Source organism: Canis lupus, chromosome 23 (genome assembly GCF_011100685.1).
Source record: "Canis lupus familiaris isolate Mischka breed German Shepherd chromosome 23, alternate assembly UU_Cfam_GSD_1.0, whole genome shotgun sequence".
NCBI classification, from domain to species: domain Eukaryota; kingdom Metazoa; phylum Chordata; class Mammalia; order Carnivora; family Canidae; genus Canis; species Canis lupus.
This window is the reverse complement of record NC_049244.1, coordinates 98,660-170,748: the sequence shown is the minus strand read 5'-3', so window position 1 is coordinate 170,748 and position 72,089 is coordinate 98,660. Positions and strand designations below refer to the sequence as shown.

The following is a 72,089-nucleotide window of genomic DNA, read 5'->3' as shown; positions in this document are numbered from 1 at the left end:
CACAACCCCTAATCCTACTCCTAACCCTACCCAAACTGATAGCCCTAATTGGACCCTTAACCCTACACCTTACCTTACCTTTAACCCTACCCCTACCCCTACAACTACCCCTATCCCTACCCTTACCTGTGACTCTACCTTTACACCTACCTTTACTCCTTTGCCTAAATCTCCTAACCCTACCACTATCCCGAATCCTACCATACACTACCCCTACTCACAGGTATAACCCTACTCCTACAACAAGCCCCACACATACCATTAACTGTACTCCTATCCTACACTTTCCCCACCCCTAACACTATAGCTACTCATACCCCTAACCTTACTCCTATTCCTAAATCTACCCTTAACCCTAAACCTACACCTCACCTAAATGTACCCCTAACCTTCCTCCTACCATTACCCTTACCCTAAACCTGCTCTATACCTACCCATAACCCTACCCCTACCCCTACCATTACTCCTACCCCTAAATTTATCTCTACCTCTACCCCAACCCTAACCATACCCCTACCCTAACTCTATCCCTAACCCCACCTATACCTCTAATCCTACACCTAACCCTAACCCTACTTCTAACCCTACCATACCCCTACTCATAAGCTTAACCCTGCCCCTAACCCTACCACTAACCCTAACCTTATCCCTACCCCATCACCTATACCTACCCCTCACCCTATCCTTAACTCTAACTCTACCCCTACCCCTACTCCTAATTCTAATCCAAAATCTATCCCTAAACCTGCCCCTCCTCCTACTCCTAAACTTACCAATAACTTTTCCCCAAACCCTACCTCTACCCCAAACCCTACAGCCTACCCTAACCCTACACATAGCCTTAACTCTATTCCTACCCCTATTCCTAACCCTATCATAACCCCTACCCTTAACCCTATCCCTACCCCTAAAATATGTCAACTCCTAAACCTAGCCATACACCTACCCATACCCCTACCACTAAGTCTAAACCTAATCTTATCCCTACCACTACCCATAAGCATACCCATACCCCTATCCCAACATTTCCCATACACCTACCCTTACCCCAACCCCTAACCATATTCCTACATTACCACACCACACCTCCTGCCCTAACAATAATCTGACACCTATGACTAACTCTACCCTCTCCTTGACCTTACACCTACACTTGCACTACTTATACCCCTACCCCTACCCCTAAACCCACCATTACCTCTTCCCCTAACAATACCCTATCCCTACCTCAAACACTACTCCTACCCCTACCACTACCCCTACCTACCCCAACTCTATCCATACTCAACACCTACACCTACTCCTAACCCTAACTGTTCCCCTATGCCTACACTACTCCTACATCTAACCCTAACTATACCCATACTCCCCACCTGACATTAACCTTACCCCTAATGCTACCCGTGCACTTACCCCAAACTCTACCACTATCCCAACCTCTAACCCTACCCTTACATCACTCATACCCCTAACCCTGCCCCCTCACTAACACTATCCTACCCCTATGACTAACCCTTCCCTACCCCAACAGTTACCCCTACCCTTGCACTACTCTTACGCCACCACCACCTTTAAACATACCCTTAACCCTTCTCCTAATCCTACCCCTAAAACTATCCCTATCCCTAGCTGTAATCCTACCCCTACCCTTAAACATACTTCTACCCCTAATCCTACCTATACCACTATACCTACCCCTGATTCTAAACCTACCCCTAGAGATCCCTGGGTGGCGCAGCGGTTTGGCGCCTGCCTTTGGCCCAGGGCGCGATCCTGGAGACCCGGGATCGAATCCCACATCGGGCTCCCGGTGCATGGAGCCTGCTTCTCCCTCTACCTATGTCTCTGCCTCTCTCTCTCTCTCACTGTGTGCTTATCATAAATAAAATAAAATTAAAAATAAATAAATAAACCTACCCCAACGCCTAAACCTACTCTTACCCTTACCATTACTCCTAACCATACCAGCACCCCATACCTAAACCTAATGCTACTACTATCCTTATACCCACACTAAACCCTACCCTTTGCACAAATCTTACTGCTACACCTAGCTGCATCCCTACTAATAACCCTACCCCTAACCAATCCTCTACACCTACCCATACCCCCACACCTACCCCTATCCCTATCCTCACCATTACATATAATCCTAATCATACCCCTAGCCCTATACCTAACCCTACCCTACACCTAACCCTACCCTAGTCCTACACCTACCCTTAAAATGAATATTAAAACAAATGGTTTTCAAAGTGAAAGGGACATCAAGTAGAAATCAGAAATTTATCTTCTCAAAGGTACAAGAATCTGGGAAATCGGGATCCCTGGGTGGCACAGCGGTTTAGCGCCTGCCTTTGGCCCAGGGCGCGATCCTGGAGACCCGGGATCGGATCCCACGTTGGGCTCCCGGTGCATGGAGCCTGCTTCTCTCTCTGCCTGTGTCTCTGCCTCTCTCAGTCTCTCTCTATCTCTCTGTGTGACTATCATAAATAAATAAAAATTAAAAAAAAAGAATCTGGGAAATCTTTCTACTTCTAAAGTTCATTCCCAGAAGTTTGTTGTGAACATGATAGAGCCCATGGATATGGAATCCTTCTATGTGCTACCCCTCCTTGGGAATATTAAGAGGGGCATCATCTTGAAAGCAAGATAGATCTACAAAGACACTCACATCACTCTGGTTTTTGGCTGTCTTCAAAGAATGAAGCATCTTGGGAACATCATTAATGCTCAGGGCTCCAATCATCTTCCCTTTGATTTTCTCATAGTCTTTCTTGTACATCACCTGTGAAAAATCACACATGCCAGATCCCACCCATCAGGCAGTGTCACTGGGGGCCCCTGCCTGGGTGCCCAGGCCATATTCACATTGCTGGCAATCCTGCTGTTGGCTTTGGCTGCCAGCAAGGGGATGGCGTCCACTTTAATGTCAAACTTCTTTGCTCTTCTCCCAGTCATGCTTATAGATATTCTGAACAGGAGATTTCAGCAGAAAAATTGTTACAACAACATCTAACACAGAATCATTCACTAACAATAAGAAACAGACTGAAAATTTCTGTATGTAGACTTTTTTCACCTCCAAACACTATACTTACCAAATGATAGTATAATTATTCATTAACCTGTCATCCAGCTTCTTCACTCCTGCCTCATAAGGATAATACACTTTCTTAATATCCTATGAACTCTCTAAAGTTTCTGCTATGTTGATGTATAATGGACAATATAAAAAGACAACCACTTAGAGAAGATGAAATGTTACATTCATAGGAGAGAGCTTGCCAAACACTACAGAGATTAGCTGAGGGTAATTAAGAAGATGTTTCTGACCGTTATTTTTTTTAAGTTTTATTTAAATTCCTCTTTGTTAACACAGTATAATATTAGTTTCAGTTGTACAACATAGTGATTCAACACTTGTATACAATGCCTGGTACTCCTCACAGGTGCCCTCCTTCATCCCCATCTCCTGTTTTCCCCATCCTCCCTTACCTCCCTCAGGTTTTTATTAGTTTATTCTCTATAGCTAAGAGTGTGTTTCTTAGTTTGCCTCTCTCATTGCCCCTACCCTTTGCCAGTTTGTTTGGTTTCTTAAAATCTACATATGAATACAATTGTATGGTATTTGTCTTTTGCTGACTCACTTCAGTTAACATAATTCCTTTTAGATTGTAAATGGCATCGTTTCATCCTTTCTGATAATTGAGTGATATTCCAGTGCGTATATCTACCACATCTCCTTTATCCATTCATCTGTTGATGGATATCTTGGCTGTTTCCATAGTTTGGCTATTGTTGATAATGCTGCTATAAACATTGGGGTATATGTACCCCTTCAAATCTGTACTTTTGTATTCCCTGGGTAAATACCAATTGTACATTTATGAATCATAGGGTAGTTCTATCATTAACTTCTTGAGGAACCTCCATACTGTTTTCCACAGTGGCTGCACCTGTTTGCATTCCCAGCAGCAGTGCAAGAGGGTTCCCCTCTCTCCCTGTCCTCACCAATACCTGTTGTTTCTTGTGTTGTTAATTTTAGCCATTATGCAGGTGTCAGGTGATATCTTATTATGGTTTTGATTTGCATTTCCCTGATAATGGGTGATATTGAGTGTCTTTCCATGTGTCTGGTGGCCATCTGGATGTCTTGTTAGAGACAATGTCCATTCATGTCTTCTGCACATTTTCAATTGGATAATTCGTGTTTTGGATGTTTAGATTCATATTTTGGATACTAACTCCTTATTGGATTTGTCATTTACAAATATCTTCTCTCATTTCATTTTTTTTCTCAGTTTCCCCAAATAATTTTATTGACTATGTCCATATGAGATTCCTTCTGCTGATGCAAAATATCCCCACATTAGTTGCTTAAAACAAATATGTAAGTGCTCTTATGGTTCTGAAGTCAGAAACTTGAAAGGAGCTTCATACTGCTAACAGCAACATGTCTGCAGTGTTGAACATCTAGAAGCTCAAAGAAGAATCAGTTTCCTTCCAATTCCAGTCTCTCTTGCTGTCTCCTGCATTCCTGGGTTCGTGGCTCTGCCTCCACCTTCAGAGCCAGCAGGGTAGGATTTTCGAAATCTCTCTGACACCAACTCTTTTGTTTCTGATGGTAACAGAAAATGTGGGAAATGAATTAGGAGAGCAAAGTAAGAGCCTTCTGAGCAGTTCAGCCTTAAAAGCTCCACTTATACTCTGGAAACAATTGCCACCATTGTTTTTATTGCATAACTCCTAATCTGGTCTTTTTAAACACCCATAACATTTCCCCTTCACATGGGCACATAATGGTAGATTTCTGAAGCTTTGATACTTAAATCACTTAAGTTACAGGCATTGACTTTGTGCTGGAGAAACTGTGGAGCCTTTGCTGGTACGTTGTACTTGAACTTCTCACTTTCATGTTTTGCTTTGTAATTCAGCTGGAAAACAGAAGCTATCCAAACAGTTGAGGATCCAGATTTCCTTGAGGGCATGTGGGAGAGTGTATATAAATGGCTGAATTACTTCTACCCTTTTTTGAAACATGCCTCAAAGTGATGGTCTATCCAGTCAAAGTCCATTACAAGGCCTAGACTCTGCTTCCTCTTTCAGGATTATGGTGTAATCCAGTTTGGGTTGTCATTTTTATAAACATCATCACAATGTATGTGTGGGAAACTCATTGTTGGATCTAAACTTTTAGGCTATGACTTCAGGACACGAACATTCAAAGTCTATTAAATTCTATGATCAGATAAATAACAAAAAAAGAGATAATTCTAAATAATTAAAATGCAGTACAATCAAAAAGATACATACATTCTGATTATTAAAAATTTAAAGTACAGCACTGTATTTAAAAAAATTTAAAGGTGACATAGGTGGAAGAGGATATATAGAGAGCATGAGGCTGCTGAATTCTGGAGCATAAGGCAAATGCACGATTAAATGTTGGTAATAACCACCTCGGGAACAGTGCCCATGGCCGGTCCAGGCCAATGAGAAGAGCATGTGGTGACAAGACATTGCCTATGACACCCTGTTCCTCGTCAGCTTACCAAGTTCAGCTGGGCCAGTGATGTTAGCGTCTAACTGTTCCTTCTTGTGGCATAAAATATTAATATGCTAGAAAAGCTGCATGATGAACTGATAAGACTCCTGGGGTACAGTGATGTCATTCACTTCTTTACCGATTGCAAATGAGCTGTGATACTAAAACACGTTTTATCCTAGGATAGGATGTATTTTCCTTCCTGAGAAGGCTGTGGGGCTCTTAGCTGCTGGCACCATGCAGCCCAAAGTGTGGTCTAGAAGCAGCAGCATCGACATCGCTGAGGAGCTTGAGAGAGAGTCAGCATCTCTCTCCAGACCAACTGAATCAGAATCTGTATTCTAAAGTGGTCACTGGGTGACCCACATGAGTGTGACTGAGACGCACTGCTCCTCTTCCCCGATCTTCGCCCGGTTGGACCGTTCTGCTTTACAGCATCCTTGACCACCCTCTCTCTCTCACCATTATGTTTGAATTCTGTATCGGCATCCTGTATTCATTTTCTTTCTTTTTTCTTAAGATTTTTTACTTATTTATTTATGAGAGACACAGAGAGAGAGAGAGATGCATAGACACAGGCAGAGGGACAAGCAGGCTCCATGCAGGGAGCCCGACACAGGACTCGATGCCCGGTCTCCAGGATCACACTCCAGGCTGCAGGCGGCACTAAACCGCTGTGCCACCGGGGCTGCCCCGTATTCATTTTCCTGTTACTGCCTGATGTCTTTCTTGTTTCTGTGCTCTTTACCTTTTGGAAAGCCTTTGTTAGCAAACTCAAGAATGGGAAATGCTTGCCTTGTTCCCTACACAAATACGTGCTTTTGGGGAGGCGGGGCAAGATGGCGGAAGAGTAGGGTCCCCAAGTCACCTGTCCCCACCAAATTACCTAGATAACCTTCAAATCATCTTGAAAACCTACGAACTCGGCTTGAGATTTAAAGAGAGACCAGCTGGAATGCTACAGTGAGAAGCGTTAACACTTCTATCAAGGTAGGAAGAGGCAGGAAAAAAGAAATAAAGAAAAAAAAGGCACCAAGGGGGAGAGACCCCGCGAGGAGCCGGGCTGAGGCCGGGGCGAGTGTCCCCAGGACAGGAGAGCCCCAGAAAAGACCCGTCCCGGAGACGCAGGGGCTTTACCAATCTTCCCGAACGGAAAGGCGCTCCCTGGGAGTTGGAGCAGGACTCCAGGAGGGGCGGGGATGGCCTCGGGCTCCCTGGGACACTAACAGAGGACATGGGCCCCGGGGGACGGCGTGCCACATCCCGCGGCCGAGCTCCCTAAAGGTCTGCAGCGCGCCCACGGCTGGACCTGGGAGCAGCTTGGGGGTGGCCCAGGCGGCAGCTCCGCGTGGAGGGAGATGCGTGGCCCCAGGAGTAGCTGCGCAGCCCCAGGAGTAGCTCCGGGGTGGCTCCAGCAGAGGGTCAGCGCAGAGGGAGCAGTGCAGACTGGAGGACGATTCCAACAGGGCAGGCCTGGGAGCACAGAGCGCAGGGGACACAGCCCAAGATCCGGCGCTCCCCCAGGGACAGGCAGAAGCCAGGAAGGCACAGGACAGCAAGGATGCTCCTGCCTCCGGCGGCCCCAAGCTGAGCAGATCAGAGGCCCCCGCCCCCACAGCATCCAGGCCTCTGCAGACTGAGAGCTCCGTAGTTACTGCAGGAGCTGAATCCAGGGCTGGACAGCTGGCCTCCACCACTGTTGTTGTTCCTCCTGGGGCCTCACAGGATAAACAACCCCCACTGAGCTTCACTGTGGTCTCACGGGATAAACAGGTTAAACAACTTTCACTGAGCCCTGCACCAGGCAGGGAGCTGAGCAGCTCCCCCAAGTGCTAATAACACCTGAGAATCAGCACAGCAGGCCCCTCCCCCCAAAGACCAGCTAAACTGATAGGGGAAAAACAAATCGACCAAGCAGCACTAGAAAGTTCCAGGGGAAGTCAAGGGATTTACAGTATACAGAATCAGAGGATACTCCCCCTTGTTTTTTCTTTTTAGTTTTCTGTTTGCTTCCCCTGCCCCCGCCCTTCTTTTTTCTTCTCTTCTCTTCTCCTCTCTTCTCTCTATTCTTTCCTTTTTTTTCTCCTTTTTTTTTTTTCTTTTTCTTTTCTTCTTTCTCTTCTCTCTTTTTCTCCTTTTCCCAATACAACTTGTTTTTGGCCACTCTGCACTGACCAAAATGACTAGAAGGAAAACCTCATCTCAAAAGAAAGGATCAGAAACAGTCCTCTCTCCCACAGAGTTTCAAAATTTGGATTACAATTCAATGTCAGAAAGCCAATTCAGAAGCATTATTATAAAGCTACTGGTGGCTCTAGAAAAAAGCATAAAGGACGCAAGAGACTTCATGACTGCAGAATTCAGATCTAATCAGGCAAAAATTAAAAATCAATTAAATGAGATGCAATCAAAACTAGAGGTCCTAACGACAAGGCTTAACGAGGTAGAAGAACCAGTGAGTGACAAAAAAAACAAGTTGATGGCAAAGAGGGAAACTGAGGAAAAAAGAGACAAACAATTAAAAGATCATGAGGATAGATTAAGGGAAATAAATGACAGCCCGAGGAAGAAAAATCTACGTTTAATTGGGGTTCCCGAGGGCGCCGAAAGGGACAGAGGGCCAGAATATGTATTTGAACAAATCATAGCTGAAAACTTCCCTAATCTGGGAAGGGAAACAGGCATTCAGATCCAGAAAATAAAGAGATCCCCCCTAAAATCAATAAAAACCGATCAACACCTTGACATTTATTAGTGAAACTTGCAAATTCCAATGATAAAGAGAAGATCCTTAAAGCAGCAAAAGACAAGAAATCTCTAACTTTTATGGGGAGAAATATTAGATTAACAGCAGACCTCTCCACAGAGACTTGCCAGGCCAGAAAGGGCTGGCAGGATATATTCAGGGTCCTAAATGAGAAGAACATGCAACCAGGAATACTTTATGCAGCAAGGCTCTCACTCAGAATAGAAGGAGAGATAAAGAGCTTCCAAGATAGGCAGGAACAGAAAGAATAGGTGACCACCAAACCAGCTCTGCAAAAAATTTTAAGAGGGACTCGGTAAAAGAAAGAAGAAGTCCAATGGAACAATCCACAAAAGCAGGGACTGAATAGGTATCATGATGATACTAAACTCATATCTTTCAATACTAACTCTGAATGTGAAAGGGCTTAATGACCTCATCAAAAGGCACAGGGTTTCAGACTGGATTAAAAAACAGGACCCATCTATTTGCTGTCTACAAGAGACTCATTTTAGACAGAAGGACACCTACAGCCTGAAAATAAACGTTGGAGAACCATGTGCCATTCAAATGGTCCTCAAAAGAAAGCAGGGGTAGCCATCCTTATATCAGATAAACTAAAGTTTATCTGGAAGACTGTAGTGAGAGATGAAGAGGGACACTATATCATACTTAAAGGATCTATCCAAAGAAGAGGACTTAAAAATCATCAATATATATGCCCCGAATGTGGGAGCTGCCAAGTATATCAATCAATTAATAACCAAAGTTAAGACATACTTAGATAATATTACACTTATACTTGGTGACTTCAATCTAGCACTTTCTATACTCGATAGGTCTTCTAAGCACAACATCTCCAAAGAAACAAGAGCTTTAAATGATACACTGGACCAGCTGGATTTCAGAGTTATTTACAGAAATTTACATCCAAATGCAACTGCATGCACATTCTTGTCAAGTGCACATGGAACTTTCTCCAGAATAGACCACATACTGGGTCACAAATCAGGTCTGAACCGATACCAACAGATTGGGATCGTCCCCTGCTTATTCTCAGATCATAATGCTTTGAAATTAGAAATAAATCACAGGAAGAAGTTTGGAAGGATTTCAAACATGTGGAGGTTAAGGACCATCCTGCTAAAAGATGAAAGGGTCAACCAGGAAATTAAGGAAGAATTAAAAAGATTCATGGAAACTAATGAGAATGAAGATACAACCATTCAAAATCTTTGGGATGCAGCAAAAGCAGTCCTGAGGGGGAAATACATCGCAATACAAGCATCCATCTGGAAAGAACTCAAACACAAAAGCTAACCTTACACCTAAAGGCACTAGAAAAAAAAAAAAAAACAGCAAATAGATCCTACACCCAACAGAAGAAGAGAGTTAATAAAGATTCTAGCAGAACTCAATGAAACAGAGACCAGAAGAACTGTGGAACAGATTTACAAAACCAGGAGTTTGTTCTTTGAAAGAATTAATAAGATAGATAAACCATTAGCCAGCCTTATTAAAAAGAAGGGAGAGAAGACTCAAATTAATAAAATCATGAATGAGAAAGGACAGATCACTACCAACACCAAGGAAATACAAACGATTTTAAAGACATATTATGAGCAGCAAATAAATTAGGCAATCTAGAAGAAATGGACGCATTTCTGGAAAACCACAAACTACCAAAACTGGAACTGCAAGAAATAGAAAACCTGAACTGGCCAATAACCAGGGAGGAAATTGAAGCAGTCATCAAAAACCTCCCAAGACACAAGAGTCCAGGGCCAGATGGCTTCCCAGGGGAATTCTATCAAACGTTTAAAGAAGAAACCATACCTATTCTACTAAAGCTGTTTGGAAAGATAGAAAGAGATGGAGTACTTCCAAATTCGTTCCATGAGGCCAGCATCACCTTAATTCCAAAATCAAAGACCCAACCAAAAAGAATTGTATACCAATATCCCTGATGAACATGGATGCAAAAATTCTCAACAGGATACTAGCCAATAGGATCCAACAGCATATTAAGAAGATTATTCACCATGACCAATTGGAATTTATCCCCGGGATGCAAGGTTGGTTCAACACTCGTAAAACAATCAATGTGATTCATCATATCAGCAAGAGAAAAAACAAGAAGTATGTGATCCTCTCAATAGATGCAGAAAAAAACATTTGACAAAATACAGCATCCATTCCTGATCAAAACTCTTCAGAGTGTAGGGATAGAGGGAACATTCCTCAACATCTTAAAAGCCATCTAGGAAAAGCCCACAGAAAATATCATTCTCAATGGGGAACCACTGGGAAATCAGGATCAGGACAGGGATGTCCACTCTCACCACTGCTATTCAACATAGTACTAGAAGTCCTATCCTCAGCAATCAGGCAACAAAAAGAAATAAAAGGCATTCAAATTGACAAAGAAGAAGTCAAACTCTCCCTCTTCACAGATGACACGATACTCCACATAGAAAACCCAAATGACTCCACCCCAAGATTGCTAGAACTCATACAACAATTTGGCAGTGTGGCAGGATACAAAATCAATGCCCAGAAGTCAGTGGCATTTCTATACACTGACAATGAGACTGAAGAAAGGGAAATTAAGGAGTCAATCCCATTTACAATTGCACCCAAAAGCATGAGATACCTAGGAATAAGCCTAACCAAAGATGTAAAGGATCTATACCTTAAAAACTACAGAACACTTCTGAAAAAATTGAGGAAGACACAAAGAGATGGAAAAATATTCCATGCTCATGGATTGGAAGAATTAATTTGTGAAAATGTCAATGTTACCCAGGGCAATTTACACGTTTAATGCAATCCCTATCAAAATACCATGGCCTTTCTTCAGAGAGTTCGAACAAATTATTTTAAGATTTGTGTGAAATCATAAAAGACCCCGAATAGCCAGGGGAATTTAAAAAAAAGAAAACCATACTTGGGGGCATCACAATGCCAGATTTCAGGTTGTACTACAAAGCTGTGGTCATCAAGACAGTGTGGTACCGGCACAAAAACAGACACATAGGTCAATGGAACAGAATAGAGAATCCAGAAGTGGACCCTCAACTCTATGGTCAACTAATACTCGACAAAGGAAGAAAGACTATCCACTGGAAGAAAGACAGATTCTTCAATAAATGGTGCTGGGAAAATTGGACATCCACATGCAGAAGAATGAAACTGGACCACTCTCTTTCACCATACACAAAGATAAACTCAGAATGGATGAAAGATCTAAATGAGAGACAAGATTCCATCAAAATCCTAGAGGAGAACACAGGCAACACCCTTTTTGAACTCAGCCACAGTAACTTCTTGCAAGATACATCCACGAAGGCAAAAGAAACAAAAGCAAAAATGAACTATTGGGACTTCATCAAGATAAGAAGCTTCTGCACAGCAAAGGATACAGTCAACAAAACTTCAAGACAACCTGCAGAATGGGAGAAGATATTTGCAAATTACGTATCAGATAAAGGGCTAGTATCCAAGATCTATAAAGAACTTATTAAACTCAACAGCAAAGAAACAATCCAATCATGAAATGGGCAAAAGACATGAACAGAAATCTCACAGAGGAAGACCATGGCCAACATGCACATGAGAAAATGCTCTGCATCACTTGCCATCAGGGAAATACAAATCCAAACCACAATGAGATACCACCTCACACCAGTGAGAATGGGGAAAATTAACAAGGCAGGAAACCACAAATGTTGGAGAGGATGTGGAGAAAGGGGGATCCTCTTACACCGTTGGTGGGAATGTGAACTGGTGCAGCCACTTTGGAAAACCTTTTGTGGAGGTTCCTCAAAAAGTTAAAAATAGATCTGCCCTATGAGTCAGCAATTGTACTGCAAGGGATTTACTCCAAAGATATAGATGCAGTGAAACGCCGGGACACCTGCACCCCGATGTTTATAGCAGCAATGGCCACAATAGCCAAACTGTGGAAGGAGCCTCGGTGTCCATCGAAAGATGAATGGATAAAGAAGCTGTGGTCTATGTATACAATGGAATATTCCTCAGCCATTAGAAACGACAAATACCCACCATTTGCTTCGACGTGGATGGAACTGGAGGGTATTATGCTGAGTGAAGTAAGTCAATCGGAGAAGGTCAAACATTATATGGTCTCATTGTTTTGGGGAATATAAAAAATAGGGAAAGGGAATATAGGGGAAAGGAGAAAAAATGAGTGGGAAATACCAGAAAGAGAGACAGAACATGAGAGACTCCTAACTCTGGGAAATGGTGGTGGAAGGAGAGGTGGGTAGAGGGTGGGTATGATTCAGTGACGGGCACTTAGGGGGGCACTTTATGGGATGAGCACTGTGTGTTATTCTATATATTGGCAAATTGAATAGCAATAAAAAATAAATTTATTTTAAAAATTAAAAATTAAAAAAATACGTGTTTTTTCCAAAAAAATAAAAAATAGAAATAAAATAACAACTGTTAGTATTGATGACAAAGGTGCACACATACAGATAAAAACAAAGTAAATTGAATATCCATATAAAGAGTACTTAGAGCTACAAATCCCCTCCTTAGCTCAGGAGATGCCTGTCATGTCTATTATCACCCCAGCAGAGGCCTGGAGTGGGCTTATCTCGAGTGGCCTCTGAATTGATGGAGCCAGGCCATCCTCAAAACAACAACCAGAATATAGTGCTTAAAACTAAGTCATCAAAGATATTGGGAGTCCCAGATACCAGATACAAACTCACACTCTACACAAATAATAACCCTAACTCTAAACTTAATCCTAACCTTAACCTAACCATAATATTAGATGTATCAGTAACAGAAAACCAAACACAAACCACAAGCTCCTAAGACATACAACTGACCCAAATGCCAACCCTAACCCTAACTAACCCTTTACCCTAACCCCAACCCTGACCGTAAACCAAACCCTAATCCTGACCCTGACACTAACCCTGACCCTGATGCTAAGCTTGACCCTGACCTTTATCCTAACCCTAACTGTGATCCTGACCCTGACCCTAACCAAAGATCACTAGTGTCTAAGAGTTAACAATATCAGTTTGTCACTGCATCTCCACATGAAAATTTTAGAAAGTTTCTAAATCATTCTGGTGATAGACTAGTTGCAAGCTGCAGGCCAAGAAAGATTCTTTCAGTGTTAAACACCTGGCCTTTCCACTGAGCCAACACACCAAAATGGGGGGCTAGCTTCTAACGTCCCTCAGGTGTGAGTGCTTATTGAAGGGTACGTCTGAGAAAGCTGGTTTCAAAGTGAAGCAGACCACCTTTCCACTGCCAGTAAGCAACCCTTGAAGAGAAGTCTACCTTCTTTTTGAAAAGGCTAGTGGAAACCTACATTCAATTATCTGTGGCTTCCCAGAGGCCCTCCAGCCCATATTTATCAGGCCTCCAAAACTGCTGTAGATATAGGTTTAAACTTCCTTGATTGAGAAGCTAGCCAGCTAGGAATTCCTGAGTCACAGAATTAATGTCAGGTCATTTCCAGTGCACCTTCACAGCTGCTGGGAAGTAAGGTCTCAGTTGCCTATAAGAGAGGCCTAGTGCAGAGCTTCCCTCAGAGAAAGCTTTGTCCTTGGATATAGGTAAACTGCTGTCCCTTTGCACTTCCAACACAGCTGAGGACACTAGGTTTCAACTCCCTGATGTGAAAAGCTAGTTGGAAGGTGCATTCTAGAAAGGCTTGTCTCCAAGTGTTTTTCAGTGCATTTTAGCTCCTCTCCAAACACATTTTGTAGTTGCTAACCCCTTGAGTAGCGAGTGGAAAGCTGCCTTCAAAGGACACTCATACAGCAGGTTCCATTGGGCCTCCAGTCCATTGTTGAGCCAAGGCCTACCTCCCTAAAGACAAAGGCTAGATGAAATTTCATTTGTAGAATGCTGTGTCACAGAGTTCCTATTTCTCCTTGTACCTGCACCTCCTTATCAACATTTGAGAGAGGTCCTGACTCCGGAGTTAGACTAGTTGCAAGCTGTAGGCCAAGAAAGGTCTTCCTAAGTGTTAAGTACCTGGCTTTTCCACTGTGCCAACACACCAACATGTGGGGTTAGCTGTTAAACTCCCTCAGGGTAAGTGCTCATTGAAGGGCACTCTGGGAAGGCTTGGCTTTCTTTTTTTTTTTTTTTTTTCTTTCTTTTTTTTTTCTTAAGGGCTTTGCCCTCAAAGTGAAGCAGACAACCTTCTGCCCATATGCAACTCTGTGGAGAGGCCTCTACCTTCTTTTTAAAGATGCTAGTAAAAACCTGCATTCAAGAAACTGTGGTGTCTCAGAAGCACCCCAGTGCATATGTACCACGCTTCCAAATTTGCTGTTGAGATAGCTTTGAACTGCCTTGATGTAGAGGTTAGCCAGCTAGGAAGGTCTAAGTTCCTAATTATGGTCAGTTCATTGCCACTGATCCTTCACAGCTGCTGTGGGGGTAGTCTATCTCACCTATGTGAGAGGCTTAGTACAGAGCTTCCCTCAGAGAAAGATTTGTCCTCAGAGATAAGTAGACTGCTTTGCCTTTGCGCCAGCACCACTGCTAAGACATGTAATTTAAACTCCCTGATGTGAAAAGCTTGTCAGAGGGGCATTCCAGGAAGGCCTACATCCCCTAGAGGTGGACAGCACTTTACATGGCCCCTCCAAACTTACCAAGGAGCTAGGTTCAAAAACCATTCATTGAGAGGCCAGTGGATAGCTGACATTAAGGTAAGCTTCTGTTTAGGGTCCAAGACAGCCAGTTCCATTGTGTCTCAAGGCTAATGTGGGAGGGGCTAACTGAAAGTTTCACTCAAGGAATGCTAGTTCCTCAGTGTTCAAGAGGTTGCAAGGAATATGCACCTACACAACCACTGAGGAGAGGTTGTGCTAAGTCACCCTGGTGACAGATTCCCGGTCAGCTATAGGCCAGGAAAGCTGCTTTCTCATTGAAAAGTACCTGGCCTCTGCCCTTGTCCCTCCTCCACTGAGGTTGGCCCTAGCTGCTAACCTCCCTCAGCTGTGAGGGCTGGCATTTTGAAAGGTTCCCTCCAGAAGGGTCTGGTTCTCACACTGAAGCCCACAGCCTTGCCACTGCCTAGGCTCCTCTGTCTGCTGGGCTGAGAGGTTTGACTTTCCTCACAGAAGGGGCCAGTGGAGAGCTGTAACTCTTTATCATGTTAGCATCACCAATTGGCCATGGGCTTTTAAGGGTTTCATTTCTGAGCCTCTCTCTCAGCCTTCTTCTCAGCTGTATGAATCCCTGATCCCACTTCACAGCATCCACCCACCCTGGGATGAAAACTGTTCCCTGTAAATCCTACATCCTGAGCAGTTTGAAAGCTCCTGATGAGAGGCCCACAAGAGAGAAATCAAGCAAGTCATGTGACTCAGAAGGCTGGACATCTAGCGGGTTGAAAGCATTGACTGAACATCAGAAACTTGAAGGGTTTTCTTTCAAGAGAATCCTTCCTCAGTTGGCTAACTATGTGCATACCTAGTATTTCTTCCACCTAAAGGGCAACTGAGCAGAAGGCTGCTCAGCAGGAGAAAGGTCACAGGTGAAGACTTCACATTTGTTTTTCAAAGACAGGTATTTCAGGGCACCTGGCTGTGCCTCTGTAAGTCGGTGGAGCATGTGCCTCCACACATGATTGGCGTGCCTCCCAAGTGCCAGCACCGCGTCAGATGGGTATAGAGCTGACCTCGACAAGCTAGATGGGCAGAGGATTAGGGATATTATGGCCCTCTGCTTTTGCCTCCTCTGGATCACCCGGGACTGATCCCAGGGATTGGGATGGCTGGGTCCTCCAGTAAGAGCATGTGAAGCTTGCAAAGGCATCACCCCTATCCAGGGTGTCTCTTGAGATGGCGGCTGAGAGTGGGGCAGCACCCTGAAGGGAGCAAGGAAGGGCCACGAAGGAGGTCAAATCCAAAGATGCTGGAAAGGACGGCGTCCCAGAGGCACCACCTTGACCTCCACCCTCTCAGCGTCTGGGACCCCGACCTTGAGGATGACCTTGAAGTCAGTTCTATGAAGGGGGGGGGACAGACAAGTTTGTCCCCAACAAGCTTCACGTGGCAGAGCCCTCCTGAGTAAACAAAGACTCCGAGGAGTGGCAAACCCTAAATGCTTGTCTATTAGTTTGAACAATGATAAGAGATTGTGGAAGAGTAACTCAATTATGTGGAGAGGCTACAAGAACATAAGGATTTTTTTCCTTTTTTTTTAAGATTTATTTATTTATGATAGACACACAGAGACAGAGAGAGAGAGAGAGAGAGAGAGAGAAAGGGGCAGAGACACAGGCAGAGGGAGAAGCAGGCTCCATGCCGGGAGCCCGATGTGGGACTTGATCCCGGGACTCCAGGATCGCGCCCTGGGCCAAAGGCAGGCGCCAAACCGCTGAGCCACCCAGGGATCCCCGGATTTTTTTTTTTTTAATAGCAAGATCTGTTTGTCCAGCATTCTCATTCTCATGCTCAACTTCCTGTCCTTCAACATAAGAAGATAAGAAGGATGCTCCATTCACTCCTCTCCTGGCATTCTCCTCCAAGTCACCTTCCAGGGGCATGGGAGGGAGTGAGCTTCTCTGGAGGAAAGGGAGGGGAGTCGGCACACCCTCCTTCCACCTGCTTTGGGGGTGTGTTTTGTATGTGTTTCTGTGCTGCTGCAACTACTTTTTTAAAGTGTCTATAGTTAAAAAAAGTGTTCTGGTTTCCTTTATATCCAAGTCTTACATTAGACTTTTGATAGGAGGAGGGAGGGTGGCCACATTTCTTCTGCCATGGTGGAGAAGGATAAGATGGGTGCAGAGCTGTGCATATTCTTTTCTGTCGTGGGGGTGAGCAGAAGATTTGGATTCAGCTGCTGTGGGATGGGATCTAATTTCTCCGTGAACAATCAGGCAAAATATCAGGCAAACAGAGAGCGAATAAAGGTTAGAAGAACATGGACAAGATTGGCTGTAGATGCTGGAGTTTCCAGAGCAATGATTGCATCAGAGGCATGTGAATGTCAAAGATTTCCAGGGGACCATGTTTATGGATTGTGGAGGCCGAGAAAATTAAGGCCATTCCACCTCAAGTTTAGCATTAGCACAAGTACAGCCATCTTAGGCCCCTGGGAATAAGAGCTGAATTTTACAGGAAAAACTGCAGAATGTCCTTGACAGGGAATCCCATATCAGAAAGACAGCAGAGCTCAGAATGCCCTAGGCAGAGAATCCCATATCAGATCTTAAGAAACTCCCCTACCCTTTCCCCCATATTGGAATGAGAAAAAAAATTTCTCCACCCCTTCTGAAAATCCCCTAGACCAGCCCATAGAAAACCCAACTGTAACCCACTTCAGGGTCCAAGCCCCTGCACTGCTGTGTCAGGTATACTTGGACCCAAGTTCGAGCTTGCTAATAAACCCTTGTGTGCTTGCATTGGTGTCGGCTCCTTGGTGGTTTCTCAGATTCGCAATCTTGGGCACAACATTTGGGGGCTCGTCCGGGATCTGAGAAACCCCCAGGACCCTATCCGGAGGGTCCCACATGTGGTGATTGCACTCAACTTTTTCAACCTTTTGCATGCATATTTTCTGATAGCTCTAAACTGTACTTTTACCTGTAGGAATTCCAATCTGTATTGGGTCGACATTGGCTTAGGCGGACACACTGGCAGGCTATCGACCAGGGGTCTTGAGGAGATGTCCCTTGCCCCTGCTGTGAGGACAGGGTCCTCATCTGTAAGGAGGACAGGGTCCTCATCTGGAGGGTCTTGGGAGATGTCCTTTGCACCCGCCTGGAGGACAGAGTCCTCATCTGTAAGGAGAGCCAACTGCCAGTCCTTCGGTTTAGTTTTTGTTTTGTCTCCACGGCCGCACTGGAATGTTTGTGTTACTGTGTCCTTGTTAACTGTTCGCACGCTGGTCTGCGTTACTGTATCCTTGTTAACTGTGCTTTTGTCTGCATTATTTGTTAACTGTCATAACTGTGCCTTTGTGTGGATGGGAGACATAATGGGGCAGACACAAACCACACCCCAGTCCCTTATGCTCTCCCACTTCTCAGACATTAAGAAAAGGGCTCATAATCTGAGCACAGACATATGGAAAGGGAAATTCCAAATGTACTGCATGTCAGAATGGCCAAGCTTTGATGTGGGATGGCCCTGAGATGGAACTTTCCACCTACCTATTATCTTACAGGTAAAGGCCGTGATCTTCAGAGACAAACTGGATGGCAACCCTGACCAGGTGCCTTACATCCTGGCCTGGCAGGACATGATCGAGAATCCCCCTCCTTGGCTAAAACTATTTTTACCCCCCAAAGCAAGACCTCCCAAGATTCTAGCCCTGTGGAAAGCGGAGAAGGAGACTGACTCTAAGACCAAAGAGGCCCTTTATCTGGTCTTGCAGGATTCCTCCCCAGAAGACCTGATTCTCCCACCGCCCTACCTGATGCCCCCTCACCCTTCTGCCCCCCCCCCCCATCATAGGTACGGGGGCTGCAGAAGGGGCGCCACCCCTCCCAGATGAGGGAATTTCTGTGTGCGGGCCAGCAGCGGGGACACGGAGAGGGACCCACCGAGGGGCCTCACCCCCTAACGCAGGGCTGGCTGACTCCACCACCCTTCCCTCTGCACCATGGGACTCCCCTGACGAGACTGGTGGACAGCTAATGTTATATTGGCTGTTCTCCACCAGTGATTTATATAATTAGAAAACCCAAAATGCAAAGTTCTCTGATAGTCCAAAAGATCTAATAGGGCTTTTAGATACTGTTCTTTTTACCCACCAGCCTACTTGGGATGACTGCCAACAGTTCTTGGAGGTTCTCTTCACCACCGAAGAGAGGAAACGAATTCAGGTGGCAGCCCAGAAGTCTGTCCTGGGAGAGGACAGACAGCTGACTCAAAACCCAGACCTCATAAACGCTGCCTTCCCCTTATCTTGCCATACCTGGGACCACAACTCAGCTGAAGGTAAGGAGAGACTCTGGGTCTACCGCCAGACTCCAACGGCAGGTCTCAAGGCTGTTGCATGCAAGCCTACCAATCTGGCCAAGGTATGGTGTAAGGCAGGGTAAGGATGAGCGTCTAGCAGCCTTCTTAGAGAGAATCATAGAAGCTTTTAGGCAGTGCACCCCAATGAAGCCAGAAGCCCCAGAAACAAAGGCTGCAATTATCATGGCTTTTGTTAACCAGGCCGCTCCAGACATTAAAAAGAAATTCCAAAGAGTAGAGAGACTGGGGGAGAAGAGCTTGCAGGACTTAGTAATAGTAGCAGAAAGAGTCTAAAATAATAGAGAAAGTCTGGAAGAGCAGCAAACCAAACTAAGTGACTGGCAGACCCAAAACCTGGCCAAGATCCTGCTGGCCACAACCATGGATGACCTACAGGAAAAATGGAGGCACCTCAAGAAGCTGGCTTAAGGGACAGGTAAGGAGGATGGCCCTGGTCCCCATCAGAAGCACCCTAAACTGAACGAAAACCAATGTGCCCATTGCAAGGAAGAGGGCCACTGGGTGAAAGACTGCCCTAACAAAAGACCTAAGGCCCCTGCCAAGATCTTGGAGATGGATGACCTAGACGACTAGGGGAGTCGGGGTTTGGCACCCCTCCCCCGGCCCAGGGTAACACTCAGAGTGGAGGGGCAAACCACTGAATTCCTAGTGGACACTGGGGCAAAACACTCAGCTTTATTACAACCCTGAGGGAAATTGGCAAGCAAGACTTCATGGGTGCAAGGGGCCATGGGCACCAAACTGTACTCATGGACTACCCGAAGAACTGTAGATTTCGGCATGGGCCGGGTATCCCACTCCTTCATGGTCACCCCTGAGTGTCCCTACCCATTGTCGGGTTGGGACTTGCTCACCAAGATGGGGGCACAAATTTGCTTCCACCCTGAAGGAACAAAAATCCTAAACAAGGAGGATCACCCAATGCAGGTGCTTGTCCTGAGTTTAGAAGATGAATAGCAAGAAGACCACCAATTACTTACACTGCCCCCTCCAGATTCCTCCACCAGTGTCTCAAAAATTGACAATGGGGAGCAAATTGATTGACTTTAAATGGATCCAAGTGGGACCTAGTAAATAGGTCTTGAAAATTATCACTACTAACCCTGAAACTTTTATTCTATTGAGGTTTACTGAAGGTCACATAAGCTCTGTTATCTTTTTGCAATTTGTTAGTAAGAAATGGCTAAAATGATGGTTAATTGTCTTGTTTCCAAGTTTTCATAGGTAATTATTAAGATACCTTTCAAAGTCTTTGGTAACCTGAAACCTTAGTTACACTTTGATGATAAAAGGGATTAAATTCATTGGACATCTAGGTCTTTTCCAAACAGGAAAAAGTGCTGAAATGTTGATTTGAATCTGTCGGTGAACAATGCTTTGTACTTAACTGTTTCATAAATTTGCTGTCTAAAGAGTTCTGGTGTGACAGTTCAAAATCGGTTACTCCTTAATTTTCACTGGAGACTAAGGTTACAAAGAATGAAAAAATCTGCTAAAATAAGACTGATGACTGATAAAGAAAGCAACTCTGTATGTAGAAAAGGAGATATGTAAGAAAAATATAAGGAATGGGAATATATTTTTGTTCAAGGTAAAAGAAAGCAATTTTGTCCTAAATGAGACTGACTGGAAAAAATGGCTTGGGACAAATTCTGAATGCAAAGGAAGGTGTAAAAGGGTTGTGAAGGGAAATCCTTGGAAAGGAATTTTAGATGTGGTCAGGACAGACTAAGGTCAAAGTAAATGGATTTTAAAGTAGAAGAGTATAAGATTAAAAGTCTACTTTCTGTTCAAAAGTTTCCTTGATTTGTTGGTCTGCTCTTGATAAAAGCAGCAGTTTTGTCTGAGGAGTCAGATATGTGGGGGCAGCCATAACCACGGAGACGGACCATCTGGGCAGAGCCATTGGCCTCCCGAATATTGACTCAATGGGCAGAACTGATCACACTGGCCAAGGCGCTGACCATGGGAGAAGGTAAATGAATAAACATCTACACCGACAGCAGGTACGCCTTCCCACCGCTCACATCCACGGAGCCCTTTACAAAGAAAGAGGGCTTCTGACAGCAGGGGAAAAACTATTAAAAACAACAGATTCTTGGACTCTTAAGGGCCCTCTGGCTGCCCAAGGCACTAGCTATCATCCATTGTCCGGGACACCAAAAAGCAGACACACCAATAGCCAGGGGAAACCGGCTAGCCCACTCAAAGGCTAAGAAGGTGGCCCTTAGGGTGACCCAGGTTTTAAAACCACACTACCTGCCCGACACCCCCAACTATACTGACACTGACTTACAATGCATAAAAGGCTTGCCTATGACCCAATGCTTGCATGGCTGGTGGAGGGCTGCAGAATCCAGCATCATCCTGTCAGAGGAACTAGGACGACGAGTCCTATCCAAAATGCATCGGAGTCCTCATATGGGAACAAGAAAGATGGAGACCTCATACAACATGCAAAGATACTATTAAAGACTCTCGAGCAAAGATCGAGCAGATTGTGGCAAGCTGCCATGCATGCCAGTTAACAATGCCACCGCCCATGTATCTAACCTAGGCACCCACCTCCTAGGGGACCGCCCAGGAGCCTACTGGGAAGTGGACTTCACTGAGGTAAAACCTGGAAAATACGGGTACAAGTATTTACTGGTGTTTGTAAATACTTTTTCAGGATGGACAGAGGCATTTCCCACCAAACATGAAACAGCACAGACCGTGACCAAGAAACTGCTGGAAGACATTGCACCGAGGTATGGTTTTCCTGTTAAGATTGGATCAGACAATGGACCAGGATTCATCTCTAAAGTAACACAGGGAGTGGCACTAGTACTTGGGCAGATTGGAAATTAGATTGTGCATATAGGCCCAAGACCTCAGGACAGGTAGAGAAGATGAACAGAACATTAAAGAAGACATTAACTAAATTAGCCCTGGAGACTGGCGGGGACTGGGTGACTCTCCTCCCCTTTGCCCTATATAGGATGAGGAACTCCCCGTATGAGATAGAACTGACTCCCTACCAGATCGTGTTCGGTATTCCTCCACCTATTATCCCCAATTTAAAACCTGAGGTGCTTGCTGAATTTGATGATCACCAACTCCTTTTCTCCTTCCAAATGTTACAATGAATCCATGAGCAGGTGTGGCCTAAGCTGAGGCCCTCTATGAGACTGGGCCATCCCCGGGGCCCCATCGATATCAACCGGATGACTGGGTATATGTGCGGAGATACCAACACCAAACACTTCAACCTCGCTGGAAGGGACCCTACATTGTAATCCCGACCACTTCCACTCTCTTAAGGTCGATGGGATTATTCCCTGGGTCCACTACACCCATGTCCGGCCAGCTGACCCACACGCCGTTCTCAAGGACTTTGTTCCAGCAAACTAGGGGTGGTGGAAGGGGAGGTGCGTGGGGGGCGGGGGTGACTGGGTGGCAGGCACTGAGGTGGGCACTTGACGGGATGAGCACTGGGTGTTATTCTGTATGGAGGCTCTGCGGAGAGGGGGCTACGCGGCCCCGGGAGCACCTCAGAGGGGCACAGCAGCTCCGGGAGCACGAATCCAACAGTGCAGGCCCCGGAGCACTGGGCGCCGGGACACAGCCCAGGATCCGGCCTCCCCAGGGACAGGCAGAGGCCGGGAGGGCCCAGGACAGCAAGGACGCTCCTGCCCCGAGCTGAGCAGATCAGCGGCCCCGCCCCGGAGCCTCCAAGCCCTGCAGATGGAGAGCTCTGTAGTTACTGCGGGGGCTGACTCCAGGGCTCCAGAGCTGCCCGCCACTGCGGTTGTTCCTCCTGGGGCCTCACGGGGTAAAAAACCCCCACTGAGCCCTGCACCAGGCAGGGGGCAGAGCAGCTCCTCCAAGTGCTAACACCTGAAAATCAGCACAACAGGCCCCACCCCAGAAGACCAGCTAGACGGACAAGTTCCAGGGGAAGTCAAGGGACTTAAAGTACACAGAATCAGAAGATACTCCCCCGCGGTTTTTGTTTGTTTGTTTGTTTGTTTTGTTTTGTTGTTGTTGTTGTTGTTTTTTGCTTTTTGATTTCTGTTTGCTTCCCCCACCCTTTTTTTCTTTCTCTTTCTTCTCTTTTTTTCTTTTTTTCTTCCTTTTTTCTTTTTCTCTTTTCTTTCCTTCATTCTCTCCTCTCTTTTTCTCCTTTCCCCAATACAGCTTGTTTTTGGCCACTCTGCACTGAGCAAAATGACTAGAAGGAAAACCTCACCTCAAAAGAAAGAATCAGAAACAGTCCTCTCTCCCACAGAGTTACAAAATCTGGATTACAATTCAATGTCAGAAAGTCAATTCAGAAGCACTATTATACAGCTACTGGTGGCTCTAGAAAAAAAGCATAAAGGACTCAAGAGACTTCATGACTGCAGAATTTAGATCCAATCAGGCAGAAATTAAAAGTCAACTGAATGAGACTCAATCCAAACTAGAAGTCCTAACGACGAGGGTTAACGAGGTGGAAGAACGAGTGAGTGACATAGAAGACAAGTTGATGGCAAAGAGGGAAACTGAAGAAAAAAGAGACAAACAATTAAAAGACCATGAAGATAGATTAAGGGAAATAAACGACAGCCTGAGGAAGAAAAACCTACGTTTAATTGGGGTTCCCGAGGGCGCCGAAAGAGACAGAGGGCCAGAATATGTATTTGAACAAATCCTAGCTGAAAACTTTCCTAATCTGAGAAGGGAAACAGGCATTCAGATCCAGGAAATAGAGAGATCCCCCCACCACCAAAATCAATAAAAACCGTTCAACACCTCGACATTTAATAGTGAAACTTGCAAATTCCAAAGATAAAGAGAAGATCCTTAAAGCAGCAAGAGACAAGAAATCCCTGACTTTTATTGGGAGGAGTAGTAGGGTAACAGCAGACCTCTCCACAGAGACCTGACAGGCCAGAAAGGGCTGGCAGGATATATTCAGGGTCCTAAATGAGAAGAACATGCAACCAAGAATACTTTATCCAGCAAGGCTCTCACTCAAAATGGAAGGAGAGATAAAGAGCTTCCAAGACAGGCAGGAACTGAAAGAATATGTGACCTCCAAACCAGCTCTGCAAGAAATTTTAAGGGGGACTCTCAAAATTCCCCTTTAAGAAGAAGTCCAGTGGAACAATCCACAAAAACAAGGACTGAATAGATATCATGATGACACTAAACTCATCTTTCAATAGTAACTCAATGTGAACGGGCTTAATGAGCCCATCAAAAGGCGCAGGGTTTCAGACTGGATAAAAAAGCAGGACCCATCTATTTGCTGTCTACAAGAGACTCATTTTAGACAGAAGGACACCTACAGCCTGAAAATAAACGTTGGAGAACCATTTACCATTCGAATGGTCCTCAAAAGAAAGCAGGGGTAGCCATCCTTATATCAGATAAACTAAAATTTACCCCGAAGACTGTAGTGAGAGATGAAGAGGGACACTATATCATACTTAAAGGATCTATCCAACAAGAGGACTTAAAAATCCTCAATATATATGCCCCGAGTGTGGGAGCTGTCAAATATATCAATCAATTAATAACCAAAGTTAAGACATACTTAGATAATATTACACTTACACTTGGTGACTTCAATCTAGCACTTTCTATTCTCGATAGGTCTTCTAAACACAACATCTCCAAAGAAACGAGAGCTTTAAATGATACACTGGACCAGATGGATTTCACAGATATCTACAGAACTTTACATCCAAACTCAAGGGAATACACATTCTTGTCAAGTGCACATGGAACTTTCTCCAGAATAGACCACATACTGGGTCACAAATCGGGTCTGAACCGATACCAACAGATTGGGATCGTCCCCTGCATATTCTCAGACCATAATGCCTTGAAATTAGAACTAAATGATAACAAGAAGTTTGGAAGGACTTCAAACACGTGGAGGTTAAGGACCATCCTGCTAAAAGATGAAAGGGTCAACCAGGAAATTAAGGAAGAATTAAAAAGATTCATGGAGGGATCCCTGGGTGGCGCAGTGGTTTAGCGCCTGCCTTTGGCCCAGGGCGCGATCCTGGAGACCCGGGATCGAATCCCACATCAGGCTCCCGGTGCGTGGAGCCTGCTTCTCCCTCTGCCTGTGTCTCTGCCTCTCTCTCTGTGTGTGTGTGTGACTATCATAAATAAATAGAAATTAAAAAAATGTTTAAAACATGCTTTTAAAAATAAATAAATAAATAAATAAATAAATAAATAAAAAGATTCATGGAAACTAATGAGAATGAAGATACAACCGTTCAAAATCTTTGGGATGCAGCAAAAGCAGTCCTGAGGGAGAAATACATCGCAATACAAGCATCCATTCAAAAACTGGAAAGAACTCAAATACAAAAGCTAACCTTACACCTAAAGGAACTAGAGAAAAAACAGCAAATAGATCCTACACCCAGCAGAAGAAGAGAGTTAATAAAGATTCAAGCAGAACTCAACGAAATCAAGACCAGAAGAACTGTGGAACAGATCAACAAAACCAGGAGTTGGTTCTTTGAAAGAATTAATAAGATAGATAAACCATTAGCCAGCCTTATTCAAAAGAAGAAAGAGAAGACTCGAATTAATAAAATCATGAATGAGAAAGGAGAGATCATTACCAACACCAAGGAACCTCAAATGATTTTAAAAACATATTATGAACAGCTATATGCCAATAAATTAGGCAATCTAGAAGAAATGGATGCATTTCTGGAAAGCCATAAACTACCAAAACTGGAACAGGAAGAAATAGAAAACTGGAACAGGCCAATAACCAGGGAGGAAATTGAAACAGTCATCCAAAACCTCCCAAGACACAAAAGTCCAGGGCCAGATGGCTTCCCAGGGGAATTCTATCAAACGTTTAAAGAAGAAACCATACCTATCCTACTAAAGCTGTTTGGAAAGATAGAAAGAGATGGAGTACTTCCAAATTCGTTCTATGAGGCCAGCATCACCTTAATTCCAAAACCAAAGACCCCACCAAAATGGAGAATTATAGACCAATATCCCTGATGAACATGGATGCAAAAATTCTCAACAGGATACTAGCCAATAGGATCCAACAGTACATTAAGAAAATTATTCACCATGAACAAGTAGGATTTATTCCCGGGACACAAGGCTGGTTCAACACTCATAAAAACAATCAATGTGATTCATCATATCAGCAAGAGAAAAACCAAGAACCATGTGATCCTCTCATTAGATGCAGAGAAAGCATTTGACAAAATACAGCATCCATTCCTGATCAAAACTCTTCAGAGTGTAGGGATAGAGGGAACATTCCTCGACATCTTAAAGGCCATCTATGAAAAGCCCACAGCAAATATCATTCTCAATGGGGAAGCACTGGGAGCCTTTCCCCTAAGATCAGAAACAAGACAGGGATATCCACTCTCACCACTGCTGTTCAACATAGTACTGGAAGTCCTAGCCTCAGCAATCAGGAAACAAAAAGACATTAAAGGCATTCAAATTGGCAAAGAAGAAGTCAAACTCTCCCTCTTCACAGATGACATGATACTCCACATAGAAAACCCAAAAGCCTCCACCCCAAGATTGCTAGAACTCATACAGCAATTTGGCAGTGTGGCAGGATACAAATCAATGCCCAGAAGTCAGTGGCATTTTTATACACTAACAATGAGACTGAAGAAAGAGAAATTAAAGAGTCAATCCCATTTACAATGCACCCAAAAGCATAAGATACCTAGGAATAAACCTAACCAAAGAGGTAAAGGATCTATACCCTAAAAACTACAGAACACTTCTGAAAGAAATTGGGGAAGACACAAAGAGATGGGAAAACATTCCATGCTCATGGATTGGAAGAATTAATATTGTGAAAATATCAATGCTACCTAGGGCAATTTACACGTTTAATGCAATCCCTATCAAAATACCATGGCCTTTCTTCAGAGAGTTGGAACAAATCATCTTAAGATTTGTGTGGAATCAGAAAAGACCCTGAATAGCCAGGGGAATTTTAAAAAAGAAAACCATAGCTGGGGGCCTCATAATGCCAGATTTCAGGTTGTACTACAAAGCTGTGGTCATCAAGACAGTGTGGTACCGGCACAAAAACAGACACAGAGATCAATGGAACAGAATAGAGAACCCAGAAGTGGACCCTGAACTTTATGGTCAACTAATATTCGATAAAGGAGGAAAGACTATCCACTGGACAAAGGACAGTCTCTTCAATAAATGGTGCTGGGAAAATTGGACATCCACATGCAGAAGAATGAAACTAGACCACTCTCTTGCACCATACAGAAAGATAAACTCAAAATGGATGAAAGATCTAAATGAGAGACAAGATTCCATCAAAATCCTAGAGGAGAACACAGGCAACACCCTTTTTGAACTCAGCCACAGTAACTTCTTGCAAGATACATCCACGAAGGCAAAAGAAACAAAAGCAAAAATGAACTATTGGGACTTCATCAAGATAAGAAGCTTCTGCACAGCAAAAGAAACAGCCAACAAAACTACAAGACAACCTACAGAATGGGGGAAGATATTTGCAAAAGATGTATCAGATAAAGGGCTAGTTTCCAAGATCTATAAAGAACTTATTCAACTCAACAGCAAAGAAACAAACAATCCAATCATGAAATGGGCAAAAGACATGAACAGAAATCTCACAGAGGAAGACATAGACATGGCCAACATGCACATGAGAAAATGCTCTGCATCACTTGCCACCAGGGAAATACAAATCCAAACCACAATGAGATCCCACCTCACACCAGTGAGAATGGGGAAAATTAACAAGGCAGGAAACCACAAATGTTGGAGAGGATGCTGAGAAAGGGGAACCCTCTTGCACTGTTGGTGGGAATGTGAACTGATGCAGTCACTCTGGGAAACTGTGTGGAGGTTCCTCAAAGAGTTAAAAATAGATCTGCCCTACAACCCAGCAATTGCACTGCTGGGGATTTACCCCAAAGATACAGATGCAGTGAAATGCTGGGACACCTGCACCCCAATGTTCACAGCAGCAATGTCCACAACAGCCACACTGTGAGAGGATCCTCGGTGTCCATCGAAAGATGATGGATAGAGAAGCTGTGGTCTATGTATACAATGGGACATTCCTCAGCCATTAGAAACGCCAAATACCCACCATTTGCTTCGACGTGGATGGAACTGGAGGGTATTATGCTGAGTGAAGTAAGTCAATCGGAGAAGGACAAACATTATATGTTCTCATTCATTTGGGGAATATAAAAAATAGTGAAAGGGAATAAAGGGGAAAGGAGAAAAAATGAGTGGGAAATATCAGAAAGGGAGACAGAACATGAGAGACTCCTAACTCTGGGAAACGAACTAGGGGAAGTCGAAGGGGAGGTGGGCAGGGGGCGGGGGTGACTGGGTGAAGGGCACTGATGGGGGCACTTGATGGGATGAGCACTGGGTGTTATGCTCTATGTTGGGAAATTGAACTCCAATAAAAAATAAATAAAAATTAAAATTAAAAAAAAGAAAAGGCTACATACTAATCAAACCAATGAGTGAAATAAAAGGCCAACACTTATAGTTTGGACACAGTAATGGGAAGAACACATTTAACGTATGTGACCAAGTGTAACACAGCGTCACACCAGGTACCCCCAAACAGATAAATGCAAGCTGAAGCCATCCCCAGCCCCCAGGGCCAAAAATAATTTAAATAATGCAGGTAAGTGCCCCTTGCCCTCCAGCCCGGATGCCAGGGCTAAGGTCCCTGCTCGGCGGCGGCCCCTCCCGGCGCCCTGGCCGCTTGCACACACACACACACACACCTGTACACACCTGCAAGCGGAGACACGGGCGCCGCTTGCACACACACGCACACGCGCCCGGAGTGGACGGCTTGGCTCCAACAGCCCATTCAGGTGGTCAGGACAAGGCTTCCTTTGTCGGTTTTCAGAGAAGACAACCCGGCCACCTGAGATTAGAAATGAGGCATGTAACTTATGGTCTTCCTCTCTCCTATTATTTTGCTAGAATTTCAAACTTTGACTTTTTTTTCTCATTATTTTCATACACCACTTCTTTGGCAGTTTGCAAGTTTTTCCCAGGGCTCCCACTGGTACCTTTTCAGCAACTAGCTGTCAGTGTTTTTTGAGAAGGTAGCTGGTGTTGTGGACAAAGTTTCTGATGTGGGCGTGAACAGAGCCGGGTACCAGGCCTGTCTTAGCTACTCAATTGCTGATTCTAAGTCTCAGTTTCCCCAGATGCACTTTCTATCAACAAGGAATTGTTTTCACTGACCTCTAAGATTCCATCCCATCTTGAAATTCAGTAATTCTATATTCTGACCTCAGCCACTAAGAACAAATTTTTTTAAGAATAAATATTGTATTTTAAATATCCGTAAAACACATCCACATATATAATTTCAAGAATAATGCAAATAATTTCAGCTGGTTAAATTTAGAACGCTTATATTAAAACCAATTCAACAATACACTCTGGCACTATTCCCAGAACATTTTCATTTGATTGGGTATTATTTAAATTTTAATCCATTTTAAACCCTTCTCCCTCCCAATTGTGCTCCTCTTAGAAAGTCACATTTGAGATATTGACTGCAATTACACTGAGTGTCTTATTAAATCACATATCTCAGCAGTGTTACTGCTATTCATGTGGATATTCCCAGGCCCCATGTAGAACGTGTGGTGGGGTGGTAAGGACGCATCTATGCAATTATGAGTGTGCTTCTGTGGATGCTCTTCTCCTTCCAAGAGCACCTGCCAGCAGCCCACTTCTCTCCCACATCCGTAACAATACTATCTACTACTATACTCTTATTTCTCTTATCTTTCCCCTTTTCAAACATTTAATAGCAAAACTGTCCTCTTAAGCACCTCTGCCAGCATAAACTCCAGAAAAACAGACCAAAAAATCAAATTGTGCAGTCCCTAGTCAAACAAGTTCATCTTTTATAAATTCATAATTGCACTGATTGTCCTCACTAGTGCTCGCTGTTATCCCCAAATTTTATTCAGGCTGGATCCCAATCTCCATTGGCCTTGGACAGAGCAAGTGGAAATGTGGCAGTAGAGGGCCAGAGAAGGGCTGCAGGCAGGATCTGCAGTGGAGGACCATGCCGCATCCTGCACACATGACCCTCCTGGGTCTTTACATCAGGCTTTACACTCTACAACTCTCTCTCCAGCCACTGACCCAGCCGCTACTGGAGACTGAGCCCCACCCTTTCATTAGAAGAGCTATGGTGCTTTAAGCAACAACTAGGTATCAGGTACTGAGTTACCCATTTCACATAAATTGTATCTCTTAATCCTTAAATAATCTTACAAATCAGGAATTAGCCTGTTTGTTTTAAAACTAGGGAACCTGAGGCTCAGAGAGGTTAAATGATTTACACTGTATCCACAGACAATAAGGAGGTGAGCCTAGATGCCCACCCAGGTCTGTCTCACTGTTTAAAATATATATTTATTTTAAAGTAATCATAACCATAAGGTAGTGTTGGATGAGCAGGAAAGTGGTAAAGCTCATACAGGTATCCCTTTGATGTGGTAAACAAAAGCAAAAGAAAAATTATTAAATTTCCCTACTACTTACAGACCTATGACAAGTCCTTGAAACACCTCGAGGTCCTGGAAACCTCACTTCCAAAATTCCTTAGAGGCTTACGCTCTGCCTAAGCCCCTCCCAACTTGAAAGTATATAATGGGCCCTTCTTCATGCCCCCAGAGCAGCTCATTTTGTCCACGGGTCCTGTCCTTGTGCTTTAATAAAACCACCTGTTGGCACCAAAGATGTCTCAAGAATTCTTTCTTGGCCCTCAGCTTTGAATTCTAAAGTCTTTCCCACATCACTTTGCTTTTCTAAAGTTGCAATTAGACCGATTTGCTTAATGAAAGACCTACATCAGTATCTGTTTTCACTAACCTAGAGAAATCTAAAGGGGATTTTCACTTTTGTGAAAAAAGGTGAAAGCGAAAATAGCATTCAGTGTTCATTTTGCAGCGAGCAGTGAAAGTGGCCTCGCCAGGCTCCTTCCCTGGGAACTACCACAGCATCTCAGCATCAGGCTGCCATAACCTTGAAGTGTGTCCCTGAGCATCTGTGCTTTAAACCAATTTATTCTGTGTACCCATTAGCAAGATGGGTCCTAAGGTATTTATTTTGAGGGTCTGGGAATGCTAAAAAATGTTATATAAATATAAATTAATGGTAATTGATTCCCTGCTTCATGCCATTTTGGCTTACAGAAGGTTTTATAAGTTTCACTCTACTTTCAGATACTAGAGGAAACCTGTACTGTAACATTTATAAATGTGTAGGAAAGAATCAACCAGTGACTTCCATGATCCCCTTATTCAGTGATTGGAAATGGCATTTGGTAGCGACAAGGAAAGCTTTCAGCCGTAATCAACAGACAGCCCAACTTTTACTGGCCTAAACATTACTTTCCCACACGCAAAAGAGTCTAGAGTAGTCCTGTCCAATAGAAATATAATGTAAGAAACAAAATCAGGTCACACATGTAATAGTGTAAGTTCTAGTAGCCACACTAAAAATATAAAAGGAAACAAGTAGATTTTAATACTATATTTTATTTAACCCAATATATCCAACATATTCCTTTATGCAATCAATATTAAAAATATTGACTTAATTTTCTGGAGCACCTGGCTGCCTCAGTTGATGGAGAATGCAACTCTTGATCTCCAGGCTGTAAGTTCTAGCCCTATGATGGGTGTACAGATTACTTAAAAATAAAATATTTAAAATAAAATCTTAAAAATAAAATCTTTAAAATCTATACACATATATATATATTTTTTAAGATTTATTTACTTATTCATTCAGAGAGAGCGAGAGAGAGGCAGAGACACAGGCAGAGAGAGAAGCAGGCTCCATGCAGGAAGCCCGATGTGGGACTCGATCCCGGGTCTCCAGGATCACACCCCGGGCTGCACGCGGCGCTAAACCGCTGCGCCACCAGGGCTACCCCCATATATATGTTTTCGAAATCCAGTGTGCATTTTACAGTAACAGTGTGTCTCAATTTAGACAAGCCACGTTTCAAGTGCTCATTACTCAGACATGGCTAGTGCCTACCATGCTAAACCATATGGGTGAGAAAAGTGGTTCCTGGGGTTAGATTCCTACTTAACAGGGCTTTTCTCTCATATTTAATGCCTCAGGTTCACATAATGGTTACCAAATACCAGACATTCTACCAGTATGGAAAGCAACAACAGAGATAAAGCACCACCAGTAAAATCTTTCTCTGAATACCTCCGGTTACATCTATGAACTGTACCCCAAAGTCTGGGATACAGGGACTGGTAATTAAAGAAAAAATCTTTAAAAAACAGGAAAGAATGTATTATAAACCAATTAAAATTCTAGGAATCACAGAACATGCCCTTACTTCATTCATATTTATATAATCTAAAGCAAATAATAAATAGGTTTTTCTTTCGGAATATTATTTTTCTATTTCACTTATTCCATTTGTCAGTTAACATATTTGAAAGGAGAGAGAATAAAGGAATTTCAGGAATGAAGATTCTGAGGATAAATGTGGTCCAAAGACAAGAATCTCAACCTCATTTTCTCCACAGATCTTTCCATGGTGAGCCCTCTATGAATATATAAGTAAATGTACCAAAAACAAAATATGATACTATTTGCTCAAATTCCTACTAAGCTAATGTCAATGTTCATTTTAATACATCACAAGTTCAATATATGCTTCACTTTAACAGTTTATAATTCTTCCTGGCTGTTTCTTTCCAAAATCAAGTCAACAATAAATAGATCTAAAATGATGCAATCTTATCAACAAAATTATGTAGTTATCTTAATGAAAAGGGAAAAGATCTTTAGCTTCAGAAAAATGAGTAATACATAGGTTTGATGTAATAAACATTGGGAATTGATTAGCAAAATGGAAATAGATTCTCTAATAATTTACACTGTCGCTAATTTGAATCCCTCTGTACAATTATACAGATACTAAATGTTATGGTAAACTTAAGTGTTATATTCTAAAGTATTTTTTAATGTTCTCCTTTTTCTCACAAAAATCCTAAACATATTTTTAGCTATCTTGAACCATGATATGGCACGGCATACTTTATTTTATAGTAGAAAACTAACATATAATGAAGTCATTCCATATTTTATTAGCCCAGTTTTAAATAGGTGTACATATATGTATATGCAGGCATTCGTATAACTAATGCTCTAATTATTCAAACTGCCCAATAGGTCATTTAATGGGATTGTGTGAAGCAAAGTTGCCATGAACTAGAATGTAGGGCACATTGCATGAGCTTATAATTACAAGCATAAAATTCCTCAGATGAAAACATGAATGAATTTAAACCATCAGAGAAATTAGGTCAATAACATAGTCTTTAGCTGTAATCTCCTGAGATTCACATTTTGAAAAGGAGTGAAAATCCTTGGATCCTGCCTGAGAAAAAGTATTCCCATTATAACTTCACTATACTGTAGCAGTTGAGACGAACTTTGTACCACAGTATATGAAGGATACACGTTGACCTCACTACAACTAAGCCCCATTTTCAAGAGATTCTGTGATTGTTGCTTAACACATTAAAAACCAAATAAAAGAACAGTTTGTGTGACCTAATATTACCACTAATACCATTAATACCACTTGAATTCCTCTTTTCTTTGTAAATGCTTGAAGGCGTGTCAAATGGTTATACGCCCCTATACGAATATGGATGCCTGACTTCTATATTCTATGACACAGGATAGTAATAGTGCACACTGTAAATAAGTTGATGACTCATTAGTGACATCAACTCAGTGTATGAATTGCCAATGGATCATAATTTCCTGTCAGTATAGCACAGAGTAAATAGGCACTCAGGCTGTTAACACTGCTAGGGCTTTGACACACATACCACCATGCAAGGTGCTAATGAACAGCTACAGGAACACTATGTATAGCTCTACAATATTGCCATTGCCATGCATTCCATAAAGACCATAAAATGATGCTTGTGTCATTGGAAAATGACATAAGATCACAGTGTTCTATTTGGGAATACTGTCAAATTGATGATTATTTTAAAATTTAAGAGATTAAAAAATGAGAACAGTTTAATTCTAAAATTTAAGAGATTAAAAAACATTAGAATACTTTAATTCTTTAAAAAGAATAAAGGAACTAATTTAAATTCAAACAATAACTATGACTTCATCTCCAGCACGTCTTGATGTATACCCCCAAGCAAAAAGACCATTGGTGCTACAGACTTTGATGAAAGCATGGAGGAGAGAAGGAGTTATACTTTGAAACGAAAATTTTAAATTTAATGTTAGATCCTTACTCCTAAGTGCCCTTCATACCCCCCATTATGTGACCCAACCATCCTCTTGGCCGTCTGTATGCTCCTCCCCTTACACTTTCTGCTCCTCCCTTTGCCCATTCTTTCAGAGGAAAAAAAAATTCCATCTTCTTACAGCATAATTCAGCCATTACAAACCCAAACTGAGCAAAGCAATACCTTTCGCATTTCCAAAGTTATATAAATGAGCTATGCTCACTTTCCCTTTCTATGAATATTTGCTGAAATAAAAGTATAATGATTTTATATCCTCACATGACTTATAACATCATCCCTTGGAAAGTAGAGGCTGATGGGGTTTTTTTTGTTTCAATATATTTTTCTATCATAAATGGATCAAATGTTTAAACAATAAAAATATAATTTTTTATAAGTTAGAGTTGTAGTCATGTAAAACATATACTGGTCTAAAATGTAAGTCAACAACTGTGTGATTTAAAAACAAACCTAGGGCAGCCCCGGGTGGCTCAGCGATTTAGCGCTGTCTTCGGCCCAGGGTGTGATCCTGGAGACCTGGAATCGGGTCCCATGTCGGGTTCCCTGCAAGGAGCCTGCTCCTCCCTCTGCCTGTGTCTCTGTCTCTCTGTCTCTCCCTCTCTGTGTGTGTCTCTCATGAGAAAATAAAATCTTTAAAAATAAAATAATAAAAATAATAAAAAATAAAAACAAACCTAAACAAGTATGAAACATAAATATGTCTATAATCTGAGATATTTTTGAAAGTCAAAATTAGAATAAAGCAACTGATTTTTATACATCAATCTTCAGAAAACAATTTACTGAGTCCTTCTCCTATAATTGAGATGTCAAATTGAAATAATACTCAAGAACATATGAAGATGGAGATCTATGAAACTTCAAATCCTAAACTATGTATGACATTTTCATAGTCTACATTGAGTTTATTATACAGAGGTAGATAATTTCATAACTAGCTCTATAGTCTACAGACTACAAGAGAATTTAAAAATTATTAGCCAAATGAATGTTTCAACAAATATTTATCTCTATCGATTTCTAGATTCTATCTGTAAGTGCCTTCTACTTTTTTTTTTTTTTGTATCTTTTTTTATTGGAGTTCCATTTGCCAACATACAGCATAACCCAGTGCTCATTCCGTCAAGTGCCCCCCTCAGTGCCCATCACCCAGTCACCCCATCCCTCCATCCATTTCCCTTTCCCTTCCCCTTGTTCGTTTCCCAGAGATAGGAGTCTCTCATGGTCTGTCTCCCTCACTGATATTTTCACTCATTTTCTCTCCTTTCCCCTTTATTCCCTTTCACTATTTTTTATATTTCCCAAATGAATGAGACCATATAATCTTTGTCTTTCTCCGATTAACTTACTTCACTCAGCATCATACCCTCCAGTTCCATCCACGTCGAAGCAAATGGTGGGTATTTGTCGTTTCTGATGGCTGAGGAATATTCCATTGTATAGGGATCCCTGGGTGGTGCAGCGGTTTGGCGCCTGCCTTTGGCCCAGGGCGCAATCCTGGAGACCTGGGATCGAGTCCCACATCAGGTTCCCGGTGCATGGAGACTGTTTCTCCCTCTGCCTGTGTCTCTGCCTCTCTCTCTCTGTGACTATCATAAATAAATAAATTTTAAAAAAAATTTTTTTTAATATTCCATTGTATACATAGACCACAGTTTCTCTATCCATCATCTTTCAATGGACACCGAGGCTCCTTCCAGAGTCTGGCTACTGTGGACATCGCTGCGAGAAACATCGGGGTGCAGGTGTCCCGGCGTTTCACTGCATCTGTACCTTTGGGGTAAGTCCCCAGCAGGGCAATTGCTGGGTCGTACGGCAGGTCTATTCTTAACTCTTTGAGGAACTTCCACACAGTTTTCCAGAGTGGCTGCACCAGTTCACATTCCCAACAGTGCAAGAGGGTCCTGAGAACTAAACTAACACATAGGAAATAAGTCATTTTGGGGTTGAAAGGTCTTTATGGCAACCAATCATGAATTGGTTAGTTGTTGGGGCCAGGCGGGAAGGGAAACTCCTCAAGATGGCGGATACCCCAAAATGGCCGAGGTTCCTGTCACCACCTCCACTTGGGACGACAGCTTGAGCAGACCCTTACACCTCTCCTTTGGACTTCCCCAACCGAACCCAATGCCCTTCAAACCCCAGAGGAGGAAGTCACCTTTGGTCGAATTGCAATCCTTCCTTTGCATAGTGAGGGTCACTCTGACCGGTTGGATTGCAATCCTTCCTTCGCATATGAGCCAACCAATAGGAAACCGTTCTGCCTTACAACGTTATGTAAACCCCGACCACCTTGTCTTGGCGCCACTTCCTCGACTCACTCTCTTTCCCCCGTGAGTCGTGGAACCTCGCCCGAGGGTGCCTGCAATAAAATCTGTTCTTGGACCCTCGCTTGCCTTGGCGGTCTCATTTCCATTTAGTTACTAAAAAACCTAACATTAGTCACTTTATATATAAAGACCTATAAGTATAAATATTATTATTTCACTTAAAATATACATGTATGTGGAAGAAAATGCTGAAATCAAAAGAAGATGCAAATGTGCACAAGTTTGATAATCTGCAACAGATAAAATCCATTCACAGACAAAAATTTCTATTTATAAAAGTAGCTAAATCTTACTGTTAAAAATTATGAATAAGCATTATATGCATCAGGAGAGAATAAGCTATCTTGGGATTTAGAAATTATACCGTCATTATCAACTAATACTTCAAGAGTTTACTGAGCCACCTAAAATGGAAACTATTCTGGTGGTCTAATAACAATATTAATCTTTTCAAAGAGTTTTAGAAATGCTAAATCACTTGATTACATTAAACTCGAATGTGTCCTACATATTGTTAAAGAGCTAACCAGCAATCCATAAAAACAATTATGCATATGTTACAAGTAATTGAAGAAACGCATGAATTGAATCTTTCATAGTTTCTTACACTGGAAACACTTTGAAAGTTGAAAGAATTTTATATTTAATTCTGCAACTTGAAAGGAGGTAAGCTAAAATGCATCTACAAGCTAATGTCTGTTCTTCCCCCTTGAAATTGAAACAACAATTGAAACTGAAACAACTCAAGCATTAAGAGAGCCATCAGGGATAAATTCATAAATAATGAAGTTAAAGTGTGTTTTTTATTTGTCACTAAATTTTAGGTAAAAAAATTTAGTAATTATTCTGTTATAGGCAACTACATATAGTTTTATTTAATTATTAAAATAGTCCCATATGTTAAGTGACCTTATCTCCATGAGGTTACTGAAAAAAAGAAAGTTTAGGCAACTTTCCCACATTCGTGTAGCAAGCCACAGTGGGAAGTCCGGAGATTGATTACAATACTGATGTTCTTAGTCACTCTTCTAGAATCCTTCCCATAAGATTCTGAAAAACAGAAGCTTAAAATAGCTGCTCTAAAGGTAACAGTTTCTGATATATATAGATAGATATAGATGATATATAGATATAGATATAGATATAGATATAGATATAGATATAGATATAGATAGATAGATGGATATCACATAGCAGTCCAAGTTCCCAGTAACTTCCTATCACCAAAAGAAATGCATAGAGTTAATTTATAAATTGATAAACTAGATCGATCAGATAACTTTGATTCTACAGTGCTTTTAAGTTCCAGCATTTTCTGAATTCTGTCTTGTGATCAAAGTCAAAGAAAACTTCCCATTTCCTGGCAGAGTATTTCAAGAGCTTTTGAGAACTTATTCAGTATAGAAGAGGCATTTATTCATCTAATTATTGTCTTGATAGCACAACTTGTGGTTCCATTTTAACTAAAATTTTCATTACTAGTTATGAGATCAAATATCCCAGGAATATTTTATTTCTCATTAAAATGTAGCTTTGAAATAAAACTCATCTGTTTCCTCACCTATGAAAAGGTTACAGGGCAGTTTTCATCGGATTGCTGTAAAGATTAAGTGTGAAGTCTTAGATTAGTGCTGGGGATGTAACAGGTACTCAATCAATGTTTGCCATCAAAAATGCTAATTATGAAGAAGAGGAGGATGCAGAAAAGCATGAAAAACAACTGCCGGATGTAAACTTATGAAAGAGAAGAAAGTATATTTCAACAGAGGAATAACCTGTTTAATTTCTTGCATGGTTAATAACCAAGAGCTTTACAGGACCTAGAAACGGGTGATATTTCCAAGGAAATAAAGTTGTTTCATATTGTCACTGAAACATATCCATAAACATCACTTCAAACACATGTAGCCTGAAATGCAACTCACATTTCTCCCCACAAAGATCTCCCACTTCTTCCCTTTTACTCAAAGAGCACTGTACCTACACGTTCCTGTGCTGTTACCACTTACAGTATTATCCACTTGAGTCTGTGACCTAATTGGAAAGGATCTTTGCAGATGTAATCGGCTAAGATGAGGCAATACTGGATTTATAGGGGCCCTCAATCCAGTGACTGGTGTCTTTACAAGAGGAGAGGACACACACCCGGCACAGGAAAGAAGCTCATGTGAAGCAGACAGAGATTTAAGAGATGCACCTACAAGCCAAGGAACACCAAGAAATGCCAGGAGCCACCAGAAGCTAGGAAAGTGCAAGGAAGGATTCTTCCCTAGAGCCTTTGCAGGGAACATGACCCTGGCCACAACCTGATTTCAGCCGTTTAGCCTCTACTGTGAAAGAGTCAGTTTCTGCTATTTTAAGCCACCAAGTTTGTGGCATTTTGTTATAGCATCCTTAGAAAACTAGTATACCACCTCTCCCTACCCACTCTCATTGGTAAGCTGCCTCAATCTCTCTCTTTGGTCCCAGGGGATCTATCCAACTCTTCTTGGAATCTCAATGCAGATTTAATTGATTTCTCCTCATCTCATCAGTCATCTCTCTTCTCAGAGTTCAAAATCTATGAATCCACTCCTCATAACTTAGCAACAAGTTGTCAGATCTTTAAAAGTAGATCCATGGCTTACATTGGTTTATCCCCAGTCTGTCCAGCACTTAATAAGATGCTCAAGCAAAGTGACTGAGTAACTAGATCCAGGGCACAAGTTCCCAATAAAATTAAGAGCACAGTCTCTGGAGCCAATGAGAGTTCAGACCTCAGCTCTGCTGATTACAAGGCTGTCATGTTGGACCACATTAAGAAGCCACTTTTAGGCAAACAGGCTTGAGCAATGGAATGAAGAAAGGGTCCACAGTGACCACCCGGCTGAATACATGCAGGCCCATCAGGAGCCCACCTCCAAATACCCATAGACCCCAACTGACCAATGGGCTACTTACAAGGAGGCACAGCTACCAAAAAAGGGAAACTTCCATATAGCACCATACCTCCTCACCATCCCCCTTTAAAAATAGCCCTGGGGCACCTGGGTGCTCTGTTCCCTAAGCATCTAATTTTTGATTGGTTAAGCATCCAAGTCTTGATTTCAACTCAGGTCATGATCTGAAGGTTTTAAGATTGAGCCCCTGTGTTGGGGTCCCACTGGGTAGGGAATCTCTTAAGATTCTTTCTCTCTCCCTCTGCTCCTTCCCCTTCTCTTTCCCTCTCTAGAAATAAACAAACAAATACAAATACAAATATAAATACAAATACAAATATAAATATAAATATAAATATAAATATAAATATAAATAAAAACAGCCCCTAACCACTGCCTCATTGGAGAAAGCCTTTCCTCTTCTGTCCTGCCTACTGCTCCCTTGCAACGTATTCAATAAATTTCTATCTCCTTTGTTCTGCCTCAGGTGAATCCTTTCACTGCCTGTGCCATTGGCTTCCACCGGATGATCGTCCTACATTTTGGGGCCCACAACCGACACCACAAGCATCTCCAGTATCTCTGTGCCTCACTTGCCTTATATATAAAATGGAGATAATGGTAGCACTTATGTTGTAAAGTTCTTCTAAGAGAGTTAACAGTTATAAAGCATTTAGAACAGCTCCTAGCACCTAGTGAGTACTTGAAGCTGTTGTCACTTTTATTTTAATTATTTCTATATCCAGAGAAAATACATATTAAAATACATCTGCTTAAGACTGAGTATGGACAGATGGCTAGAAAGGAGCCAAAAATGAACAAAGAATTAGTCAAGTGTTTTGCTCTCCAAAACTCCCAATTATTTCCTGTATAATAATCAAAAAAGGCATTGCTTTGGGGACATCAACTAAATATTTCTTTTCCTAGGAGTGTGACGGTTAATTGCAGGAGTCAACTTGACAAAGTTAAAAGGTGCCTGCATATCTGGTAAAACATTATTTCTGGGTGTGTCTGTACAGAGTGTTTCTGGAAAAGATTAACATTTGAACTGATAGACTGAGTAGTAAACTACTAACTGATAGACTGAGGGTAAACTTCATCCAATTGAAAAGGTAGAGGAAGGCCAAATTTGCTCTCTGTGCTTGAGCTGGGATATCTTTATCTTCTGCCCCCATTAGCTCTCCTGGTTTTTGGACCTTCAGATTGGGACCAGCATTTATATTATTGACACCCTGGTTCCTAGGCCTTTCAATTCAAACTGAATTATGACCCCAGTTGTTCTAGTTCTCCAACTTGCATACAGCAGATAGTGGCACTTCTCAGCCTCCATAATCACATGAAACAACTCCTATAATAAATGTCCAGGTAGATAGATGGATATGTAGATAGATGATTGAAAGATATATATATATATATATATATATATATATAGAGAGAGAGAGAGAGAGAGAGAGAGATGCTATTGAGTCAGTTTTTCTGGAGAAATTCTGGAATTTCCAGAATTCCTTTTCTGGAAAGGCAAGGAATAAACTTGCCTTTCTCAGAAGATATCAGCCAAAATTCCAATTATCCTCATATGGCTTTTTAATCCCAAGGCCCCTCATCTCCACCCAGAAATTTATCTTTTCTACAGTATCTTCTCTCTTTTCCCCAGACAAATCCTCCTCATTCTTTTAAGCCCAAACTCCCACCTGGGGCATGATTGCCTTCTCGGTTATTGAAGTCTATCCTAACCCTTCCTCCCTGTGAAAATCTTTAATACACCACAACACATAATTCAGCACACAAAGACTGATAATCTATCATTTTTCATACACATAATATTATCTTACTAGACTGTAAGTTTAAGAGGAGAATCAGAAATTTAGCAACAGATTGACTCCAAAGTCCATTCTCTTGATTGTACTTATTAATGGGTTTAAATCTGTATTCCTTACATAATTATAAACCATTTAAAGTCAAAACATCTTAGACATTATAATACCCCTGCTAGGCCATTTAAGTAACATAACATAACATAACATAACATAACATAACATAACATAACAACAGTGGAAGTATAGTTTATCTGCTGTATTTGGCGGAAATTAAATGTGTTTTATAATATATACAGGCTGATATTTTCCTATTAGATAGTTATGTTTATAGAAAAGTAATGAAAAAGAGAAAATTGAGGGGAAAAGCCCAAAAGGAAAGTTTCAGAGAAATAAAATTATTTAGACTAAAGAAAGGAAGTCAGGTGGATGAAATAAATGTTATAGTTGATGAAAACCTGAGCTTAAATTTCTGAGAAAAGAGCCAGATGATATATAAGAAAAAATTCTATCAGAGTGTAAATTTGTAGAACATAAAAACCAACAGCCAAACAAAGATTCCCCTCTTTGAAAACTACTGAAGAGAATAACTGTCTATCTGAACAAGATTATTTCCTGTTCTGCCTAAAAGCCTGGGGATGGGTAAGAAAGTCTATTTCATAAATTGTGAAATCTGCTTAAAAAAATATATATTAAACATGTTCGGTTTAAAAAAGAAAAACTATGATCTGTAATTTTATTCCTGCTGCTTTTCCTCAGAGAGTGATGATTACAAACAATTCTTTAACCTTTTAAATTATCAGAAAATGGGCAGCTTAATTACACATCATGAGGTAGAGTACAGTGGGAAAGCGGCTACAGTGGTTGGAATTCAGGTACAAGGGCAACAGAGACATTGTAAAGAAAAAAAATACTCCTCAAACTAAGTAAATAAACCAAAGAAAAGACAATCAGACAACTGGAAAAAGATAATATCCATCTATATTTGCCTAATTTGATATTTCAATTAATAAACTTAGAAAAAGACTCAAAATATCTCAAAATCTGTCAACTAAAGGAGTTTTTTTTTGGTTTGGGGTTTGTTTTTTGTTTTTTGTTTTTTATTTTTGTCAACTAAATTTTGAATAGATTAAATCATGCTTCATTCCACTAGAATGCAAATGCTTTGAACAGAGACATTGTCATGTTAAATGTTTTATCTTTATCCCCCAGCACAGCCCTTGGAACCTTTGTCAAAACTAAAGTGAATTCATATGTATGGCAGCCACATCCAACCTGCACCCAGAGAAGACTGGTGGAAGCCTCAGTGCAGTGTTACAGAGGCCACCAAAACCACAATCTAAAATTCAGCCTTTTACTCATTGGACGGCCCTTGAATCTGTATCAACCACGGCAAGAGGGGCGTTCACTTATATTATGGCAAGTCCATTATGCACGAAGCACCGCCCTAGGTACTAGGGGTACAGGGTGCACACGTGGCCGGGCTGGCAGCTCTCTCCTTAACCTGCTTCTATTTTCTCAGTGAAATAGAAAGCAGACTCATCAGCTAAGGGAACAAAGGAGAGAAAGTATTGAAGGTTTGAGGAGAGAGGAGAAAGCATGAAACAGGCATTTGGGGGAGTGGGGGAGTCAGTGCGAGGAAGTGAAGCCCAGCCCCACGCGGTGCCCAGGGCCCCCAGAGTCGTGAGCTAAGGAGAAATTACTGAGGCCCCTGGGTGCTTGCCTCCAACCACATGCAGCTGTTCAGGGCAGCACAGAGACCAGCCGGATTGAACCAGAAGTTTGGCTTCACCAGACAAGCACTGCAGTTGGAGAGGAGAAGTCCATGAAAAACAAAGTGCCTCTTGAATAGGAACAGATCACTCTAAATTGTGTAAATCCCCTCAACAATAAAAATGTATTGAAATCAACTTATTTCTATCTTTATTTATGTTTATTTTTTGGCTTATTGTTAATTTAACATTCACTTGACACCTTCTGGTGTACAAGGGAACAGTGTCTATAAAAAAACCAATTAATAATTAATAAGCCAATTGAGGAGGAAAGCAAGTGCAGGGGAAATAAAGTGCTCAGCCTGAAAATCAAATAGGAATTTGGAAACAAGGGAAAGAACAGGGCTGAACCAAATGGCAGGAGGTTAAAGAAATTACTATTTGGGGGTGAAATTAAGAAAACTTTAAAGTCCTGTGTGATTCGAGGGCACACGTGGGGGAGGGCAAGGCGACCTCTCATCGACGTTAGTATGGGCAGGAAGCCGGGGCCAGAGCGAATCGGACAATTTACCAAAACTTTGGGCACAGCGACGTCTTCCTACAGAAAGTGAAATGGCAGTTTACGTCTATCTTGTATACATCCTAACACCTAGGATGACGTTATTTTCCCTGGAGTTACATGTTTACCATTTATAAAACTGACTTTTTACCCACACGGTGAAGGTTACAAAGAGCCGCGTCAAGGTCCACTTCCAGCTCCAACAGGCTGCGAAACTAAGGGGAGCCGGGGAGAGGCACCTAAGTTCATCCTTGTCCCCTTGCCGCCAACATGAAAGCAATAAACTGAAGATAACCCAGCCAGAGTGACTGCGCCCCCCCAGCGCCCCGTGTTCCCGCCGGCATATGGGGCCTCCCGGGGAGGGGAAGCCCGCGTGTCCTCCGGGGGTCACCGAGGCCAGGGGCGAGGCCCGGTCGCGGGGGGCGGGGGGGGCTCTCCAGGCTCCGAATGGTCCCCTGGCAGCCTGAACAGTACTCCCCGCCGGCCCTAACCAGTTATTTCTGCCTGGGAAGTATGATTTTCAGGACTTGGGTAATTAAATGAATATGAACACTTCTTTCTAAAAGGTTAATTGTATGGCACAGGAGTAAACATTATATCCCTGGCTTTTTGTTTATCTTGGAATTTTAACACTATTTCTTAAAAATGTAATGCTGCATATTTTCCACTACTAATTAACAAAGAAGTTGATTAAAAGTTATGCATTTCATCTACTAGATGCAGCATCTGGGTGAAGGATTTAAGAATTAAAATAGTTTCCAGGTGAAATAAAACAGATTCTTTAAGGGAAGGAATCTTATACAGCCACAGTATTTACAACAACACTTTTATCAAGACATTAAAACAGAAGCAGATGCTTCTCTATGATTCTAAAATATTAGTTACACATGGTATAATGCATCACAGAAAACATAATAATAATGGATGATAGTAGAAGGACAGAGCAGTTTTCTTTTGGAGTTGGATACAGAACAGATCCCAAATATTTTTGAAGTTAAACTTAATACAGATGGGACAGTCCTAAATGTATTGCAAAGTGAATATCATACAAGAGAGATAAAATATCAGTTCTTTTACAAATATCAATGTTGAGGGGGATGGTATAACTAACACATATACTCATTCTTAATAAATATGAATTATTTAAAGCATCAATCATGTAACTATACTTAAAACATTCTTGGTGAGGCACCTGGGTGGCTCAGTGGTTGAGCGTCTGCCTTCAGCTCAGGGCATGACCCAGGGGTCCTGGGATCAAGTCCCACAGGGAGCCTACTTTTCCCTCTGCCTGTGTCTCTGCCTCTCTCTGTGTGTCTCTCGTGAATAAATAAATAAAATCTTTAAATATATACATATTCTTGGTGAGGGGCGCCTGCGTGGCTCAGGGGGTTAATCATCTGACTCGATTTTGGCTCAAGTCATGATCTCAGTGTCATGAGATCAAGCCTCACCTAAGGCTAGGTGCTGGGTTCTGTGCTGGGCATGGAGCCCACTTAAGATTCTTTCTCTCCCTCTGTCCTATCTCCCCTCTCCCCATCTCGAAAATATATACTCATTCTATTACTTATACTTTAGTCTATCCTAAATCTGTTTTGTGGGTTCATGTAATAGAATAGCCTTAGGGCTAGGACTGGATTGAGTAAGTTGGGTGCCATACTCTAAGCGCTTGCCCTCAGTGCATGCAACTCAAACTGAAAACCTGTTCCGTGCCAGGCCCTGTGCTAAGTAGGAGGAATACAAACAAACAATAAAGTTTCAATGACAAATACCCACCATTTGCTTCAACGTGGATGGCACTGGAGGGTGTTATGCTGAGTGAAATAAGTCAGTCGGAGAAGGACAAACATTATATGTTCTCATTCATTTGGGGAATATAAATAGTGAAAGGGAATGGAAGGGAAGGGAGAAGAAATGGGTAGGAAATATCAGAAAGGGAGACAGAACATAAAGACTCCTAACTCTGGGAAACGAACTAGGGGTGGTGGAAGGGGAGGAGGGCGGGGAGGTGGGGGTGAATGGGTGATGGGCCCTGAGGGGGGCACTTGACAGGATGAGCACTGGGTGTTATTCTGTATGTTGGCAAATTGAACATCAATAAAAAATAAATTTATTATTAAAAAAAAAAACAATAAAGTTTTGTCCTGTGCCCTGTGTAATTCGGGAGAGAACACAGGAGAGGTCAAGGTGATCTGTCATCAAACTCAGTATGGCAAGAAATTGGGGCCAGAAGTAAACTTGAAAATTTAGAGATATCTTGGCCACATCAACAGTCCTTCCACAAAGAATGAAATGGCAATTTTTGATATTAATTGTCTAATGGAGAAAATAGCTGTAGATAAGAATAAGTACACGGTAATGTGGTAAGGTCCTTGTTTTTAGGTATATATGAGGTATCTTGGGGGCAGAGACAAAGCAATTAAGTACTACTGGTGCTGGATACAGCTTTACCAAGAAGGGAGTGACTTTCAAAGTGTATTTAGAAGGATGAGGAAGAAGACATCTGGAAAAGGGGACAGCACCATAAGAAAAAGCACAGATTGAAAGAGCAAGATACCATCCACCTCATAAACCCTTCCAAAGCTGTAATTTACCTGTCTAAAGCAAAGGAACAAGAGAAATAGAAAAAAAAAGAAAAAGCCCTGCCATGCACATAGCATTTCTAATACATATCAAATATCATGCAGAATTTACAAAGAATACATAAGATGGCATCATGATATTGCTCTATTCTTGAAAAGATCTGCAAAGCTCAGCTTCTGCATGATTAAATTTTGTTCTAGAAAATATAAGTATCTTTGTTTCCTGACTCCAAAAACAAGAAACATTTATTGTAAAAAAATATTAATGAGACACAAGAAAATATAAAGAAGAAAATTAAATCCAACATCCCAGAAGCAAACTTTACTTACATATTGGCATATAATGCTTTAATATTTTTGATTGTAAGTGTGAATGTATATGCACGCTTGAGTGTAGCCTCAAGCTTGTACAAACAAGCACTAGTTAAAGTAACCCATATTTGGGAAAAGCCAGTCTCATGAGTATAGTCTTTGACCCACTGGGTCTCTAAGAATGGACACTGGGCCTGGAACGCTTCCTGGCCAAGGGATATAGGGCCCTCCCGGCCCAGGCTGGTCACCTTGTACAGACATAGCTTTCCCCTTCAGTTCAATATATGCCCCTTTGTTCTGCCTAAGTGTTGCGTCCTACTGCGCTTAGCCAACCCCCTTGCTACTACTGTCCTCCACAGGGAGGGCACAGGCCAGGAAGAGTGCATTTAGGTACACTGCCTGCATCAGCTGCCTAGAGAGACCCACTGGCCTTGGGGGACGAATGTCCAACCACTGTAGCTGATCTTGCTCTGTCTCTTCTGAGTAAAGCGTTGCTCCACTGCATCGTGTTTTCCCGAGCAACTCCAACACCAACACCAAGGTGTAACAGGCACAAGTGTCTGCGCTTCTGTTCCTGGTGGCTGGCATATCTTTGCTATCTTCCATGCAGTTGGAGTCTTCCCCTGGCGATGGTAACTGATGCATGTGGTGTTGTCTGGTCAATGCTATGTATCACAGGGAGTGGCAGCTAATGCTTCCTTGCCCCATAAGATCTAAATACCATTGCCTTAACCCTCAAATCCAATGAACCTTGTACAGACGCCTTCTTGGAATTCCCAGTTGTTCTCCTAAGGACCTTTGCCTCCAGCCTCCCTCCAGTCTTTATATACTCTCTTCCACGTCTCATGTCAAACTCAGACTATTCTTTCGTTTCCACAAAATCAAAAGCCTACTTTACACAAGCATCTGGGACTAAAGTTGACTTTACTGAAGATTTAGCAGAAAAGTCTATAATAAAAAGAATAATACCAACATTGAAATCACTCATCAGACATCCAAGTTCCCAAACGGACTTTCAGTAAACCCACTGCTGAAAAATTTGCACTGGCCCTGGATTGCAAGCAATCCCTGCCCCACAACTCACTGAACCTTGTGTCTTCTCACTCCCTTCATTTTCTCTACTCCCATGGCATCATGCAGGGCAGATGAAACAACTCTTGATTCTTCAGTTCTCTCCATTCATCTCACCAGTTCTTACTTTCTGACCTAAATGTTCTCACAAAGATACTTTCCAACAGCACAACTGATGCAAATTATTAGTACATGTTAATTTCATATATAGGTTTGATCAGTATCACATCATGTCATAATTAGAGATCAACAGGGGCACTGGTGGCTCAGTCAGTTAAGCATCTGCCTTTGGCTCAGGTCATGATCCCAGGGTCCTGGGATGGAGCCCCACATCAGGCTCCCTGCTCAGTGGTGAGCCTGCCTCTCCCTCTCCCCCCTGCTGGTGTTATCTTGATTGCTATCTCTTGTCTTTCTCTCTCAAACACATAAATAAAATCTTCAAAAAAATAAAGATCAACACATCATTTTCAATGACTGTGTAGTATTCCACAATTATTTATTTAACCAATCACTTTTAATAGCTATGTAGTTTGTTTTCAATCTGACCCTACTTAATCAATACCTCTGCGTAAATATTGGAAGTATTTTCTTAGTTATTTGGAAAATATATGAAAATTCTTACTTGATAAATCCTTGTCCTCAAATAGAGTAAGCAGAAGTTTATTCCTCCAAATGAAATTATCCAGTCACTTCTGCACACTGATTTTAAAATAGACCCCTTCTTTCTCCTTTTCCCAATTTAAGTCTATTTATTGACTCCCAAGGGCAGACCAACCACCTGTGAAGTCATGACATCAGGTTTTTAACTGATGTAGCAATACTACCAAATACTACCAATACTTCCACTGAAACTTGTGACACACACACACACACAAAAGAAGCTTGTGACACATATTTCTACAATTCTTCAATTTATTTTTTCTTTGAAAATATGAAATTCTAATAACACAAACATTAAATTTGTTTAAATGAAATGGAACCACTTCTATTCAGAATGGTAATGGATCTTCTTTAAATTTCAACTATTGTCAATCACTGTTGAGTCTAGGCTTGGATCTTCCAAGGTCTAAGTTGTAAACTTGTCTTCACCTTTTTTCAAAAACACAGAACTTTCAGTGCCACCTTAGCATTTTTATTAAATAATTTGAATTAGGTTCTCCAGAAAAACAGAACCAAGATGAGATAGGTAGATAGATAGAAGGATTATATCTAGGACCCTATGTATATAGAACCCCGTATATATACACATGATCCTAACTTCTTCAGAAGTTATAGATCTCATCCCCACTTCTCCATCCTGTTTCTGTTATTTAAGAGTGTTCACTTTCACATTCCTCTTTAAATACAGAGTACAAATTTAAAATAGTCAACACTCATCCAATTAATAAATACTGATTACATATACTGATTGTATATGTTTCTTTAATTCCAACATAAAAACTTTAAGAGAAAACTAAGATTTGACAGATTTAATAAGTTTGTTCCTTTCTTCTAGGTAACAGTAGAGTCTGACATTAATATTATCCCAGCCAGCTTCTCAATTCTTTCTGAGGTTGAAACATGCCAATTTCATAAAGATGCTTTACAGGAAAACACTGAATCTGTTTTAAATTTTTGCAACTTTTATGAATCAAATGTCTCAAAGAAGTTTGCTAAAAACTGTTTATGTAAATATGATTTTCCAAGTTACCACACCCTAAAAGTCAAAAGAAGCATCCCTTTGCCAATTACTCATAATTAGTTCCAGGATCCATAATAATCTCAAATCTAACATGTCTGAAATTAAATCAATCTCTCCCCCTTCTCATCCCATGTTTCCTCGTCTATGAAATGTACCACCACTTTTGTTTGATCACCATACTCACTCACCAATAAATACCGATCACAAAAACTAGGGTCTGCATGACCTTTCATCTGTTTTTTCACACCAGCCTCCATGCCTCTGATCTGAAGCACTTTCCCCATCGCGGCCCGTCCCTTAACCATTCTGCACCCAATAGCCAGGGCTATTTTTCAACAAAATCAGAAACAAAAGAACAAACAATGGAGTCAGGTCTTGCAAATTTATTTAAAATTTTTGAATTGTTCTCTTTTCCACAGGATCAAGTCCGTGTTCCTCTGCATAAAAACTCCCTTATAGGGACGCCTGGGTGGCTCAGTCCAAGAAGCATCTGACTCTTGGTTTCAGCTCAGGTCACGTTCATGGGTTGTGAAATCAAGGCCCCTGTGGAGCAGGGTGTCCAGCCCCGTGATGGGCCCCGTCAGGGACCCTGCTCAGCAAGGGGTTTGCTGGAAGATTCCCTCTGTTAGCCCCTCCCTTGATTTGTGCCTGTGTAGCACATGCAGGTGCTCTCCCTCTCTCTAAAATAAATAAATATTAAGGGGAAAAAACCTCCTGGGGCAACTAGGTAATGCAGTTAAATACCAGACTTCTGGTTTCAGCTCAGGTGTGATCACATGCTTGTGAGATCTAAACCCCACAACCGCTCAGTGTTCAACAGAGTCTGTTTGAGATGCTCTCTCCCTCTCCCTCCACCATTCGTTCTCTCTCTCCCTCAAAATAAATCTCTTTTAAAAACAAAACAAAAACCTTCCCTTATAGCCACTATGACATCTTTAGTCTCAACATTATTATTCCTTCCCATTCTTTACCCACTATTATATGGAAACCTGTGCCAAAGCTCCGGAATGACTCCTTCATCCTCTCAGAGTCTAAAATAATCAACTGATCCCACTTATTTTTTTTTAAGGTTTTATTTATTTATTTGACACAGAAAGAGTGAGGCAGCACAAGCAGGGGGAGCAGCAGAGGGAGAGAGAGAAGCATGGTCCCTGCTGAGCAGGGACTCGATCCCAGGACCCTGGGAAAACCGCCCGAGGTGAAGGCAGACGCTTAGCTGACTCAGACACCCAGGCACCCCTGATCCCACTTATTTGCAAAAAAATTTTAATGTGTGCATCAGTAAAAGAAATTTGCCAACCAACTGCCTTTCATTTTATATGCAAGATAGCCTTAAGTAATAGGTTTCACATTATGGCTTCCTCAGCCTATCCATTCAGTAATTTCTCCTTCCTTAAAGTAGTTCAAACACCAAAAGTGAAATTCTCATCCCCTCTTGCATCGTCCTAAAGGAAATGCACTAAGAGCGCTGGCTCACAGCTGTTGAGTGTCCCAGGTGGAATCCCAAACCGGTCGCCGCGCGGACTGAGGCAAGAGGCTACCCCGGCGGCTGGCGGCTGGCGGCAGTTCACACAAGCAGGGGCACTTGCTTTGCAGGCTTCCCCCCAGCAGCCGCAGGACAGCGCCCCGCACGCTGCCGGCCCGCCGGAGTCTTACAGGGGTCCCGGGAGGGCTCCTCCGCGCGCAGCGGGGGCTCAGGCGGGAAAGGGTGGGCGGGGCTTAGAGCGGGGGGCGGGGCCTAGGCTGCTGGGGGCGGGGCGGGACCGAGAGTCTGGGTGAGGCGGGGCCTAGAGCCTGGGCGGGCGGGGCCAAGGGCCCGGGGTGGGCGGGGCCTAGAGTGCAGAGTGAGGCGGGGCCTAGAGCCCGGGGCGGGGCCTAGAGTGCTGGAGGGCGGGGCCTATAGTCCAGGGTGGGGCAGGGCCTAGAGCCCCGGGTAGGGCGCAGAGCGTAGGGCGGGGTGGGGCGGGGTGGGGCGGGGTGGGGCGGGGCCTAGAGTCCAGGGCGGGGCAGGGCCCGGAGGGCGGGGCGGGGCCGGGGGCGGGGCCTCTGGCTGCCCGGATGCCGCTCTCTGCCCGCCGCGCTGAGCCCTCCAGGACCTCCTCCAACCAGGATGTGACGAACCCGCTTGAAAGCATAACGTTGAGCCAAAACGGCTGCACTAATGCTTCAGCAAAGCTGTTTCAAGCCACATGGCTCTGTCCTCTCTTCTCCAACCTGCCGTCCTCCCTTCTTAGCCTCCCGTTTCAGGAACGCGATGCCACCCTGTGCAGCCTGGAGGCGTTCGCCGGGAGCAGCCTTTGCGCAGCAAAGCCACGAAGCTACTGCTCCTCTTTACCCCAAACCGTCTCTGTTGTATTTGGCTCTGAAGCCTGGTGGTCGGGGTCCAACAATTCTTCATCTGGGTATTGCCCCCCAAGGCGTCCCGATGGTTTTGCCCCTGCCATATCGCGACTGTGCCGAGCAGGCACCTCCGGCGTGAGAGCTGCAGCCTCGTGCGAGCGCAGGCCTGGTCCGTGGGCGCCCCGAGGGCGCGGGGTCCGGGCGCCGGGCGCTGGGCAGGGCTGCCAGGGGGCCGCTCGCCTGCCTCCCCCTGCTCACTTCAACAGTAGAGCCCAGGCTCCAGCTCTTCCCTGGGAGGAGACAGATAGAACTGACCTTTATAAATGAAAAGAATCATCACAAAATACGTAATGCCCGTGCATCTTCACTCTATAGTACAACAGAATCAGGGATCCGTGGGTGGCGCAGCGGTTTGGCGCCTGCCTTTGGCCCAGGGCGCGATCCTGGAGACCCGGGATCGAATCCCACGTCGGGCTCCCGGTGCATGGAGCCTGCTTCTCCCTCTGCCTGTGTCTCTGCCTCTCTCTCTCTCTGTGTGTGACTATAATAAATAATAAAAAAAAAAATTAAAAAAAAAAGAATCAATGTAGTTGGGCGAAACCCATATTGCTTCTGACTAAAAAATAAGATAGTCTTTTTAAGTGAATACCATCAACATCTTGAAGAAGTTCTATAGTGATCTGTTGCATGCCTTAGTTTTAATTAAAAAAATGAATAGCATAATCAAAGCAAAGTATCAACATTAATCTTTAAATCTAAAGGATTTACAATGAGATTATAATTAATTACATGCCAAAAAATATCTTATTGAATAGGGTGGTGACCTCAGTTACTTTGTTTAATCACTAAAACAATTCAATGTCCAAATAAGAATTTGGATTGATTCCAAATATATCCAATTAAGATTATCAGTTCACTAAGAACAGTGACAATAAACCTCAAAAATAAACTCTTTAAAAACTTTTCTTTTTGATTAATGTATGTGCACCAATTTTTATTAGTACTTAGGTCCCTGAGGAAAACAATCTTGGCAAGAGGACCCTGCTGTCCTCAGGATGCCTGGGGGGCAAACATTTACATAAATAATAGTGTTGATTTTCTGTTCTATTACTGAACGCATCAGTTGTCACCCACTAGACTCATCTGCTACGGACCAAAGCCAAAAAATGGTATTCTTGTTATCTCGAATACATTCTGGAAAGCAACAGATTAACAAATTTCTCTCCTATGGATTCCAAAAAAGCCTTTAGAATATTTGTATTTACTTACACATGTGATTAAATGTTTCTAACTCAGATGATGTTTATCTCTCTGGTTACACAACAAAACCGAGGGTATTCTAGACAATACTTGTACTGCCAAAAGATTATAATTCCTTTCTCTGTATACCTACAGGACAGTTACATAGAGATGACTCAGAAATTGAAAACAAAAATGAACCATTTCTGGCATCTTATAAACGAAAATGTGTTTTTATTTACCACATTTCGCGACTTTCCCCTAACATTTTAATGACCGTGAAACTATGAGAACATTTATTTTTTTCAAATGTCATCCTTTTTTTTTTTTTGCATGAAATGACAAGTGCTTCTTTAATATTCTAATTGCTACAAAATAGTGAATTGACTATGAAAGTTTCCAAAGGGCCCTTTTCAATGAACTTCAGAGGAAAACTAAAACAAGCTTTCTCTAAACAAGATTGGGGTTAAGAAATCCAATCCATTTTCCTTAACTTTTGTACTTGCTGATACATGTTATATATCTTTGAGTCTGTACCTGTTTTTTTTGTAAATCGTAGTATCAAACTAGTCAGAAAGTGAATATTTCTTGAGATTCCTCCCCCCAGTGCCCAGCACTCTCAAGATGCACTGACATTCAGCTTCTCCCCAGAATTCTGCCAAAAATCTTCTCTTCGACTTTAGCTTCAGCCTTGGCATTTGGACCATCATAGAACTAACAAACTGTTGGCCTTCCTGAAGTTGTCCATAATCAATGACAGGTGTTTGATGAGTTACCAACACATCTAATCAGTATAACTATGTCAGTAATATAAATAAGACATGTCATTCAGATTTATTGTCATGCTCTGAAAATTTACATTCAAATATATATAAAAGCATTCTAGATATAGCCTAAACAACAACAACAAAAAAGTTATACACCTTATGTGTGGAGCTGAAGTACAATCACCTTATGTGTGACTCAGCTGAAGTACAATCCACTATTATCATCAAAATTAATTGCAAAATTAATAATCAGTGTGACAGATGATACATTTGTTTTAAAAAGATTACGAAATTTCCAATGGTTGTATAAAAAATAGACTGACAAAAAAAATAAAAAAAAATAAAAAAAATAAAAAAAATAGACTGACAAGTATATCACTATTAGGAGAGAGTACATGAATGAAATAAATCCAGGAAAAACACATCGTTATGGAGACAAGATTTGCTTATAAAAATACAAATAATAACACAAAGATTATTAATAAAGACTAAACACCACATCAGTCTGAGTTTGATCATAAAAAGAGAGTCACTGTAAGAATGATAAAAGTAATGCATGTGATACAGGAGTTAGGGCTTATATGATGGAAGTAGGAGCTGGGAAGTAAAGGTCTACAAACAAGAAGCCAAGAGAGGAGGAGCAGCTACTAAGGATGTCAGCCTGGAGCACTGGCTTACGGAGAAGCTGCTGCCTACAGGGAAGTTTGAGAAACCGTGACCACTGGGGTCATAAGCGAGAATTCCTAAAGCAGTCTGTGAAGTCACCATGCCCTGACCCCATGATTTCTCAAGAACTGGGCTCCCCTCACCTTCATCTTCCACATCCCACTCAAATTACTCTCAATTGGAAACTCTCACCAGAACCTTACAGCAAAGAGGATTCTGGATAATTTGGTTCTCAGACTTAGGTGGGAGAGTCTTGGTGCCCGGTTAAGAACGGACAACCCACCAGTCATACTCCAATCATAGTGGAATTGCTTACTGTGTGAGCAGTTAACACACAAAAGAAAATAATCTACAAGAATTATATTTAGTTATCAGTTACCTAATCCCATAGAAGTTTTAAAAGTTTTGGGGATCCCTGGGTGGCACAGAGGTTTAGCGCCTGCCTTCAGCTCAGGGTGTGATCCTGGAGTCCCGAGATTGAATCTCACATCAGGCTCCCTGCATGGAGCCTGCTTCTCCCTCTGCCCGTGTCTCTGCCCCTCTCTCTCTCTCTCTCTCTCTCTCTCTCTGTGTGTGTGTGTGTGTGTGTCTCATGAATAAATAAATAGAATTTTTTTAAAAAAATAAGTTTTAAAACTTTTAAGAAAAAGATCTGTTAAGGAATTTCCACAGTTTGTAATATAAACTCCTTGCAGGGAGCCCAATGTGGGACTCAATCCCAGGACCCCAGGATCACGACCTGAGCTGAAGGCAGATGCTCGACCATTGAGCCACCCAAGCATCCCCAAGATTTTATTTTTCAGGTAATCTTTACACCTAACATAAGGCTTGAACTTATGAACCTGAGATCAAAACGCACATGCTCTACCAACTGAGCCAGCCAGGGGCCACAATGACAAACTTTTAATATTTGACTCCCCAGAATCCTAATAATCATGATATTAAATAATTTTTAAATAAAATTTGAGATCCATTCTTAATATTTCACCCGTTCATTCTGTTTGGTGATATTCATATTTGGCCTTGGCATTGGGAAATCATTGATCTAATCACTCCATCATTGGGCATTTGGCAAAAAAAAAACATAAAACATGTTTTGGATATATCTCTAAAATCATATTAATATAGTTCAATTAGATTGTTTTGGTGCTTTATTTAGATATAAATGCCCTACTGTCTTTTTAAAGCAGAATTATTTTTTCAAGGCCACTACCTTCATGACCCATTCCCCTTGATCATACAGCCAGCAGAATTCTCTTTTGTTGTAATTATTCATGCCTATCTTCTCATCTCTCCTAATCTGACAGTGATGTAATGACAAGAACATCTGTTTCTGTCTTTTTTTTCATCCCCAACAGGAGTCATGAATCAGCAACCTGCATGGCAAATTCAGTCTGCAAATGTATTTGGTTTGGTTGGCATCATGTGTATGTGTTCATGCTTCCCACAGAGTTCTTCTTTATGTATATTCAAGACACTGTGAAACCATCTTTAAGATCTAACTTTAGAACATTTTCATCACACTAAAAAACTCTGATCCATCAGTGGATACTCTCCACCCCTCCTCCACAGCCCTAGACAAACATCAATCTATTTTCAATCTCTATAGATTTGACTATTCTATTTCATAAAATGGAATTTTACCATATGGATTCATCTGTTACTGACTTCTTTCACTGAGCATGATGCTTTCAAGATCCATCCATGCTGTATCATATATCAGTGGTTTATTAATTTACATTGCAAAATAATATTCTGCTTATTGAGAGAGCACATTTTATTTATCCATTCATCATTTAATGAACATTTCAGTTATTTCCACCTTTTGGCTACTCTCAAGAATGTTGTTATGAATATCTGTGTACAAATTCTTGTGTGTACATATATTTTCATTTCTCTTGGGTATATATTGAAGAGTGAAACAGCTGAGTCATATGGTAACTCTATGTTTAACCTTTCCAGAAACAGCCAGTGTTTTACAAAGTGGTTGCACCATTTTGCATTCCCATTACCAGATATGAGGATCCCAATTTCTCCAAGTCTTCACCAACTTTTGTTATTGTCTGACTTTTATGATTCTAGCTATCCTAGTGTATGTGAAATGTATCTCACTGTAGTTTTGATTTTCATCTCCCTAATGATTAATAATATTAAGTATCTTTCTGCCTATTGGTTATCTACATGTATTTTTTGGAAAAATGTCTATTCAGGTTCTTTGATTTTTTTCTTTTTTCTTCTTTAATTTTTAATTGAATTGTCTATCTTCTTTCAATACTGAGTTGTAACAATTCCGTATATAGTTTGGATACATGTTCCTTACCAGATACAGGATTTGTGACTATTTTCTCCTATTCTGCTGGCTGTCCTTTCACTTTCTTGGTGATATTGTTTGCAACACTTTTTTTTTTTTAATTTTGATGAGGTCTGATGTATCTGGGTTTTTTTTTTTTCTTTTGTCACTTATGTTTTTGTGTCATGCCTAAGAAAATATTGCCTAACCCAAGGCCACAAAGATTTACTCCTATATTTCCTCCTAGGAGTTTTAAAAGTTTTAGCTCTTTCATTTAGGTCTATAATCTATTGAGAGTTAATTTTTGTGTATAATGTGAGATAGGAGTCTAATGTCATCTTTTGCATTAAATATCTAGTTAGTTTTCCCCAGTGCCATTTAGAAAGATCACTCTCTCCCTATTGAATTGTCTCGGCACCCAACTCAAAAATCAACTGACCAAAATGTGAGGGTTTATTTCCATACTTATACGAGTATAACACTGTCTTGTGTACTATACCTTTCCAGTAAGTTTTGAAATCAGAAATGTGAGTCCTCAAACTTCATTATTCTTTTTCAAGATTGTTTGGGCTATTCTGGATACTTCACATTAACACAAGAATTTTAGAGTTAGTTTGTGATGTTTGCAAAAAAGTCAGCTGGAATTTTGAGGAGTATTGCCATCTTAAAATATTGTCTTCCAGTACATTAATGCGTGATATCTTTCCATTATTTAGGACTTCTTTTATTCCCATGATATTTTCTAGTTCTTATGTGAAAGTCTTGAATTTCTTTGGTTAAATTTATTTCTACATATTTATTCTTTTGTTTTTTTTTTGTTTTTTTTTGTTTTTTTTGTGATAGTCACAGAGAGAGAGAGAGAATGAGGCAGAGACACAGTCAGAGGGAGAAGCAGGCTCCATGCACCGGGAGCCCGACGTGGGATTCGATCCCGGGTCTCCAGGATCGCGCCCTGGGCCAAAGGCAGGCGCCAAACCGCTGCGCCACCCAGGGATCCCCATATTTATTCTTTTGGATGATATTGTAAATAGAACCATTTTCTTAATTTCATTTTCATATTGTCCATTATGACTGTATATAAATGCAATTGGTTTTTGTATATTGATTTGGCATTCTGTAACTTTGCTGAAGACCCATTTATTAGTCCTAATAGTCTTATTTTTAGTGGATACCTTAGGATTTTCTGTATAAAAAAATTATATCATTTGCAAACAGAGTTAGTTTACTTCTTTTTTTCCAATGTGGCTGCCTTTTATTTCTTTCCCTTGCCTAATTACTTTGGCTCAAACCACCAGTATAATGTTGAATGAAATAACATACTCTTTTAAATCTTTTTTTTTAATTTTTATTTATTTATGATAGTCATAGAGAGAGAGAGAGAGAGAGAGAGGCAGAGACATAGGCAGAGGGAGAAGCAGGCTCCATGCACTGGGAGCCCGATGTGGGATTCGATCCCGGGTCTCCAGGATCGCGCCCTGGGCCAAAGGCAGGCGCCAAACCGCTGCACCACCCAGGAATCCCCACATACTCTTTTAAATCAAGAAATTTCATACCCCCCAAATATCTAAAATTTCATATTCTTATGAAAATCCAGAACACCTGGAAACTATTAGACTTAACAGGAACTGAGTAGTGGTGAGATGGGTGCTTTCCACCTGACCAAGTCCCCACCACTCTCTATGGCCTAATACTTGGCCAACTTTGCTAACCTGTTCACTGCCTTATCCTACAGGCATTTGAGTTCATAAATCCTGCCTTGTAAAGATTTACATGGTACCTCAATCATATTAGACATTTCATATGTATTTATTAACTGATGCACAGGAGGACTCTCCTGAATAAATGAACAAATGAACTTTTTCATGTGAGCATAAGAAGTCCTATTTCTCCTAACTGCCATCCCCCAAACAACTAGCTCCTTAGTTCTCATTCTACCATACATTTATCAGATTCATAAATTAGCATCAGTCCATTATGATAGCTTTCATTAGTATCTTCTCTTTATTTATATCTAATTATATATATTTAAGATTTTATTTATCTATTTACTTATTTGAGAGAGCGTGTGCAAGAGAGCACTAGTGGGGGAGGGGCAAAGGGAGAGAGAGAGAGAAGCAGACTCCCCACTGAGCAGCAAGCCTGACCTGGGAGCTCCATCCCAGGAACCTTAAGATCATGACTGGAGTCAAAGGCAGAAGCTTAATTGAATGAACCACCCAGGAGCCCCTATCTTATTATATGTTATCATAAAAGAGACAATATCTTTTTAAACATAAACTTCCTTTTACTTTGAAACAGTAGAATGAAGTGGTTTGTAGCTGAAATAGCCTTCATGGGAAAGAAAACTAGAATGCTCATTGATCAAAAGAATAAATTCTGAAAGTCTGAGCCAGCTGTCCCATCTCACCCCAACAAAGCAAAGAACAGGTTAAGGTAGGAGGAAGGGCCCAATCATAATTGGGATGCTGACAGCTGGCAGGTTTCCAATTAAAGTACAATCTTCAATGTTGCCACAATCACAAAATAGTATAACATTTAGTTTTTAAAACAATCACAACCAGGAGTATTCCCTCAGCCCTCATCCCAATTCTCACTCTTAAAAATAAATTTTTCATTATCCTGAATAAGTGATGTATCAGGACTGAATACTAACTCATTTTGCTTCAGGGGAGAGGGCTCTTTTGACTTACTCTGGTTTCTAGAAGCAGGATTGAGAAAAATGAGCAATTCAAATTGAGAAAAAGGATGTTTATTTATTATGCTAACTCATTACTTGCTGAAATTTATTTCAAACATCTTTACATAACAGTGGGTTATATAAAATTTGCACAGAAATGTTACAAGTGGTCTCTCAATCTACAAAGGGGAAAATGGTAAGTCAAAATTTAAGCACTACCAATACATGCAAAGCCTTCGTTTTTGGCCGGGGTGACTGAGGTCACTGGCTGGGGAGAGTGAAGGGGCGAGAAGCACAGGTAGGACTCATTGACAAGAATGGAGTTGAGGGTGTGGCAAGCTAAGGACAGACTCTGAAAGTTGTACATGTTAGAATGGAGCATTACCTCCAACAAGGGGAAAAAATTCCCAATAAGTGAAACTTATTTACAGGGGTGGGAAAATTTAAGAAATTAAAACAATACAGCTGTCAACTAAAAAATTTCTCCATCCTTTAAAAAAAAAATCCAAAATTTTGAAGGTAATTTTTTGGCTTTGGAAAAAGAAACTATTCCCTACCACCTATCCCCAGCCTAAACAAAGGACCCTAAGCCAGTGGTCTTCTACTTTCTTATTTAAAAAAAAAAAAAAAAGGCGGAGCGGGGGCATCTGGGTGGTTCAGTGGTTGAGCATTGGCCTTCAGCTCTGGGCATGACCCCGGGGTCCTGGGATCGAGTTCTACATCAGGCTTCCTGCATGGAGCCTGCTTCTCCCTCTACCTGTATCTCTGCCTTCTCTCTCTGTGTCTCTCATAAATAAATAAATAAATAAATAAATAAATAAATAAATAAATAAATACATAAAATCTTACAAAAATCTCTTCACAGAAATATTGTGTCACCTTATCTATCCTTTGCCTTCAACTTGACAGTAATAAGATGCTTTCTACCAGAAGCCTCTTCAGCTTTTAACTTGATGGTCCTGAGACAAGTATCCAATATATGAGTTTATCCCAACCAGAAGTTCCTATTTCTTCCATAAGACTTGAGTAGAACTGGGGAGGAGGAGGTGGTGCATACAACTCTTATTTGTTCTTTATTTTTTTTTAAGATTTTATTTATTTATTCATAGAGACACAGAGAGAGAATGAGAGGCAGAGACGCAGGCAAAGGGAGAAGCAGGCTCCATGCAGAGAGCCCGTCGCAGGACTCGATCCAGCGTCTACAGGATCACGCCCCGGGCCGCAGGCGGTGCTAAACCGCTGCGCCACCGGGGCTGCCCTATTTGTTCTTTAAAGCAACTTCCAAAATCATCTTCACCTCCAACATAAAGCTCATTAGATCAAGAGAGTGCTGCATTCTCCATTGTACTATTTGATGGTATCGATTAACTATTGTTCTCAATTGCCAACAACATAACAACCTTGCATTCTTCATTTGTAAATCTTCTACCTAATGTCTCTTGTTTCACTAAAAGGTAAAGTGTAACACGGCTTCTATGAGAAAGTCCACTAGAGGCTGGGGAGGCACCGAGCTCACCCGGTGAAATTCCCCAACTACAAAGATGGTCTGAGCCAGTCTAGAGGATCAGGCCCTTAAACTCTCTCACGTGGATTCCTGCTCCACCTCTACTTCTAGAGCCGTTGTCCCCTTGAAGACTGAGAACGGGATGCAGTGGAGGTGGAACATCTCAAAGATGGTCTTATGTCTGGCCTTCCCAGGCTTTCTGACTTCGTGATTGAGTAGTGAGTTCCAAGCCAAAGACCAGATTTCACCTCCAGCCAACCCCCTCTGGTAAAAGAAAAGAGGAAATTCCTTTCCTTACCCTTTGGTCCAACAAAGCTATAGTTGGAGAGAGAGGGATAAGCTGCAGGGAAATAAATAAAAACTGGAATGCTAGGGCAAGGAAAGCAGAAAGGGAGGACGTAAGGCCTTCCCAGGCTGACCAATACGAGTGGGGAATACTATCAGGGCTGCCTATTCCCTAAAGACAAACTTTTTGTGGCACAAGCCTCAATCATGTCTCCTCCTGGATGGGATTCACACTTCCATGCAGGAGTCCCTGCCCTTGGTTCCCATCTTCTTATGAGTATTGAGGTAGTTAATCCATTTATACTAGTCGCATCCATCACCTGTGGTGATTCAAAACACATGCTCCCAAGGAGCTTCCAACTCTTTCATTAAAGGAAAAAAAAAATCTTTATTTTCTTTTTTTCCTATGAGTCCATTTTCAAGCATATTAGGAATCCAGTAATGGTGCCATCATGTTGTGCACCAAGGAAGCACACAAGCTCAGGTTGGGACGTTTACCCTCCCTTTCTCAAACCCCCTTCAGCTCTTACCCACTCCCTTTCCTGCACTGCATCAGAGAAGCCTTCTCTATTCAGAGGAAAGAAACTGAAGCTTTCAGCTGATGTTACTCTAAGTCTAAATATAGAGAAATGTGTTGTATCTAAGTCATCAAGACATTTGGAAGGCAAATATCTTTTATGTCCCCTGGCATTGATACAGACTTTTTTCAATCATCTTATAATTACTGTGTGAGGCTGTGCTGTTTCGCTTCTACCAGTTTTCAACAAACAGGCAAACAGTTCCATGGTTTCAATGTCAAAGCCACTAGGATTTCCTCATAAACACTTTAGGGGAAAGTGTTTTCCTCTCTAGGAAATCCCCCCCACCCCCACCCCTAGATGAGAGGTGGGAGGAGACCATCGACTCCAAGCATTAGCCTCTTTCTGCATCAGAAGCTCAAGCCATCCCTCCAGGGCTCTGTGAGGTAGTCACATAGCAACACTGGCTCCTCATTTTGGCAGGGGGTAGTCTGAGATGGGAGGAAGGGAAGGCCTCTTTGGGAGCTAGCCCATGCCTCCCCTCACTGGTGTACCATTTTACCATCTGAGTAGAATCTTGCTGGTAAGACTATAAACGAATACTGCCCTTACTGTCCAGTTACCCAGACATGTGTTTGAAATTATAGTTTCATTCCTCCAGGATAGGACAAATTGTTCACTGTAGATTAGATTCTTAAAATACATTTGTTTTACCTGAGTCACATCTTAATGGAAATTTTCCCAGGACTGAATTTGCAAGAATCCATGACTGGCATTTATCATAGTTATTAAGCATAATGAAATCCAAACCAATATGAGTTCATCTCCTATATCAGCCTCAAGGGCTCCATTTCTTATTCTGAAGGTCCAGGTTGTGAATACGGCTTCTAGCGGCAACCCTGTAACTATCAGAGATTCCGGCTGAGGAAGGTCAGTTAAGTTTCTTTCAAAGCCTTTTAAGTTCAATTGGCCAGTTTCTACTTCATTTAAAATATCTCCAAAACCACTTAATTTTCAATCTTTAAAGATTTACTTTCAAGGAAAGAAAATGATCAATGCTGTATTTAATAAAATTGTCATTCCAAAACATATTACAGAATTATATTTCAGGTGAGGAATTGGATGAAAATGGTCAAAAGTATAAACTTCCAATTTAAAAATTTTTTTTGTTTATTTATTCATGATAGAGAAAGAAAGAGAGAGAGAGAGAAAGGCAGAGACACAGGCTCCACGCAGGGAGCCCTATGTGGGACTCGATCCCGGGACCTGGGGTCACACCCTGGACCGAAGGCAGGTGTTAAACCGCTGAGCCACCCAGGGATCCCCTAAACTCCAATTTTTAACTTTACATAAAAACCATGGGGGATCCCTGGGTGGCGCAGCGGTTTGGCGCTTGCCTTTGGCCCAGGGCGCGATCCTGAGACCCGGGATCGAATCCTGCATCCGGCTCCCTGGAGCCTGCTTCTCCCTCTGCCTGTGTCTCTGCCTCTCTCTCTCTCTCTCTCTCTCTCTCTCTCTGTGTGACTATCATAAAAAATAAAAAATAAAATAAAAAATAAAAAAAAAAAAAAACCATGGGAGCACAGCTTTTACGGTATTTGACTATGATTGGCCTTGTCTTTTCAAGTTTGGGATGGGAGGGGAAAAAAACATAAAATGAAATGAGAAGACTATTTAAAAACTAAAACATGTAACATACAACGTGACAACTAAAATTATCACTGTTGTATTTGAACGTTGTGGGCAGCCCGGGGGGCTCAGCGGTTTAGCGCCGCCTTCAGCTCAGGGAGTGACCCCCGGGGTCCCGGGATCGAGTCCCACGTCCGGCTCCCTGCATGGAGCCTGCTTCTCCCTCTGCATGGGTCTCTGCCTCTCTCTCTCTCTCTCTCTCTCTCTCTCTGTGTCTCTCATTAATAAATAAATAAAATAGTAAAAAAAAAAAAAAAAAAGAAAAGTTGTTAAGAAAACAGATCCTAAGAGTTCTCATCATAAAAAATTATGTTTCTTTCTGTTTTCTATCTATAATAAGATTATGGATGTCAATTAAACTTCTTGTGGTAATCATTTTACAATATATGTAAGTCAAATAATTATGCTGTACACCTTAGGCTGATACACAGTTTTGTATATCAATTATATATCAATAAAAATGAGAGGTGGAAGAGTTATACTTCACTATTTAGGCATAATCTTCTAAAGGAATGGAAACCCAAAAATCTGAGGCAGGCCAAAACTAGATACTTGCTAAAAGCAGAGTTTCTCGATTGCATTATTGACATTTGGGGTCAAATGATTCTGTTTTACCAGGGACTGTCCTGCATGTTGTAGATGTTTAGCAGCATCACTGGCCTCTACCGACTGGATGCCAGTAACACTCCTTGTCTTGTGTAACCATTAGAAATGTCTCCAGACTTTGGTAAATGTCCATGAAGGGTCAAAATCACTCACAGTGGAGACCTCTGTCTAAAGGAAAAATAATACGAAGATTATCTTGGGGTAGAAGTCAGATCATGGGCATGAACAGTGCCCCAGGTAGAAGGTAAAAGGCCTATCCTGCACTAAATCCTACAGAAAACACTTCCAACAGAGATGGGTCACTCATCTGATCTGGACTGTTCCTCCCGAGTCCAAGTTCATCTTCTACTAACTCCCACTAGAGTGGTATGACCTTTAGGAAAATGATGTGGTTCCATATCTTCCCATCTAAGGGAATCAACAGAGCTCAGAAAAAGTCAGAGAATATTGACCAAGAAAAGTATACCCATTTCTTCTGATGAAAGCTATTCCCCAGACCATAAACTGTTCTCACACTTAGTTTTAATGGGCAAAAAAGTGTATATTCATTATGTGACCCAAAACCAGGTCCTACATTACAGATCTTTTTATTCACCCCACTGATATAGTTATCAGGTCTCTTGCACTATACAATGTGATCACAACCACAAAATAAAACATAGAAAAGTTATCATCACCTTCCAGGAGTTTGTAATCAACTGATGACCTAGTCTGGTTTCCTTTCAGCATTCCTGCAAGTAACCTCCACTCCCACTGCCCTCCTGTGATAGATCCTGCCCTCAGCTGGGGAGCATACATATTCCTATGGCAGTTGTCTGTTTATTCTGAAAGAAAAAATGTGTTTTTCCATTGTCTAAGTCTTGCTTGAATTGACCCCACAGATCCCTTACTCTCACAAAGCTATTCTAATCATGCACTTACTTCAACTCTTTTCACCACTAATGAGTGATTCTCTCACTATGTTCCAATTTTCTGGTTTATGTTCTCATGTAACTGTGAGCATAGACAGCATTTTTTAAAAGTTATAAAAGGAAATGTTCACAATAGTAAGAACAGAGCCTTAGATTCTAAGTTCATGTATTGAAGAGTTAGTTACATGTTAGTAGCTACCTAGAGTGCTATGTTGGAAGGGATTCTCTGGTGGAATGAAATATGGGTTAGGTTTCTGACTTGTAGAGAATGCTATGGGAACTCAGAAGAGGGAGTTCTTATCTCTGCAGGAGATATGGAAGGGACAGTCTTCTATAAACATGACATTTCAAAAAGTCCCAATTCTCTATTTGTGACTGAAGAACATTCCAGGCAGAAGGATATGCATTTGCAAAAAGTTCCAGCAAGTTCAAGCAGTAATTCAAGGCATGATTTTTAGGGGCAGGCTGAAAATATTGTGGAAAATAGGGCTGGAAAGTTATAAATTAAAAAGGAGAAAATCCAGACTTTTTGTACTTATCATTCAGGCAACAATGTCAAGAATAAGTTGGAGGACGCCTGGGTGGCTCAGTGGTTGAGCCTCTGCCTTTGGCTCAGGGCGTGATCCCGGGGTCCTGGGATTGAGTCCCACATCGGGTTCCCTGCATGGAGTCTGCTTCTCCCTCTGCCTGTGTCTCTGCCTGTCTCTGTGTCTTTCATGAATGAATAAATAAAATCTAAAAAAAAAAAAAAATACACTGGAGAGATTTTTTTCCCCTGTAATGACCATGTTATTCTCTTTAAAAAAAACTATTTTTGAGAGAGAGTGAGTGCACACTTGTACGAATGGGGGGAGGGGCAGAGAGAGAGAATCCTCAAGTTGAATTCTGGAGCCTCTAAGTGTGGCTCTATCCCAGGATCCATGAGATCATGACCTTAGCCAAAACCAAGAATCGAATGCTCAACCGACTGAGCCACCCAGGGGCCCCTTCTTAAACAGTCCACCTGAGAAAATATTGTAACAGATTCAGAAATTGAAGATCAGAATTTCAACATCATTTACATATAAAAGAGATAACTATGCACAGCCAGCTCTATGCAAGCAAGGAGTGTGGGTGGTGCTATCAACCTGATGAAGATCACAGATAAAGTTTACTTGAACTCTCACTAAATTGTCATCACTGACACTAAGCACTTTATCTCAGGCTCCATCATCTCATCCTCATGTGGCAAATTGCAAAAAGGCACAAATCCCACCCATCCTTGAACTATGTTCCTCTATGATACAAATCTCCACTCTTCCTATCAAAGGGTGGAGCCTATATCTCTAACCTTTCAATCTGGGCTTGACTATGTGATTTGCTTTAGTCAAGAGGCATTAATAAATATGATGCAAGCACAACCTTGAAAAGAGACTTACTCTAGACTCACTCTTTGTGGCTGCCCTGACAGCACCATGTAAAGAAGCATGAGTTAGCCTGTTGGGTGGTGAGACATGTTGCCCATCTGGCAGATGAGATCTGCCCATCTGGCAGACCTGAGGTGAGGCTCCCTAGACCAACTGGTCTGCCAACCACTGACATGTAAATAAAACCATTCTAAACAACCCTTCTCTAGCCAGTCTCTCCAGATCAGAAAAAGCCTGCAGCCAACCCATAGAGTTATAGAAACAGTAACTGTTTATTGTATTGAGCCACAAAATTTAGGTGTTTCATTACATGCCAAAAGCTTACTAATACATCTCAGTGCCATCTTAGAAGATGGATATTAATATTACTTCCAAAATGGGAAATATTGAGATATTTAAGACAAAGTAAGTTGCCCATGGTTATAGAGAGCTAACAAATGATAAATATCAGAATTTGAACCCAGGCTCTAGATTGGTGTTTTTTTTTTGTTTTTTGTTTTTTTGAAGTAGTGGGTGGTGGGGAGTCTTTTGGTGTTTTCTCTGTGTAGCTCAAAGAATCTGCAGAGTGTTTTCTCAAAGAAACTAAGATTTTACTAATACCTTAAAAGAAAATAAGGGTGGAGGAGACATATAAGAACAAGAAATCCTGAGAAAAGAATAATTCACCAGGTTTGTCACCAAGGAATACATAGGTTACAGAGAAGAATGATAATTATACTTTGCAATGATTGTCAAAACCAGTAACTCACAGCCTATCATTCAACTACAAGACTCAGGAGTCTGCAGGGACTTCTAGGTGGTCTAGGTGGTCTGCTGGTCCTTGGACCTATTAACATGTATGATATTACAATCAGTCATGAAACTATTTTTTATATGCCTCCATGAAATGTTACCAAAATGCCTCATGGTTTTCATATTCATTCTCTCTTTCTTACTTGGTCGTGGTAAATGAGAGGGATTTATTACCATGCCACTATGGTCCCTAGACCCAAAATGTTTGAGACCCACTGAAATCAACCATATGGCCAAGTTCCCCCTCCCAAAAATCCCAATCTGGTGGAACACGAAGGCAGAAGTTCCATGATAATTAAAAAGAATGCCGTCGCAGATAGGCACCATGCAGAATGCAGAGTTCTGTTGTAAAGGTAAAGGGAGCAAATGCTGATTTATTGAGCTGTAATTCCACTGAGGGTTTCTGGTGACTCCAGCCTCACACTTGTGGTTGTAATATTCCCAGAACCCCTCAATGGAGTGATTTCCTGAAATGCACAGCTGCCTCTTATTTATTTTATTAACTTTACATAAAAACCATGGGAGCACGGCTTTTACGGTATTTGACTATGATTGGCCTTGTCTTTTCAAGTTTGGGATGGGAGAGGAAAAAAACATAAAATGAAATGAGAAGACCATTTAATAACTAAAACTTTCAAAGGAGTGATAAGTATAAAAATTTTTTGCTTGGGGTTATAATTTAGCAATGAAATTTCCTCAGACTAATACATGATCATTGATTATATTTCAAAATAGATCAAAATCCAGATTTTATACCATGAAGGACGGTTGGTAATATACAAACACTCATCTAAAAGACAGGAAAACTGCTGAACTTCTTGGTTATAACTATTTCATTAATAAGAAATAAGGCAATGTAACTTGTTGTAGGATCTATTATGATCCATTCTTAATTTTCTTCAAGTGTCTAGATAACATCTGAAAGGGTCCTTTGAAATCATCACCGTTACTTAAAAATGTCTTTGCAAAGACTATTATCTTTAAAATAAAAGCTACCAGATTCTGATCCAAGATTCTAGACCTAAAATAGGACACTAGAATGGGAATGTCCTGTTCAGTGAGAAGAAAAACGTAATTTAAAAATATATAAGTTCACTAATGACACTTTTTTATAATTTGATGATAGACTTTTATCTTTTAATAAATTCCCAACAAAGCTCTTTTGGAGGAGTTCTTTAACCACTCTGTACAATTTAAAATATTAAGTGCAAATAAGCCACGACATAGTGTTAATGCCAAAGCATTTTCTTACTTAACTGAACAAGGATATAATCAGAACTTCTTCAGGAAGTCCAACATATGGAGCTTATAGCTCAACAATTATGTCAACATTTATTAGTTAAATAGAAATCACAAATCTTCTTTACGGAAGTGAGCCCAGATGCCTGCAATTAATATTTCTCAGCCCCACAAAAGGTACTATAAGTTAATTCCCAATGTCTTTACTTTCAAGGCTAACAAATTATGTCACAAGAAACAGCAATGGCTAACTAGAGATTTGTTGTAATGTATTTTCGTTAGCTGAAGCTAATTGGAGCCAAATGAGTAGAGCAATGTTGTAAGAGCATGTAGAGAAATCCTGAGTCTTTAGGAACTGAAATAAATGAGGATAATCACCAGTGTATGCAGAATACACTGCCTTCAATTAATATAAATAGGGTAGCAGTCAGCTGGGAGGTGCCACGGATCATGATACGTTCTGGTGGGCAGCAGATGTCTTATTATGCTGTATAAACACAAGCAACATGCCAGACTGAACCAGATCAAATAACTGGAAATCAGGGAACGAGGGGCTCAAATGGAGAGCTCTGCAAATTTCTGTGATGCAATTTTACGGAGACTGCTCTGGTCCACATTGCCAATTTGTGAGTGTTGGGTGGAAGGAGGTACGTAGGCCGCACAGAAGTTTTCTCTGCAAAGACAGAGAATGTAGTCCACGCAAGATAAAACTATTACTAGACTTCAACTGTGGCAACAATTACTTTCATCCACACACCCGTTATAATAGCATAAAAGTTATTTTAAGCTTGTATCTGACTTTTGATTTAAATAGGTAAATTTTGATAATAAATTTTGATTTAAATTTTGATTTAAAAGGTAACAATTGCTGAGAAGAACCCCTTGATATATTGGCATTCCATTCTTAAGGGATAAAGGTCACAGCTTGAATTTTGCTGGCATAGTATCTTCTGCAGATTCTCTTTTTATAACAGTTTTGATAAGTTCCCCTTTCAAAATGAAATAACATTAAACTCACAATTTGAAGCTATTTTGAGCACAGCATATTCTAATTTGTCATACATAGCAGAATTATGACTTTTCTTTCATTTTAAATATTTTGGGTTTTTTTTTGTTTTTTTTTTCATTTTAAATATTTTGAGTTAGAGATGGTAACTCCATCATCATCGTTACGCATATGCATATTAGGAATGAATGTTTTCCAACAGCCACCAAAGTAAAACAAAGGAGTTTCAAGCAAATTCATATCGTCATCATAAGAGCCATTGTACACTGAGAATCTTGGGTTTACCACCAACCCTGCGACATCTTATGTTGCCTTGATTGAGCGTCAGCCTTGCTGGGTTTCACTTTACTCCCCTTAAGATGAGGGACTGGTTTGGATAAAGGCTTTTCCAGCTCTCAGAGTCTGTGTAAACTAAGAACCAGTCAAACTGTATGAAACAACTAATAATTCAGACAGAATGAATTATTTTTTTATTATAATATTTATAGCTAAGAATATTTCTGAGGATTCTGAAGTTCTAATCATAAGTCATTATAGGAAGTTGTGTAGGAGTAATAGAACAAGCCAAATTACATATGGTCATAGAAAAATTACAAAATATAGGCAAGAAGAAAGAAGGAAATATAAACTGGACATCTTAACTCCAAGGTAGTAACATTGTTAAGATTAATGGATAGTAGAGGAAGGAGGGTAAAAAGGGGGTGCAGGAGATAGTGAGAAGAAGAAGAGACAGATGGTGAGGGTGCTAAGTCTCATAAATGGTATAGCTGGTATAGATATGGATATACATATGGCCCAAGTAGACGCACATGACCCGAGATTATGTAGATATAGCATATCACTCTCATTTGGAACTTGAACAGACACTAAAGATAAATATTTTCTTAGATGATCAAATATTTTTCAAAGGAAACATGATTAAGGACTGGTAAATATATATATGCTACATATGCTCATATTTTCACAATATATGCCTTACAGCTAAAATGTTATATACATCCATAATTTTCCGGTTATGTGCCTAAACATAAAGAAATTGTATGGGAACACTATGCAAAAGACTTGATAATAATAAGTCAAGAATTAATTAATTAATGCTTTATTAGGACCTGAAGCACAATTAGGTTAAAGTTATGTTGTCCAAGCACAAAGAGAAGTGGGAAGTGAGGAAGCCTCTTGTTCTATCTTGACCTTAATGATTTTAAGACTAGACGTCTGCCTCCTGAAGAGAGATGCAGGATTGGCCATGCTGAGTGTGAGACGTCAAGATCACTTGTGAAATGCCCTGATGGGGGCAACAGCACCAGTCTTCATTTAATCCATTGTCATTCACTTAGAGATGGAAGTGAGGCAGGTCAAGGGGAACAGGGGCCAGAGAGACCAGTCATCAATGTTCTTTTTGGAGTTCTTCACTTCCCTCCAAAGAAGTAAACAACGAAGATAACAGAAGCAAGGACTCTGCAAGAATGTAGACCAGCTTTCAATAAATTCACAAGGGGAAGGCACACTCTTCATTTTTAATTTTCAGGCTCCTTGCTGCTATTGCAAAATAAATAGCTTCTCAAAATCAGCTCTTGAATTTCATGTTTTATCTTTGGAGGTTTCTATGACTTTCAAAAAGATACAATCACTGGCATTTATATTCCTGATTTTTTCAATAAAATCAAAAATCAGGCATTTTCTGATCAGAAGGTCATCAGTTATGACAATATTGGACTTGGACTGAAGCACCCAGAGTGCAGATGTCAAGGATACCATTCACCTGGGGGTGGCATGTTGAGGGTGCTGGCTTCTAGGGCTCTCAACCTGATGTTAAGGGGCTCCTTCCCCTCACACCACACAAGATATGTAGGGTCTCACCTTCATTTTCTTAGACTAACAGGTGTCCTTGAGCATTGTGGAGGGTGGGGAATCACATTGAAGGTGAGCAAGAAGAGAATCTCCAGATTTTCCTCCTACTCTTCTGTCCCTTAAACCTTCTCTAAGTTCTGAATCCTATTTCTTTTGAAATGAACACAAACAGGGGCACCTGGATGGCTCAGTGGTTGAGCATCTGCCTTTGGCCCAGGCTGTGACCCCGGGGTCCTGGGACCGAGTCCCCCATCAGGCTCCCTGCATGGAGCCTGCTTCTCCCTCTGCCTGTGTTTCTGCCTCTCTCTGCGTTTCTCATGAATAAATAAATAAAATCTTTTTTTAAAAAAATGAACACCGGGATCCCTGGGTGGCGCAGCGGTTTGGCGCCTGCCTTTGGCCCAGGGCGCGATCCTGGAGACCCAGGATCAAATCCCACGTCAGGCTCCCGGTGCATGGAGCCTGCTTCTCCCTCTGCCTGTGTCTCTGCCTCTCTCTCTCTCACTGTGTGCCTATCATAAATAAATAAAAATTAAAAAAAAAATGAACACCAACAGTAGACTTTAGTCTGAACCTTCCTTTCCTGTGAGTAAGGCAATGATGGACTTCAGTGGTAGCCAGACTGCCTATGTAACTCCATGAGACAGCATGTACATCGTTATTCACCAGAAGATGTGTGA

The 72,089-nt window shown here is 41.5% G+C and overlaps 1 long non-coding RNA gene across 1 annotated transcript; it reads left to right on the top strand.

Annotated features, from left to right (window-relative positions):
* The first annotated feature begins 18,176 nt into the window (after positions 1–18,176).
* LOC119865332 lies at positions 18,177–43,619 on the top strand. The gene is made up of 3 exons (XR_005376754.1): positions 18,177–19,252; positions 36,296–36,427; positions 40,383–43,619. It is a non-coding gene; the product is annotated as an uncharacterized LOC119865332 (long non-coding RNA).
* Positions 43,620–72,089: the final 28,470 nt, after the last annotated feature.